At 43.5% G+C, this 71667-nt stretch overlaps 4 protein-coding genes and 1 non-coding gene across 12 annotated transcripts; 2 read left to right on the top strand and 3 right to left on the bottom strand.

Annotated features, from left to right (window-relative positions):
- The first annotated feature begins 37417 nt into the window (after positions 1–37417).
- LOC542592 (golgi associated protein se-wap41) lies at positions 37418–39936 on the top strand. The gene is given in 4 exon segments (NM_001112128.1): positions 37418–37869; positions 38734–38984; positions 39076–39244; positions 39348–39936. Coding segments are annotated over 4 exon segments (1095 nt in total). The 5' UTR covers positions 37418–37527; the 3' UTR covers positions 39681–39936.
- A 642-nt stretch (positions 39937–40578) lies between these two features.
- On the bottom strand, positions 40579–40650 carry TRNAD-GUC (transfer RNA aspartic acid (anticodon GUC)). Its single transcript has one exon. It is a non-coding gene; the product is annotated as a tRNA-Asp (tRNA).
- A 183-nt stretch (positions 40651–40833) lies between these two features.
- On the bottom strand, positions 40834–48180 carry LOC100304276 (putative regulator of chromosome condensation (RCC1) family protein). Of its 2 annotated transcripts, none has more exons than NM_001165719.1 (9): positions 47946–48095; positions 46838–47094; positions 43683–43876; positions 43542–43589; positions 43331–43403; positions 42913–43084; positions 41938–42369; positions 41615–41806; positions 40834–41363 (listed from the first exon to the last, which is right to left on the bottom strand). In NM_001165719.1, the coding sequence occupies exons 2-9, from the start codon at positions 47088–47090 to the stop codon at positions 41285–41287; spliced, it is 1443 nt and encodes a 480-aa protein (NP_001159191.1). In that variant the 5' UTR covers positions 47091–47094; positions 47946–48095; the 3' UTR covers positions 40834–41284. The 2 variants fall into 2 exon arrangements, with proteins under 2 accessions (NP_001159191.1, XP_008681305.1); XM_008683083.4 differs by having other exon boundaries at positions 40868–41363; positions 47833–48180.
- On the top strand, positions 48165–52283 carry LOC100278337 (uncharacterized). 6 transcript variants are annotated; one of them, XM_035965900.1, is made up of 9 exons: positions 48278–48492; positions 48557–48631; positions 50538–50689; positions 50781–50903; positions 51014–51057; positions 51145–51270; positions 51569–51653; positions 51743–51799; positions 51894–52283. In XM_035965900.1, the coding sequence occupies exons 3-9, from the start codon at positions 50558–50560 to the stop codon at positions 51978–51980; spliced, it is 654 nt and encodes a 217-aa protein (XP_035821793.1). In that variant the 5' UTR covers positions 48278–48492; positions 48557–48631; positions 50538–50557; the 3' UTR covers positions 51981–52283. The 6 variants fall into 6 exon arrangements, with proteins under 6 accessions (XP_008671994.1, NP_001394224.1, XP_035821793.1 ...); XM_035965894.1 differs by having other exon boundaries at positions 48292–48492; positions 50545–50689; XM_008673772.4 differs by lacking the exon at positions 48557–48631 and having other exon boundaries at positions 48165–48492.
- LOC100282360 (protein binding protein) lies at positions 48911–54758 on the bottom strand. Of its 2 annotated transcripts, XM_035967074.1 has the most exons (6): positions 54610–54758; positions 54232–54436; positions 53409–53778; positions 52530–52639; positions 52342–52395; positions 48911–49366 (listed from the first exon to the last, which is right to left on the bottom strand). In XM_035967074.1, exons 2-5 carry the CDS (start codon positions 54340–54342, stop codon positions 52369–52371), a joined length of 618 nt encoding a protein of 205 aa, XP_035822967.1. In that variant the 5' UTR covers positions 54343–54436; positions 54610–54758; the 3' UTR covers positions 48911–49366; positions 52342–52368. The 2 variants fall into 2 exon arrangements, with proteins under 2 accessions (XP_035822967.1, NP_001355877.1); NM_001368948.1 differs by lacking the exon at positions 48911–49366 and having other exon boundaries at positions 52214–52395; positions 54610–54736.
- Between the last annotated feature and the right edge of the window lie 16909 nt (positions 54759–71667).

Below are 71667 nucleotides of genomic sequence, written 5' to 3'. Positions count from 1 at the left end.
ACCGAATATTATGCTTTCCGTATGCATGTGTGCAAGATTCCAAGCCGATACTAAGGAAGTTCACCTTAGGGCCATGAAAAGAATCTTGAGATATTTAGTTCATACACCTAAGTTTGGTCTTTGGTACCCCAAGGAATCCACTTTGATTTAATAGGTTATTCAGATGCTGATTGGGCAGGGTGTAAAATTGATAGAAAGAACACATCAGGGACTTGTCAGTTCTTGGGAAGATCCCTGGTGTCTTGGGCTTCAAAGAAACAAAATTCAGTAGCTCTTTCTACCGCCAAAGCCGAGTACATTGCTGCAGGCCATTGTTGCGCGCAATTGCTTTGGATGAGGCAAACCCTTAGGGATTATGGTTACAAATTAACCAAAGTCCCTCTCCTATGTGATAATGAGAGTGCAATCCGCATGGCGGATAATCCCGTTGAGCACAGCAGCACTAAGCACATAGCCATTCGGTATCACTTTTTGAGGGATCACCAACAAAGGGGGGATATCGAGATTGCTTATGTTAGCACCAAAGAACAATTAGCCGATATCTTTACCAAACCACTAGATGAGAAAACCTTTACCAAACTTAGGAATGAGCTAAACATTCTTGATTCTCGGAACTTTGATTGATACTTTGCACACATAGCTCATTTATATACCTTTGATCATATCTCTTTCATGTGCTATGACTAATGTGTTGTTCAAGTGTATTTCATGCTAAGTCATAGATTGAAAGGTAAATGGAGTATTCGGCAAAGACGACGCTTCCACTCAACTCCATCGGTATTAATTCCTCTTTGCACCTGGTTTGTGTTGAACCTTTGGCGCCTATAGAACATGTAGTCTAGAGCAAACTAGTTAGCCCAATTATTTGTGTTGGGCATTTTAACCACCAAAATCATTTAGGAAAATGTTTGACCCTATTTCCCTTTCAATCTCCCCCTTTTTGGTGATTGATGCCAACACAAACAAAAGCAAATATATAAGTGCAGAATTGAACTAGTTTGCATAAGGCAAGTGCAAAGATTGCTTGGAAATAAACTAATTTATACTTTCACTAGATATGCAAGGATTGCTTTCTTTCTATTTAACATTTTGGACCACATTTGCACCACTTGTTTTGTTTTTGCAAATTCTTTTGGAAAATCTTTTCAAAGTCCTTTTGCAAATAGTCAAAGGTATATGAATAAGATTGTGAGAAGCATTTTCAAGATTTGAAATTTTCTCCCCCTGTTTCAAATGCTTTTCCTTTGACTTAAACAAAAACTCCGCATGGATGAAATTCTCCTCTTAGTGTTCAAGAGGGTTTTACCAATTGAAAGAAGATCAAATATTTTAGATACCAATTTGATATAATCCTAACCAATTGGAAAACATACCAATTTTGAAATGTGTCTATTAAAATTTTCATTATAAGATGCCAATTGAAAACTTCTTTAAAAAACTTTGAAATTGGTGGTGGTGCGGTCCTTTTGCTTTGGGCTATATTTCTCCCCCTTTGGCATTAATCGCCAAAAACGGTGTCTTTTGAGATCCCTCTGTTACTTTCTCCTCAATGGTATGAGTAATAAGAGTAAAGATTATACCAAAGTGGAGAGCGGTGTGGAGTGACGGCGAAGGGTAAATAATACCGATAGAGTGGAGTGGAAGCCTTGTCTTCCCCGAAGACTCCATTTCCCTTTCAATCTATGACTTAGCATAGGAATACACTTAAAAACATATTAGTCGTAGACATAAAAGAGATATGATCAAAAGTACATAAATGAGCTTTGTGTGCTAAGTGTCAATCAAAATTTCGAGAATCAAGAATGTTTAGCTCATTCCTAAGTTTGGTAAAGGTTTTCTCATCTAGTGGTTTGGTAAAGATATCGGCTAATTGTTCTTTGGTGCTAACATAAGCAATCTCGATATCAACCCTTTGTTGGTGATCCCTCAAAAAGTGATACCGAATGGCTATGTGATTAGTGCGTCTGTGTTCAACGGGATTATCCGCCATGCGGATTGCACTCTCATTATCACATAGGAGAGGGACTTTGCTCAATTTGTACCCATAGTCCCTAAGGGTTTGCCTCATCCAAAGCAATTGCGCGCAACAATGGCCTGCGGCAATATACTCGGTTTCGGCGGTAGAAAGAGCTACTGAGTTTTGTTTCTTTGAAGCCCAAGACACCAAGGATCTCCCCAGAAACTGACAAGTCCCTGATGTGCTCTTCCTATCAATTTTACACCCTGCCCAATCAGCATCTGAATAGCCTATTAAATCAAAGGTGGATCCCTTGGGGTACCAAAGATCAAACTTAGGTGTATGAACTAAATATCTCAAAATTCTTTTCACGGCCCTAAGGTGAACTTCCTAAGGATCGGCTTGGAATCTTGCACACATGCATACGGAAAGCATAATATCCAGTCGAGAGGCACAAAAATAGAGTAAAGATCCTATCATCGACCGGTATACCTTTTGATCTACGGATTTACCTCCCGTGTCGAGGTCGAGATGCCCATTGGTTCCCATGAGTCTCTTGATGGGCTTGGCATCCTTCATTCCAAACTTGGTAAGTATATCTTGAATGTACTTGGTTTGGCTGATGAAGGTGCCCTCTAGGAGTTGCTTCACTTGAAATCCTAGGAAATACTTCAACTCCCCCATCATAGACATCTCGAATTTTTGAATCATGATCCTACTAAACTCTTCACAAGTAGATTTGTTAGTAGACCCAAATATGATATCATCAACGTAGATTTGGCATACAAACAAATCATTTGCAATGGTTTTAGTAAAGAGTGTAGGATCGACTTTTCTGACTTTGAAACCATTAGTGATAAGGAAATCTCTTAGGCATTCATACCATGCTCTTGGGGCTTGCTTGAGCCCATAAAGTGCCTTTGAGAGTTTATACACATGATTAGGGTACTCACTATCTTCAAAGCCGGGAGGTTGCTCAACATAGACCTCTTCCTTGATTGGTCCATTGAGGAAGGCACTTTTCACGTCCATTTGATAGAGCTTAAATCCATGGTAAGTAGCATAGGCAAGTAATATACGAATTGATTCAAGCCTAGCTACAGGTGCATAGGTTTCACCGAAATCCAAACCTTCGACTTGTGAATAGCCCTTGGCCACAAGTCAGGCTTTGTTCCTTGTCACCACACCATACTCATCTTGCTTGTTGCGGAATACCCACTTGGTTCCTACAACATTTTGGTTAGGACGTGGAACAAGGTGCCATACCTCATTCCTCGTGAAGTTGTTGAGCTCCTCTTGCATTGCCAGCACCCAATACGAATCTCTTAATGCATCCTCTACCTTGTATGGCTCAATAGAGGAAACAAAAGAGTAATGTTCACAAAAGTGAGCGACTCGAGATCGAGTGGTTACCCCCTTATGAATATCGTCGAGGATGGAGTTCACAGGATGATCTCTTTGAATCGCCTGGTGGACTCTTGGGTGTGGCGGTCTTTGACCCTATTCTTCTTGATCATCTTCCTTTTCTTGATCATTATCATTTCCCCATTGATCATTATCCTCCTCTTGAGGTGGCTCTTGATCTTTATTTTCATCATCTTGACCTTGACCTTCATCTTGGGTTGGTGGAGATGCTTGATTGGAAGATGACGATTGATCTTGTGCTTGTGGAGGCTCTTCGGATTCCTTAGGACACACATCCCCAATGGACATGTTCCTTAGCGCGACGCATGGAGCCTCTTAATCATCTAGATCATCAAGATCAACTTGCTCTACTTGAGAGCCATTAGTCTCATCAAACACAATGTCACAAGAAACCTCAACTAATCCAGTGGATTTGTTGAAGACTCTATATGCCCTTGTGTTTGAGTCATAACCAAGTAAAAAGCCTTCTACAGCCTTAGGAGCAAATTTAGATTTTCTACCTCTTTTAACAAGGATAAACCATTTGCTACCAAAGACTCTAAAATATGAAACATTTTGCTTTGTACCGGTGAGGAGTTCATATGATGTCTTCTTGAGGATTCGGTGAAGATAGAGTCGGTTGATGGAGTAGCAAGCAGTGTTGATTGCTTCTGCCCAAAACTGGTCTAGAGTCTTGTACTCATCAAGCATGGTCCTTGCCATGTCCAGTAGAGTTCTATTCTTCCTCTCCACTACACCATTTTGTTGAGGTGTGTAGGGAGAAGAGAACTCATGCTTGATGCCCTCATCCTCAAGAAAGCCTTCTATTTGAGAGTTCTTGAACTCCATCCCATTGTCGCTTCTTATCCTTTTGATTCTCAATCCGAACTCATTTTGAGCCTGTCTTAAGAATCCCTTCAAAGTTTCTTGGGTCTGAGCTTTTTCCTGTAAAAAGAATACCCAAGTGAAGCGAGAATAATCATCCACAATTACAAGACAATACTTACTCCCGCCGATGCTTATGTAAGCTATCGGGTCGAATAGGTCCATGTGGAGTAGCTCAAGCGACCTGTCGGTCGTCATGATGTTCTTGTGTGGATGATGGGTACCAACTTGATTTCCTGCTTGACATGCGCTACAAACCCTGTCTTTCTCAAAATGAACATTTGTTAGTCCCAAAATGTGTTCTCCCTTTAGAAGCTTGTGAAGATTCTTCATACCAACATGGGCTAGTCGGCGATGCCAGAGCCAACCCATATTAGTCTTAGCAACTAAGCAAGTATCGAGTTCAGCTCTATTAAAATCAACTAAGTATAGCTGGCCCTCTAATACTCCCTTAAATGCTACTGAATCATCGCTTCTTCTAAAGACAGTAACACCTGTATCGGTAAAAAGACAGTTGTAACCCATTTTGCATAATTGAGAAACAGAAAGCAAATTGTAATCTAAAGAATCTACAAGAAAAACATTGCAAATGGAATGGTCAGGTGATATAGCAATTTTACCAAGTCCTTTGACCAAACCTTGATTTCCATCCCCGAATGTGATAGCTCTTTGGGGATCATCATTTTTCTCGTAGGAGGAGAACATCCTTTTCTCCCCTATCATGTGGTTTGTGCACTCGCTATCAATGATCCAACTTGAGCCCCCGGATGCATAAACCTACAAAACAAGTTTAGGCCTTGTTCTTAGGTACCCAAACGGTCTTGGGTCCTTTCACATTAGAAACAAGCACCTTAGGTACCCAAACACAAGTCTTTGAGCCCTTGTGTTTCGCCCCGACATATTTGGCAACTACTTTTCCTGATTTGTTAGTTAAAACATAAGAAGCATCAAAAGTCTTAAATGAAACATTAGGCTCATTTGATGCAACATGAGTTTTCTTTTTAGGCAATTTAACATGAGTTGATTGCCTAGAGCTAGATGCCTCATTCTTGTACATAAATGCATGGTGAGAAACAGAATGAGACTTCTTTGCATGAATTCTCCTAATTTTGTGCTCAGGATAACCAGCAGGATATAAAATGTAACCCTCGTTATCCTGTGCCATGGGAGCCTTGCCCTTAACAAAATTGGACAATCTCTTAGGGGCATTAATCTTGACATTGCTTCCTTGTTGGAAACCAATGCCATCCTTAATGCCTAGGCGTCTCCCATTATAGAGCATGCTTCTAGCAAATTTAAATTTTTCAGTTTCTATCTCATGCTCATTAATTTTACTAGTTAGTTGTGCTATGTGATCATTTTGTTGTTTAATTAAAGCTAGGTGATCATGAATAGCATCAACATTAATATCTTTACATCTAGTACAAATAGAAACATGATCAACACTAGATGTAGAGGGTTTGCAGAATTTAGTTCATCAATCTTAGCATGTAAGATGGCGTTCTCATTTCTAAGATTGGAAATAGAAACATTGCAAACATTTAAATCTTTAGTCTTAGAAATTAATTTGTCATTTTCAATTTTAAGGCTAGCAAATGATTTGTTCAATTTATCAATCTTAGCAATTAAACTAGCATTATCATTTTTAAGATTTACAAGAGAATCATCACAAACATTTAACTTCTCAACCTTAGCAAGTAATTTGGCATTCTCATTTCTAAGGTTAGAGACAGTGTCATGGCAAATGCTAAGCTCTTTAGACAAGTTTCATTTTTCTCTACTTCCTGAGCATAAGCATTTTTAACTTTAACATGCCTTTTGTTTTCCTTAATAATGAATTCCTCTTGGCTATCCAAGAGTTCATCCTTCTCATGAATGGCACCTATCAATTCATTCAATTTTTCTTTTTGTTGCAAGTTTAAGTTGGCAAAAAGAGCAAGCAAATCATCTTCATCATCACTAGAGCTACCCTCATCACTAGATGTCATATTTAGTGGAGGCTCTAGATTTTACCTTCTTCTTTTTGCCGTCCTTTGCCATGAGGCACTTGTGGCCGACGTTGGGGAAGAGGAGGCCTTTGGTGACGACAATATTGGCAGCGTCCTCGTCGGAGGAGGAATCGGTGGAACTCATGTCAGAGTCCCATTCCCGACACACGTGGGCATCACCACCCTTCTTATTGTAGTACTTCTTCTTTTCTTTCCTCCTTCCCTTCTTGTCGTCGCCCCTGTCACTATCACTAGATAATGGACATTTAGCAATAAAATGACCGGGTTTACCACATTTGTAGCACACTTTCTTGGAGCGGGGTTTGTAATCCTTCCCCCTCCTTTGCTTGAGGATTTGGCGGAATCTCTTGATGATTAGCGCCATTTCCTCGTTGTCGAGCTTGGAGGCGTCGATGGGGAGCCTACTTGATGTAGACTCTTCTTTCTTTTCTTTCGTCGCTTTGAATGCGATGGGTTGCACCTCGGGTGTGGAGGTGCCGCTTTGCTCGACGATTTGTTTGGAGCCTTTGATCATCAACTCAAAGCTCACAAATTTTCCTATCACTTCGTCGGAAGACATTAGCTTATATCTAGGATCACCACATATTAATTGAACTTGAGTAGGATTACGAAATACGAGTGATCTAAGAATAACCTTGACCATTTCATGGTCATCCCATTTTGTGCTCCCAAGGTTGCACACTTGGTTGACCAAGGTCTTGAGCCGGTTGTACATTGCATGTGGCTCCTCTCCTTGGTTGAGGATGAATCGACTGAGTTCCCCCTCGATCGTCTCCCGCTTGGTGATCTTTGTCACCTCATCCCCTTCATGCGTGGTCTTTAGCACATCCCAAATCTCTTTGGCACTTTTTAGCCTTGCACCTTGTTATACTCCTCTCGACATAGAGAGGCGAGGAGTATAGTGGTAGCTTGGGAGTCAAAGTGCCAGATTTGGGCGACCTCGTCCGAGTCATAGCCTTCATCCCCCACGGATGGTACTTGCGCTCCAAACTCAACAATGTCCCAAATGCTAGCGTGGAGTGAGGTTAGATGATGCCTCATTTTATCACTCCACATACAATAATCTTCACCGTCAAAAATCGGTGGTTTGCCTAATGGGACGGAAAGTAAAGGAGTGCGTTTGGAAATGCGGGGATAGCGTAAGGGGATCTTACTAAACTTCTTGCGCTCATGGCGCTTAGAAGTGACAGACGGAGTGTCGGAGCCAGAGGTGGATGGCGACGAAGAGTCGGTCTCGTAGTAGACCACTTTCTTCATCTTTTTCTTCTTATCGCCACTCCGATGCGACTTGACGCGGGGAGGTGATTCCTCCCTTCCTTTGGCGCCGGACTCCTTCGATGGAGCCTTCTCGTGGCTTGTGGCTGTTTCCATCTCCCTCTTGGCGGATCCTCCCGACATCACTTCGAGTTGTTAGACTCTAATGAAGTACCGGGCTCTGATACCAATTGAAAGTCGCCTAGAGGGGGGTGAATAGGCAGAAACTGAAATTTACAAACTTTAAGCACAACTACAAGCCGGGGTTAGCGTTCGAAATAAAATCGAGTCCGAAAGAGAGGGCGAAAACAAATCAACCAAAGAAAGTAGAGTGGATAACACAGTGATTTGTTTTACCGAGGTTTGGTTCTTTCAAAACTAGTCCCCGTTGAGGTGGTGCAGAACCGAAAAACCCGAAGGTGACGGGTTCGGTAAAATGAATTATAGCGTCCTCGCGGACCGTCCGGAGTGCACGACCGGACCATCCGTGACTGCCTTTATCTGACATCTGATGACGCATTAAATGCTATATAGCCTTTGATATAGCCGTTACTGGTGACCGTTGCGATTTCAGTCGTTAATGTGCAAGGGCAGACCGTCCGGACCAGGGGCGCGGACCGTCCGCGGTCGGCAGAAAAGAAGCAACGGCTAGGAAGTGGTTGGGGGCTATAAATACAACCCCAACCACCTCCATTCACTTCACCCAAGCACTTCGATCTTTCACATTCAATACAAGAGCTAGCAATCCATTCCAAGACACAATCAAAGCTTCCACATCTCTCCAAGTTCCACAATTGAGACAAGTGATCATTAGTGATTAGCGACTCGAGAGAGAGAGTGATCTGTGTGTTATTTGTCGCTCTTGTTGCTTGGCTTTTGCAATCATGCTTTCTTCTTTTCCTATTCTTATTCTCAAGTGACTTATAATCAAAGCAAGAGACACCAAGTGTGTGGTGGTCCATGCAGGGTCTAAGTGACCTGGTTGATTAAGGAGAAAGCTCAATCGGTCTAAGTGACCGTTTGAGAGAGGGAAAGGGTTGAAAGAGACCTTGGCTTTGTGACCACCTCAACGGGGACTAGGTTCTTTGGAACCGAACCTTGGTAAAACAAATCACCGTGTTCATTCGCTTTATCTCTTGGTTGATTTGTTTTCGCTCTCTTTCGGACTCAGATTTAATTTTAATGCTAACTCTAGCTTGTAGTGTGTGCTTAAGTTTGTAAATTTCAGATTCCGCCTATTCACCCCCCCTTTAGGCGACTTTCAAGGACCCTCCTAAATCAGTTGGTGGCAAAAAAATGTAGACCAAAAGAGCAAGGGACGATGGTTTCGTGGATCCTCCCTTCAGCACCGTCCTTGTCAAAGAGGGGACTAAAATCAGTGAAAAATGGGGAGAAAGCAATGAACCAAAACACACAATAAAATAACAAGCCAAACACGACTTTGTCTTGAACAATTAATAGTATGAATCCTTCTACCTGTACGTAAGAAGAACAACATAATCCTAAACCTGGATATGGCAAAAGCAAAAAGAAAATAAGCATCATGTACATGCCACCAATAGCTTCCTAAAATGAGATATCGGACTAAGTAATATATTGCCCAGCATGCTAGCTGCATATGGGAATGCGTTGAGAACTACTAGCAGCAATACAAGAAAGCTAGATACAGTCCTCAACAACAACGGTGGCAACAACATCTAGCATAACTATACGCATGTGATTCACCGAGGCGTATATATATCGAATCTAACTACAACACGGTAACCTCGCTTAGCACTGTGAACCCCTGCCTGGAAACCAGGGGCGAAGCTGCCTTAAGGCACAGGGGCCGTCGGACCCCGATGGAATTTGTCAAATCCAGCGTAAAATGTGTTGAGAAACCCTAATGAAGGGTTATCTGGGCAAATACTGAATATGCCCCTGAGGGCAATCACGTCTGAAAGTCGCCTAGAGGGGGGTGAATAGGCGGAAACTGAAATTTACAAACTTTAAGCACAACTACAAGCCGGGGTTAGCGTTAGAAATAAAACCGAGTCCGAAAGAGGGCGAAAACAAATCAACCAAAGAAAGTAGAGCGGATGACACGGTGATTTGTTTTACCGAGGTTCGGTTCTTGCAAACCTAGTCCCCGTTGAGGTGGTCACAAAGACCGAGTCTCTTTCAACCCTTTCCCTCTCTCAAACGGTCACTTAGACCGAGTGATCTTTCTCCTCAATCAAAAAGGTCACTTAGACCCCCACAAGGACCACCACACAATTGGTGTCCCTTGCTTTGATTACAAGTGCTTTGAAGAACAAGAATGGGGAAGAAAAAGAAAGTGATCCAAGAACAAGAGCTCAAAGAACACGAGCAAAACTCTCTCTCTAGTCACTATTTGTTTAGAGTGGATTTGGGACTTGGAGAGGCTTTGATTCTATTGAATTGTGTCTTGTATTGAATGCACTAGCTCTTGTATTGAATGTGAAGTCTGAAAAACTTGGATGCCTTGAATAGTGGTGGTTGGGGGGTATTTATAGCCCCAACCACCAAAACAGCCGTTGGGGAGGGCTGTTGTCGATGGGCGCACTAGACAGTCCGGTGCGCCAGCCACGCCACCCAATCGTTAGGGTTCTGACGGTTTCGACCGTTGGAGCTATGACATATTGGGGCACCGGACAGTCTGGTGCCGCACCGGACAGGCCGTTCACTGTCCGGTGCGCCTTCTGGCACCTGCTCTGACTGTGCGCGAACTGTCCGCGCACTGTTCAGTTGTCAGTCGACCGTTGGAGTCGACCGTTGCGCTGGCGGCCATTGCTCCGCTGGCACACCGACCAGTCCGTTGAATTATAGCGTAGCGCGGCCTCAGAAACCCGAAGGTGAAGAGTTTAAAGTCGATCCCCCTGGTGCACCAGAAACTGTCCGGTGGCACACCGTACAGTCCGGTGCGCCAGACCAGGGTTCTCTTCGGTTTCTTTTTGCTCCTTTCCTTTGAACCCTAACTTGTTCTTTTTATTGGTTTGTGTTGAACCTTTGGCACCTGTAGAACATGTAGTCTAGAGCAAACTAGTTAGTCTAATTATTTGTGTTGGGCATTTGAACCACCAAAATCATTTAGGAAAAGGTTTGACCCTATTTCCCTTTCAACATCTCTATATATAGTACATGTACCCTCTCATATGGAATAGAGAATAGAAAGAGGCTAGATGCCCAAACCTATATCTTGTGTCTCGTGTGTTTCTTCTGTCATGCTTATGGGAAGGGAGACGGGTCCTCTACAGCTTCTTGTGCCTCTACTGCTGACGGGAGGGGAGGGAGCGGATCTGGTGATCCGTGGTAACGTAGTTCTCAATACGTTATCAGCATGCTCTACCTCGACGTTGCTGCGGGATTGGATCTGCATTAACTCTCCGTCAATCTGGCAGGTCTCCGGCCTAGCCGAACTGTCCTACGCGACAGTCTTCGATTCATCTTCTACGCAATAGAATGGTATGTCTTTCTGTATAGATTGAATACACAGTTCGCGGTGATAAAAAATGGTGGCGTCTCTGTTGGCCACGAGTCGTGCAAACCGTCTTGCACTCTTGCTTGTCAGCCAGCGACCATGTCATTGTCTCCCCTGTTGTTGCTAACGCGGGGAGAGGAGGCTCGGCCCCCGCCCATACTGGCAGCCGTCGCCGCATGCCAGCTCAGTGGCGCATAGACGCGCATGCGTGTGACGAACACTCGGTGGCGCTCGCCATCAAAGATCCGAGAGATATGCACGATGGGGAGATAAGCTCCTGGCCGCCAGAAGCGGATCAGACGCTAAATCTGCCTAAGTTTCCATTCCAACCAATCAGTGAGGAACCACCCCGCATGTAGAGATGGCAATGGGTACCCGAAACCCGAATACCCGACGGGTTTTACCCGATATGAAGGCGGGTACGGGATGATTTCTATACCCGCGGGTATGTTAATGGGTAAAAACCTCTACCCGTTGGGTAGACGGGTACGGGTACGGGTTGGAACTACCCATACCCGTCTACCCATGGGTAAAATATACCCGCATCAATATAACTATAACCATCTAATAGAGCCCATCTTAGCTAAAATAAAACCCTTCTCTAGCTATCATTTGTCTAGATACCAAGTTATGTAATCATATGATTTGTTACATGTGAAGTTGAAGTTGTTTTTATACGTTTATTTAATATTTTGAGTGATTGGTATATTGGAATTTTAGACTTTCCTAGCGGGTACGGGTTACCCGACGGGTAAAAATGCCCGTGCGGGTACGGGTATGGGTAAGATTTTATACCCGCGAGTATATATGGGTAACCCGACGGGTAGAATTTTTTTTGATGGGTACGGGTATGGAATGGTACTATCCGACGGGTATGTACCCGTTGCCGTCCCTACCCGCATGGCTGCATGCAACCTGTACGACCCGGCCACCAATCCGTTTTCCAGGAGAAAAAGGGTAACGGGTCACGTAACCATTTAACCATAAAAAACTAGTCAATTTGGTGGCGGATTAAAAGCATGGAGGAGCCGCGGCACTTAAAGTTTTTTTGTAAGGGAATTTTGATGAGCTTTGCGATTTTCTCCATTAAAATATGTTGAATTAATAACTTTAATACAATTTAAATTTATATGTCGGTTCTATATCATTTATTCTATTTATTTTATGTTGCAAATAATAAGTAGAATAAAGCATGTTTTATGTTGCATTTTCTACTTTAATTAATTATTTCCCGTAGTAAATAATTAGCAGAAAAACACATGCTTGAATATGCAAAAATGCCTTCATAGCATCTGATCTGCTTATGCTCTTGCATTAATTTTTGTATTATTTTTCTGTTTTTATTTCCCGTAGCAAATAATTAGCAGAAGTTTATTAAAATGCATGTGAAGACTATTGCACATTTTTATATGCTTTAAATATTTATGTTGCGTTGAACTTTTGGTCTTGCGCTGAGCAATTAAATTGTATAGTGGGTACTCTGACACGTTGACCATGTTACGTCATTAATTGGCTGAGTTATGGCATTAACTAAGCGTTGGTTGCGCCCTGACAACATGACACATTATTTGTGTCGTACGAACTTGGCTACGCCATGTGATTGCTATGTCGCAGTCTCGCTAAATCGAACCGCTCATGTTGAGTCGGACCGCCATCGCCGAGACACGCATTTTTTGCAGGCCCTGTAGTCACTGTCTGTCTATTGCGACCACTGAGCCACAATTGTGTCTATTACGCATGTTGCATGGACTTATCTTGTACCCCGACTATCGAGCCAAAACTGCGTCTGTGCATTTTTTGCGAGGGCTTGTTGTGTTGTCATAGCCCTGATGGCCGCACACACATTGACACCAGATATGCTAGAGCTTGTACTCGCGTGGATTGTGGTGGGTTATTCAAGGTCTGGTAGTCACATTATACGCAACCTTCGTAAACAATTTTGTTTTCGCTCTATATTTTGTTTGATTGTGTTGTGTGGCATCATATATTTATATATATCGTCAAGTGGCCATAACAACTATATCAAATCTGGGAAATTAAATCAAAATACAATTAAACACAGATAAGTTAATTTTCTACTCTCTCCTCATGCATAAAGTTTTACCCGAAGTAACCCAAAGATATATAATACAATGCATGAAAGCCTTTTTGGCATATAAGACATCACAAATTGGGATTCTATTAGTAAGCAATATGACCTTACCAAATGAATAAAGGCTAGAAATTTTAGTCATATATTGCTCAACCAGTTGTTGGCACATTGCTATTTGTCGTTGAACGACATGAAGCGAACTTTAAGATAAATGGCTAGTACCTTAGCAACACGAAGTTACGAATACATCGAAAGGTTACTCTGAGAAAATTTCACTATGTTGGCGTGAAAAATCATTGTGTGTTCCCATTGAACCACTTTGCTCATCATATTTGGACATATATGCTTGTGTTGCATACATATCCCAGAATTGTAAATACTCATAGTCGCTGAATTGACTCGGGATAGTCCTTTGTCGAGTATGGTATACACTGTAAGCCAAATGGTAAAGGTCAGTCCTTAATGGACATATAACTAAAGGTTATGTAGTGGAACTACATTGTATTCTATCTCTTGGTATGCTTACCACAATCTATCTCAAATATAGCAGAAGTAAGAAGAGTAGAAAAATAGCCATGAAATCCCACATCACCATAGAGCTTGAAGCTAAATTAGGCATTATTCTGTTCTTGGTCCTTGGCGCTGGAAGAGCCATAAGTCCTGACTAGGTTGCTCATGAGGATAATTTGTGATAGAAATATGAAGATCTTATGGAGACCAGATGTATTCTCCCTAGTCTTGATGAATCATTCATATGAGAGTATCACTATCTGTTGTTGAAGCCTGGTCCTAGGCGGATATCGGTCTTGTTTCCCTCTTGCCAAGCAGTTATCACCATTTGCTTAATAAAAAACTTAGCAATCATGTGATTTTTCTCAGATAAAAGGAATCTTGGTCTTGTCTGTTCTATTCCAAAGCTTCTCTTTTTGCTGAACAATGAAGAAATTTAAATAATGCTTTATAGAACAAATTGGTATATAATATAAGGAGAAAAGTTTGCCCCGCTAGCAGCTTATATCACAAATAATTGAATATTGTTATAAGTTTCTCTCAAAAATTTTATACCTAAAAAATGTTGCATAACTTGAAACCCAATTTCAGACCAGTATGAGTAATTGGGTAAACCATGGGCAATGGTAAAACGAGTTGGACTATACATCTCTGCATACAAAAAATATTTGCTTGACAGCATTGGCATGATGCCATGCACTTTACTACCATTATCTACGCACACATTTTCCTATATGCTTGAAAGCACAATGCAACCAGTGAATGTCCTTGTGAGTGCTAGACCCTGATGGTCATTTTACTTGTTGATATGAAGTCAACTACGTACTTGCTCCAAATGTCGAATGGTATGCATGATCCCCTGAAGGACCCTTATGGATAAAATAGTGTTGCGCATATCAGTCTAAATCTTAATGATTGACTGTGCATTTGGTAACAATAACAATAAGTTTGGAGAATTGTAACCACAAAACAACTTGTTGTTGCGTGTCTTGCTGGAAGTTGAGACTAATCATTCACGATGAAGGACAAATATGTAGTATTCATGCCACTACATTAATCTAAGTCCAAAGCTCACTGCATAAAACCCCTATCTGTAATGTGCGTAAGATTTCCCAAATAAATCACCACAATAGCATACATTGCCCACAACTGGATGATTGTGGTTGGGGATTCTATCTGTATGCTTTTAGAACATCTCGATATTAGGGGAGGAATGCCCATATAGTGTAATGCCTCAATATTCGATTAAACGTACAAAAGCCAAACTGAACCTGTCGTTCAGTGTGTACTCCTGTATATGGAGTTTGCCAGAAATCGTTGAGGAGTAACCATATTCGTTTGAATGCTTCTACCTGATGTACATGTGGATATACCCAGGATTAATATCATATCCACATTTGACTTATTGGCATTTGATCTATTCTCGAGGACGCCTCTGAATATGATCCATTGGACTTAGTCAAAGCATATGTTCTGATCGCAGATTCACGTGGTCTGTAATAACTCTACTCCGATGAACTCGCCCTGCTGGTGAGTTGCCTCACAAAGAGGTTTATCTTGATGATGAAATTCCTAGCAATGTGCGCAATATCATTATGCTAGAAATATGGAACAATGAATCTTTTGTTTTTGGGAAATGACGAAAATCATTATTAAATGTGGGAGACAAATGTGTCGACACCTATCTTGCCTCTATAGATTACAAAGGGGTCCAATAACAAAGTCCTAGGCATGAGTGCTTGAATCTCTCTTATCGGGTCATTGATAAATGCAATCGAGGCTGAACCAAGAATCGCAAAGTGGAAGTCACGAGCTTGAAGTTTAGACATTATGGGCACTATTGAAATAATGTGTGGTGAATGTGATGGTTCAAGTGGTCTTGTGAGAGACCCATCCCACGTATGTGTTGAATAAACACTGTTTCGCTATGAATTAAACTATGCAGTTAATAGGATTTAGAAGATCCGTCATGAGATCCAAGGAGGACTCATATTCTTTACATTATAAATATGCTACATATAAATCTCATACCGAATAATACATTTCTGATGAATGATCACTCTCTAGTGTAGAGAGAATATCTCCTAGTTGAGATTATAGTTCCTAGACGGAACGTTCCAGAAGAAACAAAGTCTGTGTTGAACACCAAAGTTTGATAACCCCAATAAAGGGATAAAGACCCATACGAACCCGAAAAAGAATAAGATGAGGTACCAAAAGACTTGAAGTTCACCAAATAAGCACACGTGCATTCCACGAGTTTTACTCATGGTATTTTCCACTTGATGTGGAATTATGGTATCCTCTAAAGCCATGATGGCAGAAACCTATAGGGTTTAGGTGTTACTGGAAAAATATCCCCATTGTGCCAGAATGATAGACTATAACGATGTATCCGATCGATGAAAAATCCCTGATGGATTACGATCTTTGATGGACTTTTGTTACACCATCATAGATGTTGCAATGGATGAATGCCTGGAGCGATGTGTCATATTTAGAATAAGTATTATTGCAACTATATTATCCCCTAAATCCTATAGAAGGACATGCTACTTGCTTTGCACAACTATGTATAAATTGTGGTGTAAGCTAGAAAATGATAGCACCCCAATCTCATCCATTCTCGTTATTCTAGATGAACAATGAGACATATATCTTGAAGAATATGCTTGAGTTATGAGGGATAACGACTTTGACAGATGTCATCGTCAGAGGGAGCGAATGCATATATTGATCACAATCGTGAGACATTAAATGTCATATTCTATGCCCTGAAGGCGTCAGCTTGATCATCAATATGTGAACCTTTATGGAAGTTTCTATCAAATATATAGATCCAGTCAATCAAACACCATCAATCAAAGTGGCTTATTTATGTCGATACGTGCACTTACCTCTTATATCATAGAAGTGAGTAGAGGTAAAGTTCCTGAAATAGTCCTTGCAAGGATATGCAATATGTTTGCTAAATCTTTTTGTGCATATAATTCCAGAAGAAGATGTTTTGCCTTATTGATACAATTTTGCAAGGATCGGGGGAGCACATTTCTAAAATTAGCCTTTATAGAAGATTCAATGGAATCTAGATCTAGAAGATCAAAATATGTTCTGATGACAGTTGTTGTACTCTTTTTCCTTGGTGAGTTTTCCCGAAGTTTCTCACATGAGTTTTTAACGAGGCAACAAAGTGCAAATGCAATATGTGTCACCATGCGCTCTTTCTCCATATTTTTTCCACTGGATTTTTGGGAGTTTTAAAGAAGCATGTGTTAGTCACGGTATTCGCCCAAGGGGGAGTGTTGAGAAACCCTAATGAAGGGTTTGTTAGAAATATGCCCTAGAGATAATCATAGAGATGAGCATATTTCTTTGTATTCATGATATATATATTGCTTAATTGAATATCCATGGAAGGCACCTTGTATTGATTAGCAATTATGTGAATTGTTTGTGAGATTCTTTACTTATATGGTTATTCTAAATGATGTCCCTAGTCAGAGTCGATGACTAGCACATGTATTAGTTGATGACTACATTTCACAAGTCATGAACATGGAGATGTTAAACTAATAATGTGGGCGCATGTATGACATGAGGCTGGACCGACCCAACGTGAGATATTGTAATATAGTTCTCTTTTTGCAACATAAATACTGTCGCATGTTCTCAAGATGTGAATTGACTTACTTAGGGACTATCAAACACTATTCCGTAACTGGGTAGTTATAAAGGTAGTTTTGGGTTTGTCAGGAAGCATGCTGTGAGGCATGGTCAGTCAAGATGGAATTTGTCCCTCTCTTTGTGAGAGAGATATCTCTGGGCCCCTCGAGTGATTGGATCAAGAAATGCATGGTCGTGCTAGGGTTAAGAGTTAACCATTGAAAGGATTCCAATTCACAGTATCGAGAAAAGATAGGTCAGCTTAGAGCCAGACCAAATATCGTGAGACAAAGGGAACAACATGTACGTAATGTTGCAATGGTTCGTCTGATATGATCTTTACGTGCGCATAGGAGTTGACATGTCTTGCTAGAGGCCGCTGTCAATTATTGGGCCAAGTAAGAGTACTCGGGCTATGTCTATTTGTACGTGAACCTATAGGGTCACACACTTAAGGGGAAGGAAGCCTAACTCGGATTAGATCCGAAATTAGACTGGGCTTTAGGGTTAATGATGGGCCTCGGTGTCAGAAGCCCACCATAACGCCTATATAATGAGGGGCGGGGGCGCGGTTAGGCTGAACCTAATTCGCCATCAGAAAACGAGTAGCCGCTCGCCTCTCGCCCTCGCCAAGCCGCCGTCGCGAACCTAGCAGTTCGGTACGCGGCGCTTCCTCCCTGTACGTGTGGATACCTCGGAGGTGCTGCATCTAGAGCACTAGGACGAACCGTGCGAGGACGTGAAGGACGCCGACGACTGCACGGCACTGCTCGACGCGTTCGTCTACATCGAGACGTCTTCCGCTGCTCTGCGCGTCTAGTGGTAATTCCATGACCTATAACCGCAGTAGTTCTTGGTATTATGGGGTTGAAAATTTTGTTTTGCGCTAGCGTAGCCTCCCCGTAATCCTACAGGGTTATCTGGGAAAATACCGAATATGCCCCTGAGGGCAATCACGTCTCTATATATAGTACATGTACCCCCCCTCATATGGAATAGAGAAGAGAAAGAGGCCAGAGGCCCAAACCTACATCATGTGTCTCGTGTGTTTCTTCTGTCGTGCTTATGAGAAGGGAGACGGATCCTCTACAGCTTCTTGCACCTCTACTGCTGACGGGAGGGAAGGGAGCGGATCTGGTGATCCATGGTAACGTAGTTCTCAATAAAATGTTGTTTAACATTGTTCATCCATGTATTTTACCCCAATATTTGATGGAGCCAACCCCGATGGTTTCATTTTCTGGCTTCGCCCCTGCTGGAAACCCATTTCCAGAAATATATATAAGCCATAATAGGCATTGCTGGGTGTATAAGGAGAATGAGCATAGCATTAGGATGGTCACAGAGCAGTTGTACAAGCAACAAAAAGGATTAGGCTAACCGCAGTGATGGACGGTAAAACAAACTCCACGGTGTTCCAGTTTCGTATGCAGTAGCTAAATGTTGTAGTGACGTACTTTAACTGGTACTGCAAAACTACAGAGAGCATCAGAAACACTATTTCTAGAGTTACTCCCTCTTACTCATTGTATAACACTGTCTTTCATTAGTATAAGATCAACAGAAGGTAGGTGATTGGGAAAGAAAGATAATTTGAAAGAAATAATATAATATATGGTAGTTGATATAAGGTTGAGCTATAGAGTAAATATGACCATGAGGGGTTATGGTATAGCGTAAAGAATTTTGCTGACAAGGACATAATATTCTTTTTAGGATAGAAATTTAGAGTAGCACGAGTGCTGATAGCCTTAGCCAACGCACATGAAGCAGACACTAGAAGGTGAGGGCATGAGCAAAAAGGAATTAGCCACCACCATCTTGACTCGTCTCTCCTCCTTGCTGATTATTAGGAACTTGAGGTGGCGTGTCAGCAGCTAGTTGTATATGTGTATATTCATGCCCATCGGCTGTCTAGCCTAAGCTCGAAAAGGTCCGGCACGATTGAATTTCGGATCGGTTCGGTCCGACCTGTAATTATTATGGGTCGTGCCAGGACGATCCATAGGTTTAGCCTGCGGCCCGACACATTATTGGTTAAACGTTGAAAGGGAATTAGGCTTACACCTAGTTCCTAAATAATTTTGGTGGTTGAATTGCCCAACACAAATCTTTGGACTAACTTGTTTGCCCAAGTGTATAGTGTATACAGGTGTAAAAGGTTCACTCTCAGCCAATAAAAAGACCAAGTTTTGGATTCAATAAAAGAGCAAAGGGGCAACCGAAGGCACCCCTGGTCTGGCGCACCGGACTGTCCGGTGTGCCACCGGACAGTGAACAGTACCTGTCCGGTGCACCAGGGGACTCAGACTCAAACTCGCCACCTTCGGGAATTTCCAAGGCGACTCGGCTATAATTCACCGGACTGTCCGGTGTACACCGGACAGTGTCCGGTGCGCCAAGGAAGGTCAGCCTCAGGAACTCGCCAGCCTCGGGTTCGCGCGGCAGCCGCTCCGCTAAAATTCACCGGACTGTCCGGTGTGCACCGGACTGTCCGGTGTGCACCGGACTGTCCGGTGTGCCAGCGGAGCAACGGCTCCCTGCGGCGCCAACGGCTCCCTGCGGTGCATTTAATGCGCGCGCAGCGCGCGCAGACGTCAGGCACGCCCATACCGGTGCACCGGACATCAAACAGTACATGTCCGGTGTGCACCGGACACCCAGGCGGGCCCACAAGTCAGAAGCTCCAACGGCTAGAATCCAACGGCAGTGATGACGTGGCAGGGGCACCGGACTGTCCGGTGTGCACCGGACTGTCCGGTGCGCCATCGAACAGACAGGTTCCCAACGGCCACATTTGGTGGTTGGGGCTATAAATACCCCAACCACCCCTCCATTCATTGCATCCAAGTTTTCCACTTCCCAACCACTTACAAGAGCTAGGCATTCAATTCTAGACACATACAAAGAGATCAAATCCTCTCCAATTCATCACAAAGCCCTAGTGACTAGAGAGAGTGATTTGCCGTGTTCATTTGAGCTCTTGCGCTTGGATTGCTTCTTTTCTTTCTCACTTGTTCTTGAGATCAAAACTCCATTGTAATCAAGGCAAGAGGCACCAATTGTGTGGTGGCCCTTGCGGGGAAGTTTTGTTCCCGGCTTTGATTTGAGAAGAGAAGCTCACTCGATCCGTGGATCGTTTGAGAGAGGGAAGGGTTGAAAGAGACCCGGCCTTAGTGGCCTCCTCAACGGGGAGTAGGTTTGCAAGAACCGAACCTCGGTAAAACAAATCTCCGTGTCTCACTTGCTCATTCGCTTGGGATTTGTTTTGCGCCCTCTTTTGCGGACTCATTTCTTATTACTAACGCTAACCCCGGCTTGTAGTTGTGTTTATATTTGTGAATTTCAGTTTCGCCCTATTCACCCCCCCTCTAGGCGACTATCAATTGGTATCAGAGCCCGGTACTTCATTAGAGCCTAACCGCTCGAAGTAATGTCGGGAGATCACGCCAAGAAGGAGATGGAGACCGGCGAAAAGCCCACTACAAGCCACGGGAGCACTTCATCGGAAGAGTCCCGCACCAAAAGGAGGGAGAAGAAGAAGAGTTCCTCCAACAAAGGGAAGGAGAAGAAATCTTCTTCTCACCACAAAGAGAAGAAGGAAAAATCTTCTTCCCACAAGCCGCATCGGAAAGGCGACAAGCACAAGAGGATGAGGAAGGTGGTCTACTATGAGACCGACACTTCATCAACATCAACCTCCGACTCCGATGCGCCCTCCGTCACTTCTAAGCGCCAAGAGCGCAAGAAGTATAGTAAGATCCCCCTACGCTACCCTCGCATTTCCAAACATACACCTTTACTTTCCGTCCCATTAGGCAAACCACCAACTTTTGATGGTGAAGATTACGCTAGGTGGAGCGATTTAATGCGATTTCATCTAACCTCGCTCCACAAAAGCATATGGGATGTTGTTGAGTTTGGCGCGCAGGTACCATCCGTAGGGGATGAGGACTATGATGAGGATGAGGTGGCCCAAATCGAGCACTTCAACTCTCAAGCAACAACAATACTCCTCGCCTCTCTAAGTAGAGAGGAGTATAACAAAGTACAAGGGTTGAAGAGCGCCAAGGAGATTTGGGATGTACTCAAAACCGCGCACGAGGGAGACGAGCTCACCAAGATCACCAAGCGGGAAACAATCGAGGGGGAGCTCGGTCGGTTTCGGCTTCACAAAGGAGAGGAGCCACAACACATGTACAACCGGCTCAAGACTTTGGTGAACCAAGTGCGCAACCTCGGGAGCAAGAAGTGGGACGATCACGAAGTGGTAAATGTTATTTTAAGATCTCTCATTTTTCTTAATCCCACTCAAGTTCAATTGATTCGTGGTAATCCTAGATATACTAAAATGACCCCCGAGGAAGTTATCGGGCATTTTGTATGTTTTGAGTGCATGATAGAAGGCTCAAGGAAAATCAACGAGCTTGGCGACTCATCCGAAGCCCAACCCGTTGCATTCAAGGCAACGGAGGAGAAGAAGGAGGAGTCTACACCAAGTCGACAATCAATAGACGCCTCCAAGCTTGACAATGAGGAGATGGCGCTCGTCATTAAGAGCTTCCGCCAAATCCTCAAACAAAGGAGGGGGAAAGACTACAAGTCCCGCTCCAAGAAGGTTTGCTACAAATGTGGTAAGCCCGGTCATTTTATTGCTAAATGTCCTATATCTAGTGACAGTGACCGAGGCGACGACAAGAAGGGGAGAAGAAAGGAGAAGAAGAGGTATTACAAGAAGAAGGGCGGCGATGCCCATGTTTGTCGCGAATGGGACTCCGACGAGAGCTCAAGCGACTCCTCCGACGACGAGGACACCGCCAACATCGCCGTCACCAAGGGACTTCTCTTCCCCAACGTCGGCCACAAGTGCCTCATGGCAAAGGACGGCAAAAAGAAAAAGGTTAAATCTAACTCCTCCACTAAATATGAATCCTCTAGTGATGACAATGCTAGTGATGAGGAAGACAATTTGCGTTCCCTTTTTGCCAACCTTAACATAGCTCAAAAGGAAAAATTAAATGAATTGGTTAGTGCTATTCATGAAAAGGATGACCTTTTGGATTCCCAAGAGGATTGTCTAATTAAAGAAAATAAAAAACATGTTAAGGTTAAAAAGGCTTATGCTCTAGAAGTAGAAAAGTGTGAAAAATTATCTAGTGAGCTAAGCACTTGCCGTGAGATGATTGACAACCTTAGGAATGAAAATGCTATTTTAAATGCTAAGGTTGATTCACATGTTTGTAATGTTTCAATTCCCAATCTTAGAAATGATAATGTTGATTTGCTTGCTAAGATTGATGAATTGAATGTATCTCTTGCTAGCCTTAGAGTAGAAAATGAAAAGTTGATTACTAAGGCTAAAGAACTAGATGTTTGCAATACTACTATTTCCGATCTTAGAGATAAGAATGATATTCTTCATGCTAAGATTGTTGAACTTAATTCTTGCAAACCCTCTACATCTATTGTTGAGCATGTATCTATTTGTACTAGATGTAGAGATGTTGATATTAATGCTATTCATGATCATATGGCTTTAATTAAACAACAAAATGATCATATAGCAAAACTAGATGCTAAAATTGCCGAGCACAACTTAGAAAATGAGAAATTTAAATTTGCTCGTAGCATGCTTTATAATGGGAGACGCCCGGGCATTAAGGATGGCATTGGCTTCCAAAGGGGAGACAATGTCAAAATTAGTGCCCCTCCTAAGAGATTGTCCAATTTTGTTAAGGGCAAGGCTCCCATGCCTCAGGATAACGAGGGTTACATTTTATACCCTGTCGGTTATCCCGAGGACAAAATTAAGAAAATTCATTCTAGGAAGTCTCACTCTGGCCCTAATCATGCTTTTATGTATAAGGGTGAGACATCTAGCTCTAGGCAACCAACCCGTACCAAGTTGCCTAGAAAGAAAACTCCTAATGCATCAAATGATCATGCTATTTCATTTAAAACTTTTGATGCATCTTATGTTTTGACTAACAAATCCGGCAAGGTCGTTGCCAAGTTTGTTGGGGGCAAACACAAGGGTTCCAAGACTTGTGTTTGGGTACCCAAAGTTCTTGTTTCTAATGCCAAAGGACCCAAAACAGTTTGGGTACCTAAAGTCAAGAACTAAATTTGTTTTGTAGGTTTATGCATCCGGGGGCTCAAGTTGGATACTCGACAGCGGGTGCACAAACCACATGACCGGGGAGAAAAGGATGTTCTCCTCATATGAGAAAAACCAAGATCCCCAACGAGCTATCACATTCGGGGATGGAAATCAAGGTTTGGTCAAAGGATTGGGTAAAATTGCTATATCACCTGACCATACTATTTCCAATGTTTTTCTTGTTGATTCATTAGATTACAACTTGCTTTCTGTTTCCCAATTGTGTCAAATGGGCTACAACTGTCTTTTTACTGATGTAGGTGTCACTGTCTTTAGAAGAAGTGATGATTCAATAGCATTTAAGGGTGTGTTAGAGGGTCAGCTATACTTGGTAGATTTTGATAGAGCTGAACTCGACACATGCTTAATTGCTAAGACTAACATGGGTTGGCTCTGGCACCGCCGACTAGCCCATGTTGGGATGAAGAATCTTCATAAGCTTCTAAAGGGAGAGCACATTTTAGGATTAACGAATGTTCATTTTGAGAAAGACAGGATTTGTAGCGCATGCCAGGCAGGGAAGCAAGTTGGAGTTCAACATCCACACAAGAACATCATGACGACCGACAGGCCGCTTGAGCTACTCCACATGGATCTATTCGGCCCGATTGCCTACATAAGCATCGGCGGGAGTAAGTATTGTCTTGTAATAGTGGATGATTATTCTCGCTTCACTTGGGTATTCTTTTTACAGGAAAAATCTCAAACCCAAGAGACCTTAAAGGGATTCTTGAGACGGGCTCAAAATGAGTTCGGCTTAAGGATCAAGAAAATAAGAAGCGACAACGGGACGGAGTTCAAGAACTCACAAATCGAAGGCTTCCTTGAGGAGGAGGGCATCAAGCATGAGTTCTCTTCTCCCTACACGCCACAACAAAATGGTGTGGTGGAGAGGAAGAATCGAACTCTATTGGACATGGCAAGAACCATGCTTGATGAGTACAAGACACCGGACCGGTTTTGGGCCGAAGCGGTCAACACCGCCTGCTACGCCATCAACCGGTTATATCTTCACCGAATCCTCAAGAAGACATCATATGAACTCCTTACCGGTAAAAAGCCCAACATTTCATATTTTAGAGTCTTTGGTAGCAAATGCTTTATTCTTGTTAAAAGAGGTAGAAAATCTAAATTTGCTCCTAAGACTGTAGAAGGCTTTTTACTTGGTTATGACTCAAACACAAGGGCATATAGGGTCTTTAACAAGTCCACTGGACTAGTTGAAGTCTCATGTGACGTTGTGTTTGATGAAACTAACGGCTCTCAAGTAGAGCAAGTTGATCTTGATGAAATAGGTATTGAAGAGACTCCGTGCATCGCACTAAGGAACATGTCCATTGGGGATGTGTGTCCTAAGGAATCCGAAGAGCCTCCAAATGAACAAGATCAACCATCCTCCTCCATGCAAACATCTCCACCAACTCAAAATGAGGATGAAGCTCAAGTTGATGAGGTACAAGATCAAGCAAATGAGCCACCTCAAGATGATGGCATTGATCAAGGGGGAGATGCAAATAAGGAAGACAAGGAGGATGAGGAGCAAAGGCCGCCACACCCAAGAGTCCACCAAGCAACCCAACGAGATCACCCCGTCGACACCATCCTCGGCGACATTCATAAGGGGGTAACTACTCGATCTCGGGTTGCACATTTTTGTGAGCATTACTCTTTTGTTTCCTCTATTGAGCCACACAGGGTGGAGGAAGCACTTCAAGATTCGGATTGGGTGGTGGCGATGCAAGAGGAGCTCAACAACTTCACTAGGAATAAGGTATGGCATTTAGTTCCACGTCCTAACCAAAATGTTGTAGGAACCAAATGGGTCTTCCGCAACAAGCAAGATGAGCATGGTGTGGTGACAAGGAACAAAGCTCGACTTGTGGCCAAGGGATACTCCCAAGTCGAAGGTTTGGATTTCGGTGAAACCTATGCACCCGTAGCTAGGCTTGAGTCAATTCGCATATTATTGGCCTATGCTACTTACCATGGCTTTAAGCTTTATCAAATGGACGTGAAAAGTGCCTTCCTCAATGGACCAATCAAGGAAGAGGTCTATGTTGAGCAACCTCCCGGCTTTGAAGACAGTGAGTATCCTAACCATGTTTATAGGCTCTCTAAGGCGCTTTATGGGCTCAAGCAAGCCCCAAGAGCATGGTATGAATGCCTTAGAGATTTCCTTATTGCTAATGGCTTCAAAGTCGGTAAAGCCGATCCTACACTCTTTACTAAGACTCTTGAAAATGACTTGTTTGTATGCCAAATTTATGTTGATGATATCATATTTGGGTCTACTAACGAGTCTACTTGTGAAGAGTTTAGTAGGATTATGACACAGAAGTTTGAGATGTCTATGATGGGGGAGTTGAAGTATTTTCTAGGATTCCAAGTGAAGCAACTCCAAGAGGGCACCTTCATCAGCCAAACAAAGTACACTCAAGACATTCTAACCAAGTTTGGGATGAAGGATGCCAAACCCATCAAAACACCCATGGGAATAGGGATGGCAACGGGTACATACCCGTCGGATAGTACCATTCCATACCCGTACCCATCAAAAAAAATTCTACCCGTCGGGTTACCCATATATACTCGCGGGTATAAAATCTTACCCATACCCGTACCCGCACGGGCATTTTTACCCGTCGGGTAACCCGTACCCGCTAGGAAAGTCTAAAATTCCAATATACCAATCACTCAAAATATTAAATAAACGTATAAAAACAACTTCAACTTCACATGTAACAAATCATATGATTACATAACTTGGTATCTAGACAAATGATAGCTAGAGAAGGGTTTTATTTTAGCTAAGATGGGCTCTATTAGATGGTTATAGTTATATTGATGCGGGTATATTTTACCCATGGGTAGACGGGTATGGGTAGTTCCAACCCGTACCCGTACCCGTCTACCCAACGGGTAGAGGTTTTTACCCATTAACATACCCGCGGGTATAGAAATCATCCCGTACCCGCCTTCATATCGGGTAAAACCCGTCGGGTATTCGGGTTTCGGGTACCCATTGCCATCTCTACATGGGAACAAATGGGCATCTCGACCTCGACACGGGAGGTAAGTCCGTGGATCAAAAGGTATACCGGTCGATGATTGGTTCATTGCTTTATTTATGTGCATCTCGACCGGACATTATGCTTTCTGTTTGCATGTGTGCAAGATTCCAATCCGACCCTAAGGAATCCCACCTTACGGCCGTAAAACGAATCTTGAGATATTTGGCTTATACTCCTAAGTTTGGGCTTTGGTACCCTCGGGGATCCACATTTGATTTGATTGGTTATTCGGATGCCGATTGGGCAGGGTGTAAAATTAATAGGAAGAGCACATCGGGGACTTGCCAGTTCTTGGGAAGATCCTTGGTGTCTTGGGCTTCAAAGAAGCAAAATTCGGTCGCTCTTTCCACCGCCGAAGCCGAGTACATTGCCGCAGGTCATTGTTGCGCGCAATTGCTTTGGATGAGGCAAACCCTGCGGGACTATGGTTACAAATTAACCAAAGTCCCTTTGCTATGTGATAATGAGAGTGCAATCAAAATGGCCGACAATCCCGTCGAGCATAGCCGCACTAAGCACATAGCCATTCGGTATCATTTTCTTAGGGATCACCAACAAAAGGGGGATATCGAGATTTCTTACATTAATACTAAAGATCAATTAGCCGATATCTTTACCAAGCCACTTGATGAACAATCGTTTACCAGACTTAGGCATGAGCTCAATATTCTTGATTCTAGAAATTTCTTTTGCTAGCTTGCACACATAGCTCATTTGAATACCTTTGATCATATCTCTTTTATATGCTATGACTAATGTGTTTTCAAGTCTATTTCAAACCAAGTCATAGGTATATTGAAAGGGAATTGGAGTCTTCGGCGAAGACAAAGGCTTCCACTCCGTAACTCATACTTCGCCATCACTCCAACCATCTCTCTATTCTTTGGGGGAGAAATGAGCATCAAAGAAAAGGACTTCGTCTTTGGTATAATCTTAACTCATTTACTTATGACCAAAGGGGAAGAAATTACTTTGAGGGCTCTAATGATTCCGTTTTTGGCGATTCATGCCAAAAAGGGGGAGAAAGGAGCCCAAAGCAAAAGGACCGCACCACCACCAAATTCAAAAACTTAGTGCTTTCCAAAAGTATTTATCATTTGGTATCCTATTGTGTTCAAAAGGGGGAGAAAGTAGTATTTCAAAAATGGTATATCAAAACCCTCTTGAACACTAAGAGGTGGATCTCTTTTAGGGGGAGTTTTGTTAAGACAAAGGAAAAGCATTTGAAACAGGGGGAGAAAATTTCAAATCTTAAAAATGCTTTGCAACTCTTATTCATTTACCTTTGACTATTTGCAAAAGATCTTTGAAATGGATTTACAAAAGGATTTGCAAAAACAAAACAAGTGGTGCAAACGTGGTCCAAAATGTTAAATAAGAAAGAAACATTCCTTGCATATCTTATAAGTAGTTTTATTGGCACAATTCCAAGCAACCTTTACACTTACATTATGCAAACTAGTTCAATTATGCACTTCTATATTTGCTTTGGTTTGTGTTGGCATCAATCACCAAAAAGGGGGAGATTGAAAGGGAATTAGGCTTACACCTAGTTCCTAAATAATTTTGGTGGTTGAATTGCCCAACACAAATCTTTGGACTAACTTGTTTGCCCAAGTGTATAGTGTATACAGGTGTAAAAGGTTCACTCTCAGCCAATAAAAAGACCAAGTTTTGGATTCAATAAAAGAGCAAAGGGGCAACCGAAGGTACCCCTGGTCTGGCGCACCGGACTGTCCGGTGTGCCACCGGACAGTGAACAGTACATGTCCGGTGCACCAGGGGACTCAGACTCAAACTCGCCACCTTCGGGAATTTCCAAGGCGACTCGGCTATAATTCACCGGACTGTCCGGTGTACACCGGACAGTGTCCGGTGCGCCAAGGAAGGTCAGCCTCAGGAACTCGCCAGCCTCGGGTTCGCGCGGCAGCCGCTCCGCTAAAATTCACCGGACTGTCCGGTGTGCACCGGACTGTCCGGTGTGCACCGGACTGTCCGGTGTGCCAGCGGAGCAACGGCTCCCTGCGGCGCCAACGGCTCCCTGCGGTGCATTTAATGCGCGCGCAGCGCGCGCAGACGTCAGGCACGCCCATACCGGTGCACCGGACATCAAACAGTACATGTCCGGTGTGCACCGGACACCCAGGCGGGCCCACAAGTCAGAAGCTCCAACGGCTAGAATCCAACGGCAGTGATGACGTGGCAGGGGCACCGGACTGTCCGGTGTGCACCGGACTGTCCGGTGCGCCATCGAACAGACAGGTTCCCAACGGCCACATTTGGTGGTTGGGGCTATAAATACCCCAACCACCCCTCCATTCATTGCATCCAAGTTTTCCACTTCCCAACCACTTACAAGAGCTAGGCATTCAATTCTAGACACATACAAAGAGATCAAATCCTCTCCAATTCATCACAAAGCCCTAGTGACTAGAGAGAGTGATTTGCCGTGTTCATTTGAGCTCTTGCGCTTGGATTGCTTCTTTTCTTTCTCACTTGTTCTTGAGATCAAAACTCCATTGTAATCAAGGCAAGAGGCACCAATTGTGTGGTGGCCCTTGCGGGGAAGTTTTGTTCCCGGCTTTGATTTGAGAAGAGAAGCTCACTCGATCCGTGGATCGTTTGAGAGAGGGAAGGGTTGAAAGAGACCCGGCCTTAGTGGCCTCCTCAACGGGGAGTAGGTTTGCAAGAACCGAACCTCGGTAAAACAAATCTCCGTGTCTCACTTGCTCATTCGCTTGGGATTTGTTTTGCGCCCTCTTTTGCGGACTCGTTTCTTATTACTAACGCTAACCCCGTCTTGTAGTTGTGTTTATATTTGTGAATTTCAGTTTCGCCCTATTCACCCCCCCTCTAGGCGACTATCAAACGTGTCGGGCTCAATTTAGGCAACCCAAAATTATAAAAAAAACCCGAAATTTAAATCCTGATCCAGTATTCACAGAGAGCCCAAAATACATATCAAAGTCCGAAATTCACAACAAAGCCCGAAATTCAAAACACATATATGATTTAGTAGACATTAACATTTCAATCTTTATAATTAAAAAAAATTCAAAGAACACGAAACCAATGGGTGCTTGACACTTCAATCTCCATGATTAAGCATACGGCTAGACAAATTGGAGCGGATGATTTCCATGATTAGAAGCGGATGACCAAATGATTGAGTCTTTTTATGCTTGTAAACGGGCTATTTCGTGCCTCTATAAACAAACCGTGGCTGTGGTCGTGTCCGCCCGTGGGTCGCGACCTCGGCCCAAGCACGGTCCGACACATAATTTTAGGTCGTGTCATGCTTAGGTCGGGTCGTGTTTTTTTTCATGCTTCGGACCAGCCCACTAGAGTCGATACATAATTTTGCTTCAGGTGAATCCAACGAAGCCCATTAAAATTAAAGTGTTCTAAACAGGTTCTAATTAATCTGCATGCACGCAGTAGCCGAGCCGAGATACAAGTAATAATAAGGCCAGTCGGCGGGGGGCTAAAAACTTACAGGGGATAGGAAGCGGTGTGGATGCACGCTGGACTGTCGGTGGACAAATTAAGAACTAGCTAGCTAGTGAGAGCGGCAGCAGGTCCCAGGCAAATATATGAAGCATGTGCGTACGTTCCAGGGACGACGACAGGGAGGAGAGCACGCACCGGTACATGAGAGAGCCGGCTGGCGCGCGCGGTGCCACCGCCATCGCCACCGCCGTTGTGATTCCGATCCACGTGCATGTGCATGCATGTATACGTAACCTTACAGCGTGGAAAAGGTGCAAAGGCAAACAAGGAAGGAAGCTGCTGCCAGCCCTGCGACTTGATCTACATCTACTGCTGCTCGATCTACTTCTTCGACGGCAACACCGATCGAGAGACACCCGGCCACCACCGGTACAACTACAGCGAGGCAATGCAAGCTATAGGCACACGTGCACGGACAGCAGTCAGCACGGTGAGTGGCGCGTCCTAACTAAGACCCTATTTGTTTCGGCTTATAGATTATATAATCTGAATTATAATCTAAATTATATAATCTGGATTATAATCTAGATATATTATAATTTACGTGTAGTGGTTTGGTAGTTTAGATTATACAAATGTAGATTATTCACAAAGACAACAATACCTTTATTTATTTATTTGAGGTGAGAAAAAAGGATGACATATATTGTAATTTATATTTACATAACTATGGATAGTGGGTTTTTTGCCAAAATAATCTCAAATAAGCTACTCTTGAGGAGATTATGAGATTATCATAATATGGGGTTTAGATTATATAATCTGAACGCATAATTTAGGTGTTTGTTTACCTACTGAATTATTTGCGCTGGATTATATAATCTGAAGAGATTATAATCTGAAACAAAGAGGACCTAACTGTCATTGTGGATGATACTGCCGTGCCGATCGAGGTACGTACGGTGGTGGTGATGCGATCTGATCCACCCTTCCGATCCTCACCAAGACTCTCTCTCTCTAAACGAAATGACGATTAAAAGCTACTAGCAGTACTACTATTAAACTCTTGACGTCTGGTCGTGGTTACGATCCATCCATCATCTCCACCTCACCACACCCACGCCAGCGAGCAGAGAAGGTGACAGGGACGTTCCTGTTTTTTTAGTGACCCAATGCAAAATCCGATATGAAGGGCCCATCCACACACAAATATATATAATTATACATACAATATTGAATATTTGACGTAAAAAGTTATTATGCACTTTTTTATGTTTATAAGATAACAAATGTAAAATATAGACAAAAACACTTCTCATCTGATATCATTAAAAATATCTTCTAACATTTTGTGATACGAAGTCATCACTTATATCGTTGAGATCAATTCCATACAACAACTTTTTTCGATATATAGAATCGCCAAGTCATTTAACTTCTCTTAACTTATTGTTGACCATAAATAGTCCACAAAAACATTTCAATTTTAAAAAGCTTCTCTCTGACGATGCAACCATCATGTGTATAATAAATAATAATCTCTCTATATCAAAATAAAATTTGTTTTGCTTCTTTAGTGGATTCATCATCATCTAGTTGAATATAAACATAAAAATCAAGAGCTAAAACAAATACTATTTTGAAACGAATGGAATATTCGATAAGCCATTGAGACATTAGTTTAACAATCTAAACGAGACTGATTGATAGCGCATCGCTCATTGCGTATTTATGTCTAGAATAGATAGGTTTAATAGGAAAAATTGATAGCGTCTAGTGGCTAGGGGCCCCTCTGATTTTGGGGGTCCGGGGCGTCCGCACCTTCGGCACCCCCACAGGAACGGCTGATTATTCTTTTTGCGTTTATACGCGCATTACGTGCATCTGAAAACGAGTGTGCATGTGCAATGGTTGCAATGATTCCAACACGTACGCGCCCGGCCGGTGGTAGTGTGCGAGCCTGGCTCCACCAATCAAGCCTTAGAATGAGAAAGGAGAGCTTTACCCCTTTTTTTATAACTATATATCATATAAATAACTCATGCTACCTTTACGTTCTCGAGAGAAAAGAGAGGTCGGCACCGGCAGCAGCACAACTTGGTTTGGCTGGACTAGATCGCACGGATGGGTTGGCGCGCATGATCGCATGCATGCATGCATGTCGCCGGACGGGGCGGGAACGCTTTGACTTGGGATCGAGTTTGGTATCCGTACACGCGAGGCCTGTGAGCGGGACCTGGAGGGGTGCTCCAATATTGTTATTCGAGTTGAAAACCTTGGATTTGATCCGTCTAGCTTGAAGACCAAGGTATAATATCCCACTGATTCGTTTGTTATGTTTATTGTGCAGTATGATTTTGCTTAATTAGCTATGATTTGTGCACATATTGCTACTAGTTATGATTTCTAAGATATATAGTTGATACGATGACTACAGTTTGTTAGATAGCCTGTGAATCATGGGTTCAAAAAATATTTAGGGTTTTCAAACTATGAGAGTATCATGCTATTTATAAGTTTAAACTAAATTATAAAGTAACTAGTCAAACTAAACTCACGGGAGCAACCGTGGGCAGATTGTTCCACCCTGACCTGAACCCGATCGACTACTGTCCCTGGTAAATTTATGCAGACATAATTTATAGTTTTTAATTCCTAGAATAAAAAAAACATATCAGATAAAAATCATAATTCTGACCATATCTTATCGGTGTTAGCACAAAGGAAATCGACCATTTACAATCATTCATTTCTATAGTTAGATAAAGACGAAAATTTAATATATTATGAACTATTATTACAAGTAGCAGTACCAATAGTAAAAAGATTTGAAGTTAAAAGGGAGCAAATCCCCAAAACATAGCTACTAGAGGCCTCCCAGCTTATCTCTCTATTGGGGACCGGTTAATCGGGTAGCAGGGACGGCTAATCAGCAAAATCGCCTGATTAGTCGGCTCATGCGGGCGGCTTGGCTACGTAATATTCTGATGCAATAACTACGGGCTAGCCGTGATTTCGTGGCAATTAATTAATCCGAACACGGCTCGATTTATCATGTTAACTAGACGGCTTACCAGCTAGGCGGACGAGCAGACGGTCTAGCGAGTTATCGACCGGGTAGCTGGCTCACCGGCACGGTTTCGTCGGCTACTCCGTCAGATGGCAGTGGCGTGGCTAGGTCGATGTCGGCGGAGGAGGAGAGGGGAATGGGTGCAAAGACCGACAGATAGGGTTTTGTATGAGATTATTGGACCTTAAAAGCCACCGGCCCAAATATACAGTGGGGTTTTCTTTATTTTTTTAAACTTGTTTGATTTTTAGTTTAAAATCTGTACCGTGTTTTTTAATTTGGCTTTAGTGGAAAGTCTTAAAAGAATTCATATTATTTATAGAAAAATTAGCAAAAAATTCAAAAAAATTATAAAATATTTAAAATTCAAATGGTAAACCGGTGATACGACCTTATCCGATTACCGACTAACCTGTGAATTAGCTGGATTAATGGATCTGGTATGTGAGCCTTGGTCTGAATAAAGAACGAGTATAGTAGTTTCATACTCTCAAATAGAAGGTTAAGGATAGAGCGAGAATAAGTAGTAGCAGTACAGTAGTATGTACGCTATACGCAGGCATATCATATACTTCTTTCATTTCGTTTTATTTGTCGCCGCTATTTATAGATTAGCTGTTGGAAACGACTCGTAAAGCGAAATAGAGAGAGTATATGGTCAACGACTGGCACGAATCACGGAAGAAGACGAGGAAGGTCTGAATGATAGAGATAGGGACGTCCCGGGTGCGAAACTGGCCAGTCACGCCCGCGTGGGAAAAGGGTGAGGAAGATGAGAAGCTGCAGCCTGCCGCCAGGTGCAAGCGACGAGTCAAGTCAAGTGGCAGTAGTGGAGATGGAGACTCTATGGAGCGTTGGGCACGCGGGTTCGTTTGACCCGTTATTCCCCCGGTCAGCGACGCCCAAGTCGAACGAACCCCGGCCGGCGTCTGCGTCTCCGGGTGCGGTACGGGGTCGTCGCGTGCCTACCGAACCAGGCCTAACCGTCCAGGTCGATCGGGCGCGTGAGGTGCCACGGCCACCGCCCACCGACCGGCACAGCACAGGCGGACAACAGCTAGCATGCGCCGCCGACGACGTGCCTGCCTCCCACTGTCCCACACCGCGACGATTCTCCTAGCACTAGCAGGCAGGCTTGCGGCCGTTTTGACCCGGCCAGCTCACTCGCGCAGGCACCCACGCCGCGTACGCGGTACGCCTCCGTGGCTGCTTCCGTTCGGGCGACCCAGCACAGGCACAGCCGGGTCTCCGGTCTCAGCCCCGGAACCCGTTTCATTTCATCATCTCGACTAAGAGCATGTCGGATTACATGTCTAGTTATTATTTAGTAGACCTAATAACTAGTATAAGGCCAGTGTTTCGGATCTGGTCTTATTTCCTTTAAAAAAATCAGAGTCATACCAGACATCTTTCTAAATCAGATTCCCTCAAAAAACCAACAGCCAACCTACCTGGACTGGCTCAATCAGTGGCTCTGGCTTTTCTAAATTCTGCAAAATAGTTCTTCCACCGCCAACTCACTTTTCGTTTAGGTCCTGTACCCATTTCCTGTTCGATCGATACAGGGGGCTCATCAACAAACAAACAAAAAAAATAAGACTGCCTTAGGCCATCATAAGGATGGAATAGAAAGTATGCTGAGCTTCAGCCTTCGTTCACATCCAGCAGTAGAATACACAGTCACAAGCTCACAGCTTGATTATACATAAGGCTGTGTCACTGTGGCCGTTTTTTGCACAACAATGACTCGACGAGGCATCGAATTGCAGATTGGAAATTTAGTCTTCTGCTAGAATTGCGGTCCATTACTGATCATTTACACAGCTACAATGGAAAAGGAAGCAGCAATAACTAGAACCATATCCCGGACGTTGCTGCATGAATTGCGGATGATTTAAAATGAAGTTAAAAACATATAATAATTAACTATACAAAGAAATAAACTACAATAAATTAATGTAATTGATGGGTGAATGATTCATCTCACTAATGTATATATTACTGGCATATACGATAGTGATGAGGGGAGGATTCAACAGTGGTGACAACGACACGAGGGAAGGGGTTGACGCCACAGCGGCAATGATGGCACAAGTGAGGGGTAGAGAGAGGCTAGGGTTATGGGGAAGAGAGATAGTCTGAGAATGATCTAAATAGTATTGTTTATTGATTGCATTTGAGTGAGTAAGAGAGATGGAATTATCCAGCGATATGAACCGTTGTTTTTTTATTATGTGTTAAGTCTGCGTGCAATTTATCTGGTGATTTAGTGTAGGTTATGGGTGTGGGGTTATTTGGTTGGTGAGTTTTGCGACGTTTCAACTAGTGAATTATATGGTGCTATATTGCAAATGATAGTGAGTTGTTGTTGTGGACAATTTGTAAGTCAAGATAAGAATATAATATGGTTTAAGATTGTGTAAGATATATAGAGATATACAAATATACAAAGTAGATATAGATATATAGATTTAGATATAGTCTCCTATTTTCCTCCTTTTATTTCTTACACAACGAACAAGTGAAAAAAAATCTGAACTCATGTCTATGCTAATAATCTCATAAGACATGTTACGACCCCCTAGCTAATATTCATTAATACTCTCTCTGTCTAAAATAAAATTTGTTTTATCTTTTTAATTGATCTATACAATAAATAATGTATGTATTTCATATATATGTCTAGATTAATCATCATTCATTTGAATATAAACATAAAAATTAAGAGCTAAAACGACTAATATTTTGAGACGGATAAAGTAGTTTTTGAAGGCAGAACAAAACCCCCGTGCTTCTTTACCTCAAGAAGAATTTTCCATATATTACTATATTTTTGGTAAGGGAAAATAAAATTTTCGTAATTGCATTGTCGTTGTTAATAACCAATTAACCATACAAAGTTGTCAGTTTGCCACGGTTTTTAACCTCGGTAATGTATCTGGTGCAAACCAACTCCTTCGTGCAATCGTGCAAACTTTTAATCTGAACCACATGATGTTGATCCAATGAGACGTGCGGGGGGAGTGAGAGGGGGAATTTGAAAAAGTGTGATTAGCAGCGGGTGGTTAAGTGTAAAATTATTCGTGCCCCTGTGTCGTTTGGATCAACATCATGTGACCCAAATTAGAAGTTTACACGGTTGGGTGGTTAAGTGTAAAATTATTCGTGCCCCTGTATCGTTTGGATCAACATCATGTGACCCAGATTAAAAGTTTACACGGTTACACGGAGAGATTGATTTACACGAGATACGTTCCCTTTAACCTCTCGTGTTGTCAGCATTCTGTCCTTTGGTACCTTTTTGGTACCTTCTGTTGTTGCCCAAACCACAATAGTCATTGCCGTCCTCTGGTACCTAACGAAGGGTACCTTTTGTTGTTTGTTGCCTTTAAAACACTAAACTTTCTTTTTTTTTGCGGTCATTGTTGAGACGTTCCTTTATTATTGTTGTTATCGCCGGACAAAATAGTAGGATATACTCTCCTAATAAGTTTACCTTGACGATGTATTGCCCTAAATCAAGATATTCTAGAGAATACCATATATTGTATGGTCCTGACTCTCGCTATAGCCTATGAAGAAGTTAGAGCCGCTGAAGCCTAAGGGCAGCTTTTACTACAAAACGCTAGATACAGCAGCTCAGAGTTTAGATTGCTTTTGTATAACTAGTGGCAGATAAATAACTGTATAATTTATATATAGATTGTTTTTAAGATTTTGGAGCAACAAAAAAGCTACTTCAAAAATTTGTAAAATAAATCGTGATGTTTGCAACTCTAGAGTTAGACTGTTTGACTGGCTCTAACCAGTTTCTCCTTTAAGTTTGGCTTTGAAACAATACCTTTAAGCCATACCATACCAAACAGGCTAAACTAACAATTTCAACGGTTTCTTATTAGTTTTAGGAAATGACGACTTATCTCTATAGTATAGCTACAATGCATTAATGTGGTAGAATATGAACTCTATCAAACAAGAGCTTTTCAACGCTAATTGCAAGTCTAATCAATCTATTTATCTTGATTTTTTAACTAACCATTTTTATTGTAATTGTTCTTGAAGTGATAGAAATGTGTTAGTGGAGTGGTAGAAGCGTATGGCTAGTAAATTCTGTATAAAAAGAATTCACATTTCCCACATGTAATAATGTACATACTGCACCTCAACAGGTAGCTTCCAACGCACCGACATGTCTACACCCAGATCCAAGCCTGTTTTGGATCCATTAGAAAATTCAACAAGCATATATTACGTAGAAAAAAAGAAAACTCACAAAGCTAGCAGACGAAAACTATCAATATCGAAGACCAGAGAGGGCGAGAGAGTGGAAAAAATTAGCAGAGGGGGAGGATCCATCCGCGGCCTCCTATATAACGACCACCTCCTCCCACCGCTTCGACCCACGCCTCCCAACCTCCTCTGCTCTCCCCCACCTCCCGGTCCGGCAGCAGAGAGCGGGGGTGCAGAGAGATCGAGATCCGGAGGCCGCGAGTGGGAGCGCCACCACCAGCGACTGCGGCAATGGCGGGCACGGTGACGGTCCCGGGGTCGTCGACCCCCTCCACGCCGCTGCTCAAGGACGAGCTCGACATCGTGATCCCGACGATCCGCAACCTCGACTTCCTGGAGATGTGGCGGCCCTTCTTCCAGCCCTACCACCTCATCATCGTGCAGGACGGCGACCCGACCAAGACCATCAAGGTGCCCGAGGGCTTCGACTACGAGCTCTACAACCGCAACGACATCAACCGCATCCTCGGGCCCAAGGCCTCCTGCATCTCCTTCAAGGACTCCGCCTGCCGCTGCTTCGGCTACATGGTCTCCAAGAAGAAGTACATCTACACCATCGACGACGACTGCTTCGTATGCCTCCTTCCACTCTCCTCTCTCTCTCTCTCTCTCGTTCCGTGTGTTCGTTCATTTCCTCGTGGATCCCAAGGAAAGCCGGGGTCTTGGCGCCGGATCCGGGCCAAATTCGATCGAATTGGCCCAGATCCGCCCGGATCAGATCTGGATCTAGCCGCGCGCGGTCAAACGCGTTGATCCGTAGGATCTCGGGGGGTAGTCTAGCATTACGGATCGTGATCCGTAGCGGCTGGCTGTGCTCAGTAGCTCTAGTGCCGTCGTTCCGACAGGAAACAGGGGCAGCTGCCAGCTAGCCATACTGGTAGTTGGCGCCTTGTCGTTACAAGGGTCCATTTTCATCTTGGTCAGGTGTCCTTGTTTATGTGATCCCATCGCGGATCGCAGACTTGGCACATTCAGTTTGTAATTTACTTGTTAACTAAAACGTGCCAGAATGCTCAATTGTTATTGGATCTGGACTAGATGGTTGCTTCAGATCAGATCCGAGCAGTAACAACTTTTAAGTTTACCTTTCATCAGGGCCAACTGTTCATGATTCATATTATTGTTTAATCTTTACCTCCTTCCTATAAGATCCACATCACTAACATCCATAATTCTGAGAATGGAACTATCGCTATCGTGATCTGTAAGTGACATGGGAAGTAGCATCCAAGAGTCTAATGAAATTCTGAATTTTTATCACCTGAGCTAGCAGCACTGTGATCTGTCAGAAACATTAGGGGTAATACCCAGCAATGGTGACCGAGTTATGAATTTTACGGGTCTGAGTGAGCAGATGCTGTAATCTGATCTAGCAACATCATTGCACGCCTAATAATGTTTTGTCGCATTAACAAAATTTCTTTGCACATCGTTTAGGTTGCCAAGGACCCATCTGGCAAGGATATCAATGCTCTTGAGCAGCACATCAAGAACCTCCTCAGCCCATCCACCCCGTTCTTCTTCAACACCCTGTACGACCCCTACCGTGAGGGTGCTGACTTTGTGCGTGGATACCCCTTCAGCCTCAGGGAGGGTGCTCACACCGCCGTCTCCCACGGCCTGTGGCTGAACATCCCTGACTATGATGCTCCCACACAGCTGGTCAAGCCCAAGGAGAGGAATGAGAGGTATTGCATTTTGTTCTCGTCTTTTATCTGACATTCTAGCAACTGCCCTGCTGCTGCATGAAGGGTTGGGTCTAACTCCCTTTTTTTTCAGGTATGTTGATGCTGTCATGACAATCCCCAAGGGAACCTTGTTCCCCATGTGTGGCATGAACCTTGCCTTCGACAGGGATCTCATTGGCCCTGCTATGTACTTTGGTCTCATGGGTGATGGCCAGCCCATCGGTCGCTACGACGACATGTGGGCAGGATGGTGTGTGAAGGTGTGTGGTTTCTCTGATCTTGCTTCTACAGCTGTTTACTTTGTTCCCGAAACATAATGTACATTGGCCTGATGATGATCTTACGACTGAAACAATAACTTAGGTCATCTGCGACCACCTGAGCCTGGGAGTCAAGACTGGCCTGCCATACATCTGGCACAGCAAGGCTAGCAACCCCTTCGTTAACTTGAAGAAGGAATACAAGGGCATCTTCTGGCAGGAGGACATCATCCCCTTCTTCCAGAACGTGACCATCCCCAAGGACTGCGACACCGTCCAAAAGTGCTACATCTACCTCTCTGGACAAGTGAAGGAGAAGCTGGGCACGATTGACCCCTACTTTGTCAAGCTCGGTGACGCCATGGTCACCTGGATCGAGGCCTGGGATGAGCTGAACCCGTCGACCCCTGCCGCCGCAAATGGCAAGGCCAAGTAGATGTGCCATCACTTCGGCACTGGAGTGAAAAAGAAAGTATGATTGGGTCCTGCCTAGGCCCCATAGATATAGCTCTTTTTTGAGAAGGAAGAGAGATTAATTCAGCAGCAGCTTTTATAAATTCTTTGTTGTCATGAAGCAGGTGGTTCTTTTGTAGTTGATGAAAGGGATTTGTCGTCGCTATCGTTTACATAATTCAGACAATAATTTTATATTGTGTAATTCTGAGAATCAAAGCACTGTTTGTGTTATAGCATATCTAAGAATGAGCATTGCTGTTGTTTTTGTCTACTGTTGCCAAGGCGATAGTTGACATCTCAGATTGTCAGCCTCTGAATGCCTGATGGTGTGGTCTTGCCCATGCTTACAGCATCGTTAGCTCTGAGCGAAAACTAAGGTGTGATTTGGTTCATGTCACGGTAATTGTAATTATTCACACTCGAATACTGGTAATAATAAATTTGAATAAACCGATATCCATTTATAGTATGGTATCGATTACAGTTTAAACTTAAACAAATATAATTTAACATTATAGGTTACCCATTACGTTACCAATATGTAAACAAACAGCACCTTAAGTACGCAAAACCTGCTGTTCACTGTAGGTCAAGCATCCGCACTAGGATAAACAATGAATCTGAGTGCTTGGGCTCCGTGAGTGATTGAAGCCGTTTGGGGCGCTTTATTTGACCAGCTCGCGAGATGTTTCGTGTGTGGCTTCAACAGTGAGAGGAAACTGACTGATTTGGAGGGAACTGACTGTTCAGTTGGAATAATGAAGTGAACAAGAGGTTCTTTAGCATCTTCTTTTGTGAGAATATCAGACATCCAGACTCAGTGACCTCCTGAGTAGGCTGGAAAAAAATGAAAAGAAAATATAAAATAAAATGAAGAGCGCCGTTGCCGGGGATCGAACCCGGGTCACCCGCGTGACAGGCGGGAATACTCACCACTATACTACAACGACCTTGTTGATGTCATTGTTCCAATAAAGTAAACTACATGAAGGCTAATACCCAGAAACAAAGCCGTGGAAAGCCTATGACGCCACGAGAACGGAAGACAACAACGTTCGTATCTCAGCAAGTGCTTGTTTAGATGCACATCTATTGATCTTATTCTGTTAATCCTATTAAATGTGTGTTGATGTACTTAAATTTCATGCTATACCAATATTGTTTAGATGCACATGAACTGAAATAAATACATGGACGTAGGACGTTCGAATACGCCCAGGAATTGGCATCGAATTCAGATTGCCAAACTTACTGGCTGCAGATACCAGGTACATGCCTTTCAAGTTCCAGGGATACAAAGGTTTCCATTTGGCTACATTACAGCAACCTGACAGTTCGGAACAAGATCATGACACATATAGAGCCTCTGCGCCTCCCCGATGCAGCTGAGAGGCTCACCACCAATGGAGGTCTACAGACCAATCAGAATCAATTGACGAGTCACATATTTTCCATGATCACCACAACAATTAATGTCCGAATCAGTAACTTTACTGGGAGGTCAAGCTATCAATTGTAGATGACTCCCTGTTTAATCCCAGACTGGCTTCAGCCTCAGACTGCTTGAACTGTTTTGCTAGTGGCCTAACTGCCTATAGTGTTGACCTCTTCTGCCACTTGCTTTTCCAGGAATTCACATTCTCCTTCCTTATCCAAATGCTCCCTGTGGTAATGCCAGAACGAACCACCAGGATTAGTAAGACAAAATGAATGGAAAATCCCAAAAAAAAAACCAAACTAAATTTGGTTCTGCAACTGTGTTCTATTGGAGTAACTGATCACGACAAGCAATTTCCACTATAGCAGATAGTCAGAGACACCTTTTTGCAGAACTCCCAAAGACTGAATTTGAGCTTAAACTTCTATGGACTTCATAAACCATTTCTACCTGCCTTAATTTTTGTGTGCGCATACCTTACTTTCTCGCACAAGCGTGCCAAGGCATCCGCACCAGTCCGCGATGCAACATCTTCTATTAGCTGAGCATTTGAAAGGTTCACGGTCTCTGCGAGCTTGAATTCGCACAGCTCTTTCAGCGAACATGCATCAGTCAGAACAGCAGAATGGCCACCTCCAGCGGCGAGTCGTCTCACTTCACCAACACACCTACATCAGAGAAATGATAGTCAAGGACCTAGCGCTGCAAACAAACCTCACAATGTTAGCAAGAGCAGCACCAGAAGAGTCCTACATTCAGCCCATCAAAAGAAACAAGATTGTGCTACTACAAAACCTACCAATCGACCGGAGAGGGAAACCAAGCATAAGTAGATTTCTCGTTCGTCGCTTGACCGTAACTATTATAGCCCCACCCATATATGCGGCCATCTTTCATAGACACAAGTGTGTGGGAGTGCCCACAGGTAGCAAGACGAACACCTGAGGGTATCACCAGGACTGGGATGTTTCGGAGCAGCATGTCGGATCCATTAAGGGAGCAAGAGAAGAAGCCACCCTGAGGCCCGACTCCCAGCTGACCCACATGTCCTCCGCCCCAGGCATATAGAGCTCCCCCTTCAGTTACAGCACAAGAGTGGACACCTCCACAAGAAACGTCCCCAACTACTATACCATCAAGGGCCACAACTCGCCTAGGGATCAGCTCATTATCTCCAGATTGGAGGGAGCAATGCCCAAGCTGCCCCATGCTTCCCAGTCCCCAAGTATACCTGCAAAAACCAAAGATATTATAATTACAAATAATCAAGTCCCTACTTGGAATAGGTTTTCAATCATCAAAAAAGCGAAAAGTATGAAATCGGAATGATTTTGACTACAAATGTTGAAAGTGAAATTATAACAATCTTTTTTTTTTCCTGTCGTATATAAGCTAGCAAATCGATAGATTCAGCAAATGATTGACAAGTTATTCAACTATAATAATGATATAACAACATCCATTTAATTCTTCACATTTCTTTGCATTCACTAAGACACTAGGATGCTCAAGAGAAGGCCCACTTCGATCTATGTGCACAAAGATCTTAAATAGCAGAAAGCTATTTAGAGTAACCCTGACGCCATATTGAGATTAGTTGATCAATATGAGATCTATAATATAAATGTATTTACTTCCTTTCTTTGCAGTTAGCCCTATAGTTAGTCGTGGTTAGTCTTCAATATTCCAAATGCTTCTATGTTGTCATGTGAGAAACCATACAACAGTCACTGGCAGCAGAGAACAGCTCCCTTGGGATGACTAATGGACTTACACCTCCCCATTTTCAGATATAGCTGCTGTATGGTACTCTCCACATGACACTCTAACAATCTTCACTTGCTCGGGGGCGTCATCAAGGAACCTTGCATAAGCATTTAACACACGAGCTCCCTGAAGTCCTTGAGAAGTGCGACCTCTGCCAAGCTGACCATACTCATTGTAGCCTGGTTAGTAAGAAAATAGCACGTCCCATCAATAGTCAGAAATATAAATTTTGAAATCAAGTGGCCGTGCATCCTGTTGTTGGTTTTTTTAAAAAAGAAGGATTTTCAGTCACAACTCTCAACAAGCTATCTTCATACCCAAACAATAAGTTCTACCACTTCTGATTGACAAGGTTTGCACCAAGTCAGTAAAGAACAACAGGCCAGTACATTGCTTTAAAAATCATGAATAAGGTTGCACAGTACCCCATGCTTGCAGTAGACCATCCTCGGATAGAGCCATGACATGAACAGCTCCACAAGAAACTTGCTTAATCACCTGAATGAAGATATATGAAGCATATTAAACATATCACACAAAAGCATCACATCTTATGTCTAAAAACAGTATAAAAAACTTATAAATATGTCGCAACTTACATATCTACTTGAACCAGTCATTAAAAACGGAACTTACCGTGTTTGGTGTGAAAGCTCCCCAAAATAGACGAGGGTAATCTGAACCCTGTAAAAAGCATGCTATAGTGAATATTTAATTGAATAGATTGTATTAATTTCTCAAGGATTGTTGACCCAGTGAAAAATTATTGCAGCAAACCTGATTTTGTCCCCAAACCCAAAGCCTGCTTTTCGATACCGTGCCATCGTTTTCTCGAGGCTCAGCGACGGCAGCTGTACAATGTGCGCCACAGGATACTGATTTTACAAACTCAGTCTCCAATGACTTGACCTTCTTGGGCTCTTTCGCGCTGTCCTCTGTCCCATCTCCCAACTGGCCAAACTCATTAGCACCTGATTGCATTCAAGTTGAGCTGTAATTAACTCTTTTTAGTCAAAATATACATCAAGCAATACCTTTTATCACTGTCAAAGAAAGTTGGATAGGCCGGCCCTTATCTAAGAAATAAGAACTATATAGCCCCCGATTTTCTACAATACAAGATGTTCATTGTAATCATAACTAGTATCCCAGATATAATAACTATTACTCTATCCAAATTGACTATTACTGTTCATATTTTACCAAACAGGATCGTCCAGTCCAATAGAACTTATCAATAAAATACCAATAGGGCTAAGCACACCGAAAAGGGTTTCCACAAAAGGATGCACTATGCCTTTCGACTAGTTATTCAATATGTTGCTTGTTTCTCTTCTGTCTTGCAAAAATCCACTAGTTTCTTCCCAAGATCTGAACCTCACATCCGAGAAAAAAAGAACCGAACCTCACAATTCCATTATTGTCCAAATTGCGGAGTTAGCTAACTCAATGCAGAAAGTATGGAAAACATTTTGTAATGTATTTAACCAGAAAAATAGGTCAATCTCCTGTTAAAGTATCTACTCGTAATGGAATTTTTGGTGCCAGAGTGCGGATCTTACACATTGAGGCACACGTTTTTCAAAATAAGAAGGTCAAGACATCATTTCGGTCCTTTAGTATGAAATCAACAACAACCGATCAGTTACTAGCAGTTGGAGTCTAGTATGGGGGGGTTTCACTAGTCAATTTAGTGGTGATTTTACCTTTTCCATTGAAGTAGGAAGGGGTGATCAATATTTTTAAATAAGGCCTTACTGGCCACTGCCACTCGAACTTCCAAAAAAAAGCTACAATTGACTTTCTTCAAAGCCAGTGTTTGTTTTTTTCTTAGATTACTTTTTAACGCATTTCTTAGATTATTTCATTATGAAGAACCCCTAGAAGATCGACGTTTGATTTGCATTAAGTGAAAATATACAGTCAAATACCCCGTGGTAGGCAGTGGTGAATCTGTGAAGTTTTGGTCTGATCGTTGGCTTCTTGGTAAAACTGTGGTTGAACACTGTCCAACCCTGATCCAAATGATTTCTAAAAGGGCTTTAAAGCGAAGAATAGTAACAGAGGGGCTCACAGATCGTAAATGGGTGTCAGATATAAGGGGAGGCTTATCTGTATCAGTTCTAGTGGAGTATCTGCAGCTCTAGAACTTGGTTGATGGGGTAGTTCTTCAACCTAACATCGCAGACCAACATTTTTGGCGCCTCTCTGCTCAAGGTACTTATTGTAGAAAATCGGCCTATGATGCTTTCTTTGTTGGCTCTATCTCTTTTGCCCCTTGGCGACGTGTCTGGAAGACCTGGGCCCCTTTAAGATGCAAATTCTTTGTATGGTTGGCAATCAAAAACAGGGTTTGGACAACTGATAGACTGGCAAAAAGAGGCCTGCCCCATCCAGTTGCTTGCCCTCTGTGTGATCAGGCTGAGGAATCCATCCAGCATATTCTTGTCTCCTGCGTGTTTGCTCGACAAATATGGACGTCCATTCTACACAATTTAGGCCTCCTAGCCATTGTCCCTCAGCCTGGATGCACTCGGTTCTCAAACTGGTGGTGCCAAAGTATCAAAAAAGTTGAGAAGAGTCTAAGAAAAGGTCTTAATTCCCTGATCATTTTGGTCACTTGGGAGATTTGGAAGCACCTTAATGCTTGTGTGTTTGAGGGGGTTGTACCCTGCACCCAGCAAGTTAGGAGTGTTGTGATTGAGGAGGGCAGTGTTTGGTGCTTGGCTAGTGCATCGGCTCTGCAAGACCTCCTCCTGCGCCAGCTCCCTAGGGGACCCTAGCAGTTTGGCTGCTGGTTGTCGTTTTGGTTGTGATGTTGCTCTGTGTGCGTGGCGCGTTGTGTTAATGTCATGGGGGTCTTGGCCTATGGGCCTTTGTATTAGGGGTTGACAAGTCTTGTCTCTCCTATGTTTTTTCTTCTTAATAATAATGACACGCAGCTCTCCTGCGTTTGTTCAAAAAAAAGAGTGTTCATATCATATGTACAACCGATCACCAAACGGAGAACATTGATCCATGTCCAGCAGCAAAAAGAGTCAGTAGCAGGTTTTGGATCTTTTGAGCCAGTAGAATTAGGACTCCAATAGAAGGGTGCATCAAGCTCACTGGGTGAAGCCAATTTAGATGTGCCTTCCGAAGAGTAGTGTTCACAGTTACTTGGATCTTGTTACTAACATAATTGAAAACAGAAGCACAAGAAAACAATTTCTAATGTACTAAGTACACATGAACAGAGGACTGGCTCTTTCAATACCAGAGACCATCCGGAGTTTTGTCCTCTTTGCGATCAAGAAGAAGAAAGCATCAATCACCTGCTGATCCATTGTGTTTTTGCTAGGAGTGTGTGGTTCACTGTGTTAAGCATGGTCAATTTGCAGCAGTTCGCTACGGCAGGACATTTGTTTGCAAGTTTGGTGGAATGGGACAGAGAGAAGAGTTCAAAAGCTACACAGAAAAGGTTTCAACTCGCTTGTCATTCTCGTTGCCTGGTGGATTTGGAAACATAGAAACGTCTGCGCCTTTGATGGTGCCTCTCCAAGTCTCTCGTATACTCCAAACCATAAAGGAGGATGCTGCTGTTTGGCACCAGGCTGGTGCTGTGAATTTAAGTTTATTTTGGCCACCTTAGGTTTAGTTTTATGGTAGTATGTATCCTGCCCCTACTGGGGTATTTTTTGTACTCGGTCTATTTTGGACCTTTTTTCCTTCTTAATATAATGACGTGCAGTTCTCCTGTGCGTTCGAGAGAAAAAAATACCAGAGATGGTTATCTCCAGGTACAACTAGCAAAATAAACACATATAGTAACTCAGCTATGGCATCTCTTAGTACAACATTGCAATTAAGGTGTTAGTTCTCTCATCTAAACTATATTTAATTTTTTTGGCACTCTAACATGCACGTATTCGAACGAAGTGTGCAGAACTTACCCCAGGTGAACAGTGATCCATCGGAAGCAACTGCAGCGGTATGCTCACGGCCACATGCAATATCGGTCCACCTGAGGCTCTTCCCATTCCCCAATTTGAATAGTTTGGGAGGGAGGCTCTTGGGGATCCTCAAGTGGCATTCCTTGCCCTTTCGGGCAGTCTGGCCACTGTGGTTATAACCCCATATGTAAATTGCACTCTTTGTTGGCACACCAACAACACGCAAGTTACTGAGCACATCATCTACATCCATGGCCCTGGTTGATTATGATGAATAAAAGATAAGCACAACAACAAACAAGCAGAGCAGTGCAACCATTAAACCAATAGACAGAGAGATAGAACAGTGCAAGTGAATCTGTTGAGACCATCAGGCCAAAAAATAACAAAAGAGAGCAGTTCGGCCCAAAAAAAACATCCCAGCTTTGATGAATGACTGTTTCCATTCACAGCATTAAGGGTGTCCATTTCCTCTTTCATGTTCTCATTAACAACTAATATGTTCATCAAAAGATAAAATTGTCATTAATGAGACTATCTGTCATGGACTCATGGTAATCCTACAGAGATCGTATAGAGAACAAAAGTACCATTTGGAACTGAACAATTACGCCATCAAATAAGCAGTTTGAACCAGCAAATTTGGTAGGATGAACAAATGCCGCCCTAATTCAGAACACATCTATGTCTTCTCAAAGATTTAAGTCACTTTAATAGAATTTTGCAAACAGAGCACATTGAAGCTACAAAACTAAATCACCCTTGCTAACAAGATCGCAACGTGTGTAAGACGGCAACTGCGGCACTACATATGGGGTAAACAGGCAGCTGCAGGAAGAACAAGCTTAAGGTATCGGGAACCATCCCCTAATAGTCCACAAAATGTCCATCGGGACACGTCACCGGCTAAGGAATCCAGATAAAATGAACAATAGCTTAAACTGAAACTTATCCATTATTTGAAATTGGAGAAAGAGCTAAATCTATCCTCCTACCTAAGGAGATCCTCAATTTCCCCAACTTCTGTTTCATCAAATCAGACTGGCGACCATCCAGCAATCGATTAGCGCAACGCAGAAAGCCGAGCAGAGGTTCATCCAGCGCTCACCTGGAGAGAAGGGACGAGGCCGAAGAGCGGGGCAGACTTCGGGCGGATTCTACTAATGGCGGGGAGCTTTGCTTGCTTCTCCTAGTTTGACCGGTGGAAATGGCCTCGTTCCCTTGTTCGTCGGGCTCGTGGCGCACACGCCTGTCCGTGGGCACCGACCACCGGAATTTTCTGGATTCCCGAGGTCCTTGAAAGGATGGAGGACACAGCCAGCCACACGAGCCACACAGGGACGGCAGAGAGACAAAGCGGCTCACGTGATCACGTCACGTGCCTAGCGTGAACCGGGTCCAGGGGAGGTTAGCAGGTTGCTGAGAGCACGGGTCTGGAGCGTGAACCGAGACCACCAACGCCTACCGACCAAATTCGGCGACTGCTTCTCCATCCTTCCACGAATTACACGAGGAAAGAACGCTGATAAACAAATGGCGTAAATCTCTATCGACGAAGCTGTGGAGGAAAACGAAGGATCTCCCCGTGCTTGTGCATGCCAGATCGCCTGCTCTACGTCCGCATCCCGTCCCTCGCGAAACTCGGCACTCCCAGGGTTCGTTTCTTTGTTTCACCTACTCTCGTTGTTTATGCTAATTTGTTAGGCGCCTTTGCTTCAGGAAATGGTGATTGTATCGTACTATTCTGGGGGGAAAGCGCAATTATTTGAGGGCAAGTTGATTCATCATGGAGGGGTAGGGCTACCGCATTTTTTATTTGTTTCGGTAGAACGACAATTTGATCATAATTAGGAAATATATTATTGTTTTGTCTAGTAAAAAAAATCTTTTCTCGATAACACTGGTTGAAATAAGTTTTGGATATGGCCATCTTGGCCAAATCATGGGATTAAACTGTTGAGTTTAGGTGGATGAACCATGAACCAGCATATTAGTATTATGGATGAGGTGGTTATAGAATGAACCGATTAAGATACGCTTCCATTCTGGAAAGGGAGCATATGCCCTTGTCTCTTGGTTTTTTTTTTACGAAGGGGCGAAGCCCCCTATTTCATTAAGAAATAGGAAAGTTTGAAACATCCACAACCACGCGGCACATCATCCCAAAAGATCGAACACGGCCAGAACCCTATCTAGACTCTAAACACTATCAAACTAGATTAGTGAAGAGCCTAAGATAGCAGAGAAAGTTTGGCCTACGATTAACTACATAAGACTTTCTTATTTACAACCCAATCAGACAGGCAGAAGCCACAAAAGGAACTGAACAAGCCAACCATCAAGAGACAAACAAACTTCATCACCATCTTCCAAGTTCCAGCTTCCATATCAACCAGAAATGCGCCTATCTAAAGGGCACCACCCAAAGGCCCGGCCGAATGCCTCACTTGCCGTCTTTCGGATTAGCTTGCTTCCTAGAACCACCATTTTTTGCTCCTTCTTTTTCTGACGAGTAGCCCATGAATCCAGCTAGAAGCAGCAAAGAAAAATAATGTTAGAAGGATCAAGCAAATGTTTCTTTCCAAAGCACCAATCATTTCTAGTGCGCCAAATAGCCCAGAATAAAGCACCACAACCAAACAAAACCAAATTAGCAGTTTTGTCTTTTGGTTTACTTAACCAATTGTCATAAAGGTAGCTGATACTATTCGGAATCAGTCTCAAATTCAAGGCAACTTGAATCACTCTCCACATATACTTTGCAATGGGGCAATGAAAGAACAGATGATCGATAGATTCATCAACCCCATAGAAACAGCAATCCAAAGAACCAATCCAGTTCCTTTTCTTCAAGTTGTCCTTAGTAAGAATTTTATTTCTTACAACTAACCAAAAGAAAACCTTTATTTTATGAGGCAATTTAGATTTCCACAAGAACTTATATGAAATCAAAATTTGATCTTCCATTTTCTTTTTGTACATAGGGTTAACTGAGAAGCCTTTTTTCCCCAGATTCCACACAATTTTATCCTCCTGATCAGACAAAGACACCTGATTACAACTTATCATTTCATCGAATAACATCCTCAAATTACCCACAATCCTTCTTCTAAAAGTAAGAGTCTCAAAATTAGATGTGAATACATCATTAACGGTAACATCTTTGTCATAGACCAAGTAAAAAAGAACAGGAAACTGAACAGACAGAGGCAAATTACCAATCCAAATACTTTTCCAGAAACTAGTCTTCAGACCATTACCAACCGCAGATTTACAGTATTTATAAAAATTGTCACGCAAACTCAGAATTTTTTTCCAGAAATGAGAATCACTTTGTTTTTGTTTAACTAAAATAAGGGTTTTTCCCTTAATGTATTTACTGGCAATAATTTTTTGCCATAAGCCTCTCGAATTTTCAATATTCCAAAACCCTTGTCTCTTGGTGTCAAGGAAATTCTTCTTCTGGAGTAATCCAGATAGTTTGTTTACAATAGTTGTACACTTAGCTAACAAATTAGCTGACTTATTAGCCTCCTGTTTCAATGAGCTAGAGCTAATTTCATCTAAAAAATAGCTGGCTAACAATTAGCTCTATGCTCCAAACAGGAACTAACTCTCAGCTACACTGGCTGATGTGCAAAGATGACTAACAAGCATATAAATCCCCATCACTGAGCAATTTGAATTTTTTCTGCCCAAGACTGTAGGTGTGCAAAATTCATGGCTTCAGACACCGGCAAGAAGCTCATTCAGATCGATGTGAGCTCGGATACAGTGTGCCCTTGGTGCTTCGTCGGTAAAAAGAACCTTGAGAAAGCAATGGAGCAAAGCATGGGCAAGTTTGATTTCGAGGTTTCACTCCCCTCTTCAAATCCCCATCATGATCCGGTTTCAGAACTCTTGTTTATGCGGTGCTAACTCTGTCCATCTGCTTGCTTGGAAGGTCCGTTGGCATCCATTCTTTCTGAACCCCGACGCGCCTAAGGAGGGCGTCAAGAAATCTGACTTCTTCAAGATGAAGTTCGGTCCTGTCCAATATGAGGGTGCGATGTCTCGCATGACTGAGGTTTCTTCCTGTGAACTTGCCCTATGGTAGAATTTGTTCGCTTTGCACAAACGTATGAGAGCTGTTGTCATGTACTCCTCCTATCTGACGTGCATGTGCTCGTGTTTCAGATATTTCGAGGACTCGGGCTTGAATATGACATGTCAGGATTGACGTAAGTGCATGTTTTTGAAGCTGTTGTTTATATTCCACGTCATGCAGCATCATCTCTTAGTGTGCTGATGTAAATATTTTAATCTAGAGGGAACACGATGGATAGTCATAGGCTCATAACACATGCTGGACACCAAGGCTATGACAAGCAAAATGCTCTTGTTGAAGAATTGTTCCTCAATTACCATTGCCAAGGAAAGTACATTGGTGACAAGTGAGTATGCATCAAACTTTTTTTTTCTCGAACATGCTGGAGAAGTGCACATCATTTTATTAAGATGAGATTTGTATCGAACTCGTACACCAAATCTCTTCGTGATGGACCACCGTTAAGGTGGTAGCTGTCAATAGTTTCAGAGCATTCTATGTTTGACATTCTTTAACCTAGGTTTCCTCAAGCCCAGTACAATTTAAAAGAACTATTTCGCAAGTTGCATCCTTCTATGTTGGAATGTTATTTTCTCTGTTGTAATGTCTGAGCCATCTAATTAAATTATTCATGTATTGCACAGGCAGGTTTTGCTGGATGCTGCAAGAAAGGTGGGCATAGAAGGGGCCGAGGAACTGCTTGAAGATCCTACCAAAGGAGTCCATGAGGTATGTTTGCCAGTTACAAATTCTGTTCCTGGAGCCATGTTTCTGTCATGACAGGGCTCACAGATCCTTTTTCTTTTTGCTACCAAAAGGTTCAGGAAGAGCTCAAGAAGTACTCATCGGACATCTCCGGGGTCCCACATTTTGTGGTATGAGGATTTATTGATGATTATATTTATCGTCTTTTATCCGTCCCACTTTTAAGAAATTTATCCATTCGCTATTCAATTCAACATCTTTCAGATCAATAATAAATATCAACTCAGTGGGGGCCAGCCACCAAATGAATTCATGAGGGCGTTTGAGATGGCTGCAAAAGATGGAGCTTAATGGCGCTTATTTGCGAGAAAAAACTGTGGAACCAGTTGTGTTTCGTAGTTTTGATGTGGTGATATTAGTGACGAAGATGGTGTGGATGTTCACTTTTGAATAGAGTTCTAGGTGATTGGATATGGAACATGGGTTATGTCCTGTAAATAGAGGCCAGTCTGTATATTTGATTTGATTTCAACCGAAAGCTGTGGTTTTCAGAACCTGAGATTTCAGCATGAAAACCTATTGTAAGCACCCCTGCGGACATTAACATCAAGAAAAAATCTATAAAAATAAATTTTCGCAATGCTGTAAGTTTCAGCAAACGATCAGCGCTATGTACACAACACGCAGGATTTAGCTTGGGTCTTCCACTTGCCGTCTGGGAAGACTTCCATCGGCGGGGTCATTCATCCTCATTGAACAACATAGTCTGCAGTGGAGCAGTATGACGTTAGAGATCTGCCTTCTTAAAAATGTTTTCAGACTGTTCAAAAGAACCATGTTGATAATACCAAGTGATATTTAATTACTCAAGTGAGATGGTTTCTGGAGAAAGTTTGGTACCTTTGCACAGACCGGGCAAGCCTGGCTCCTTTCCATCCACTCGTAAATGCAGCTAAGGTGGAAATTATGTTTGCATTGCAGTGCAATCTTCGGATTCTCATAATCATATTCTGTGGACAGATGAGTATATGATTCAGTACACAAGAAATACTGAAGTCACAAATGTATGGTGTTGTGCATAAACTATAAGGACATGCATGGTAGTTAGAACATCTGTCCGGCATAGCTACTTCCCCTTTTGCAAGCTCAAACCACATAACATGTTTTTTATTTCTACATTAAAATGGATTAAATGAATTCATTTAATCCATTTTAACGTGTGATTCCTTCTGAAGCAAATACTAATAATAATCTATCAGACTTCATAATTGAGCACTTAGGCATGTCCATATTTATTCAGGCTGAATCAAATGGATGAACATGTATTTCCTTCTGCAGCTACGTAGAACTACAAGGTTTTTAACTGTCTATCTTTTTATTCATGCATGCTAGACACTTAAACCTGTAACTTTTAGAGCCAGTACATACATGTCGAAAGAAAAAACAATTTATGAATAACCGAACAAGGCCTAACATGTTTTTATTTTTACATTAAAATGGATCAAATGAATGAACATGTATTTCCTGCTGAAACAAATAATAATACAGTAATAATCTAACAAACCATCATAATTGAGCACTTAGGCATGTCCATATTTGAATCAAATGAATCAACATGTATTTCCTTCTGCAGCTACGTACAAGTACAAGATTTTTAACTGTTTATCTTTTCATTCATGCATGCTAGACACTTAAACCTGTAACTTAAAAAACCAGTATATACATGTCGAAAGAAAAGACAATTTATGAATAGGAGCAGTGTCAGTTGTTTCCACCAACCTTCCAGGCATACTGGACAGTCATCCTCACTGTCAGAGGAATCACAGAATTGTACTCCATCATCCATTCTTGAACCTTCTGAGTGCTGTTTTGGTGAGGACGCAGAAACCTTATGAGCTGTGCAAGTTGACCCAGTATGGGTATTCTTAGTTTCTGCAGGCTGTCCTAGTTTCTGGACATGCGTTGGTGCTTTGTCGTGTCCTGATACAAGTGGGTGTTGCACCATGCGAGGGCTGGATTGAGGATCATCGTAAGGCAAAGGCCTTGGAGGGAGACCCAAAGTATCCAATGAATCCACTTGATTTGCAGGAGGACTCCTTCCACCATCAGGTGCCACCCGTGTATCACATCTGTGACAAGCAGCAGAGCCCTGGGAAGGAAGAAATTGGAAGAGTGCAGTTACTGTGTGAGCTCAAACTTCTAAAATAAGCCAATCACAATACGCAGTAATTGCCAGAGTCAGGCATCGATAAGAATCGAATGATCTTCATGCAAATTGAATTATGGTACTTCAGAGCGATTTATTAAAAATCAACATATAACCCTCAAACGCCATGGAGTCTATCGTAACTTTGTACCAATGTGATTTCAGAAACGACCTAATACATGCAACGCAAGAGCATGCAACGCAAGAGCCAAGAATCGTAACACACATTTTGCAGGATCCAAGAAGCATCCATCATCCGAAGAACACAGACAGTAATCTAAACGCACCACAAATCCATTCAGTCATTACCTCCGCAGCACGCTAACACCCTAAAACAACAGTATTTGCAATGACAAAAGGATAGGTGATAGATACGTAGCAGTAGTAGAAGCATACCGAGTTCAAATTGTGGTAATAATGGAAAGGCCATAGTAGGCACAAGCAGCTCACGGGCGGCGCTGCCGAGACGTCCTCCGAGCACCCCATGCAGCAAAGCAGGGACCCCATCCCTCGCCTCCCCCCTTCCAAGTTCGAGCCGAGCAGAGGATTCTTCTAGTTCTAGCACGCAGGAGCGGACCCAGTGAAGAACACCCGATCGGTACTTTTTTTGGTGAAAACAAAAAGAAATCGAAGTTAGTAGGCATAATTCACGTACATATACACTTGCGATTAGATCAGGCCCGATTACAAAAAGCCAAATAGATTAGATTAGACTAGGCTTCGAATGCTGCTCGGTTTCGCAGAGGAGAAAGGGAAGCGATGGGGCGGGCATACCTGCCGGGTGCTCGTTGCCTGAGAAGTAGAAGGAGCCGACGAAGACCTGCGCATCTGGCGGCGGCGGTAGCCTAGTCGTATATAGGGAGAGAGCAGAGATGGAATAGCCCGAACGAGTCGGAGTCCTGTTCGACCAGAGCGGCCTTCGGCATATAAGGAAGCTGCGGATCAGAACGGAAAACGAAAAGCCAATGCACCAGATTTTTCGGTTTTCAGTTTTGATACGCTGCTTCTTGATATCTTTCCTACTAGTAATTCGTAAGCAACAAAAAAATTCAGTAAAAAAATCCTCTACAACTTCTTTTTATTTAAACCTTTAAATATAGTTATTTCTATTCTAAATTTCTTGCCAAAGAAATTTCAATAGTAAATTTAGTTTTCTAAATCGTGTCTAATATATATTAGTAAATTGTTGGGGAACGAAGAGAGATATATATTTTTATTTAAATGGGTCTTTAAATAAAGCAGGAGTGCTATATCTGTTACTACTCTATTATAAACGTATCTGGTGTTACCATAGCTTCACCATTTGCTGACACAGTGAGTCCGCCTCACGCACGTTCTCTCATCCCTCTCTCAGCTACTGTCCTGTGGACACACTGATACTCTAGGTCGTCCCACGCTCTTTGACTGGTTCTCCCGCCCCTCTCATCTACTACCCTTTGGATCCCGGTGCCCATACAGCCAGCTGTTGAGCCTGCTCAGCGCCAAAAAAAGTGTAAAGCGAGCACTCGAATCTACACCCCTAGCTCCGAAAATTTGGAGCTAATAACCAGACCACACGTACCTTAGTATTTAAAAATAAATAATAATTATATTTAAATAAATATTTTATTATCTATTTATATGATATATAAAAACCGTAGCAAAGTACGTATAACTTGTTGCACGGACAACTTGCTAGGAAAGAGGAAGAAGAATCTTAGTGATGGCACAAATTACGAGATTAGCTCTTGCTTTTGCTAGCACCAAAGGCTACCGTCCCTAGCACTTTTGAAGGTGCCTATGCCATTCTTAATGATAGTGGCACCACCATACACTACAGTCCAGATCTTCCTTGATCACTCGCACTTAAAATTGTAGTACTACCTCCTAGGACGAAAGGGAGAAGAGATGTCCTCCATGATGGTGGACACATTTGTTGCACTTAAAAGTTAATAATTATGAAACGAAAAGGAAAAAATTCTAAATTACTACTTTAGTTTTAACCTATGTCAAGATAGCCCTCTAAAATGACATTTTGTTTTGTTCAACTTACACACCTCAAATTTACCACAAAAGAAAAATAGTTGTTGTTTTTTGTTTCTCGTGTTTAAGTTTATTTTGAATTTTGGATTTTTAAAGCCGATTGATACTATAATCTATATAAAAATACATCATATTTTAAAAACCATTTTTAGTGGATTGGGACATCTAATAATGTATAAACAATAGAAGTATAAAATCTTATCAAAAAATCATAATATAATTTCAGAATAAGTTATGATGTTCGCTCTAACCTCATAAATCATGAAATTATATAAACTTAATTTGTAAACTAAATATTTTGACTGGAAGAATTAGATCATTTAGATTAGTTTAAGGACGATAAATTAAACCAAATGTTAGTTTAGATGGTAATCCAGGCAGAAGTCAGAATTGAGGTGGATATAGTTTGAGTTTTTTTCCTCAAGTTTTCTCTCTCTCTCGTTGATGACACTTAAGAGCAAGCCACACAAAAAAAAAGTGATAAAATATTATAAAACGTAAAAGGGAGAAGAATATTGGTGATAACAGGCTTATTTTCCTCCTCGTCTAGTTTAAAAAACATGATGTCCACTCTACAGCAAAAGTCTTCGGTGTGGACAATTTTTCAACGAAGTAGGATCCCTCCATTTTAAATCCAAGTCATTTTTTTTCATAGTCATACTTATATAATTTTGATTAAAAATATATTGTTACTAGTTGAATGTCGTACGTTGCAACGGAAACATATAATATAATGATAACTTATTACTAATGTGTGTTATACTATTACGAGAAAAGGTTACATAATCCATTCGAACGGAATTAATGAATCCGAATCTGGATCAAACAATTTCTACATTTCTAAAGGATAGTCTCTTTCAGCTATCGTACACACAGACTTCAAAACGTTTGCGACCTCTAGCAATTAAGAGCATCTCTAACAAATCTATTTAGATCCCAATATCTCATATTAGTATCTCCCTAACCATATTTGAGATCTTCACAAATACCATTCTCCAACAACTTCCATGCATGGCGCACAGTAGCTCTGACAGTATTGGATTTAACGACAACCTGATATGGCGTGCAACAACTACCTGTTCGCACGGAGATATCTAGAAACATTTGCTCAAGTATTTGTGTCCTCATCATGATCTAGAGAATAGTTTTTTTAGAATAACTTTTGCCATACTCAACTCAGAGAACATGGTCTTCAATACCGAGCTTGCTCCTTTGACCCTTCAGTGTACCTTCCTATCAGATGAATGAACACACACATTAATATTGGATATGTTGCTGACTTAATCAGTTCAGTTCAAAGAAGTCCGAGCAGCATTATCTCCAAATCAATACCCTTATGACTCGAGATCAAAAGGTTGAATAACTACAAGTAGATGTATGAATACAAATGTTTCTAGATTAAAAGGGTACTGACAAGACAACAACTCACAGAGCAGCATCAGGAAATAATTAATTTTCATTTACATGTGTTGCAACAACATAGAAAACCAGCGTCAATGTATCACTGTCTATACTACAATTTTTCCCTTACCCAACACCTCTAACACCCAGTAGTATAATGTGTTAGTTTCATATGTTGTCTTTTAAGATGTGCTCACGGGCTTTGCTATATCCCATGCTCATTCCTACTATATAAGCCATACAACAGAGTTTATTCTCAGCCAAAACAGAATCGTGTATCAGGGACAACATCAAGAACTTGTGTTTAGCACACATGTGCATTCCTATCAAAATATTCAGACTTGTTTATATATGTGACAAATTTACTACAAACCTGCGTTGTGACTGATAACCGGATAGTAAAACAGGAAACGAAATATTCACAATAGAGGTATTTAAAAACCAAAACAGCTCCACATCATATGTGGTCACACATCTTTATGGGGGGAGAGTAGTAGGGATTCAGTGTTCCAAAGTTCAAGGACCCAAACTGTATGATAAGATGAACATATACAGTTATGAAAATATGAACATGAAACTGAATATTATATGAACATGAACACAAGAGAATAGTATTTAACTGCACATCAGCAAACAAAAAAATAGTCTTTAACTCAAATGTCTTGAACAATTAAATTTCAAGGAACATACATCTAGACCATTCGAACATAACAAATTTATTGTCATACATCAATTTCTAGATCAGTAGTATAAGTGACACACTAACCGCAAGAGAAATAATAGGTAAAAATCTTATTATACTTAGAAAACAGTACGATTTATCTTCCAGCAATCATCTTGTCTTAAAGAAATATAATTGTTCAAGAGCAGTACACCGCAAGATATTTATCTAAAAATCTATTATGCTAAGTTTTGCATAACAAAACCGAAAGAACCTTTTGTAGAGCAAATGTTTTTTACATCATTCACGCATGTGATAGTATGAGTGCATGACTCGACGAAGCATAGAACTCACTATCGGCGTCGCGATTGAAGAGAAAGGCGATCTTCACAAGTAGGGAACAGTGGACGAGCTGCTTTACAATCTAAAAAAGAACAAGAACAAGTATTAAAACCAAAAATAGCTATACTCTTAGAAGCTATTACAAAAAGAGGTAAATTTGTACCAAAACATCAACCCACCTTATTATTCACAACAGAGGGGTTTAATAAGGTGAACATATGCAGTTATAAAAATATAAACATGAAACTGAATATTATGAACATGAACACAAGAGAACAATATTTCACTGTATATCTAATTGCAGTTATCTCAAGCCATCAACCCAGCTTATTATTCACAAGAGAGGGGTTTCTCAACCAAAGCAACATCGCTTCTCATTTTTCATGCAACAGAGGCACCATGTGTATTCACAACAGAGGCATTTCTCAACCAAAATAGCAATGCATATAATCTTTTTAAAACAGAAAAGAGTTATTTTTCTAAAAGCTATTATGCTATGTCTGGTATACGAAACCCTCACACCATGTCAGTCAGGCAATAAATATTTTTTTCTTTACAACAGAGTTTATTCTCAACCAAAACATAATCGTGTATCAGGGACAACATCACTCTATTGTGTTTAGCAGACAAGTGCATTCCTATTAGAAACTTTAGACTTGTTTATATAAATGAGTTGTGGGGAACATACATGTAGGCAGTTCCTAGAGAGGTATCATATTTCTAGATCAGTAGTATAGGACACACACCTAATTGTGAGAGAGGGCGTTGATGGCGGCAGATGACATGAGAAGATAAATGAGAAGATGGCAAAGAAATAAATGCACGATATTAGCTCCCAAGGAAACCTATTTTATTTACATGGCCATATTTCTATATCTGGCAGTCATAGAATTATTATTTATTGACAAAAGATAACGGTTCGGTGTATAAAGAGTAAATCTCCTTTAGATTGAAGGTCTCCTAGTTCTGGTTAGATGGTTAAAAAATGGATACCTTGTTTCCCTTTCCTTCTATGTCCCTCTACTCTGCAAGAACTGTCCCACAGATGAGCTTCATATTTCCCACTCCATCTATGCCTGCACAAATTGATGACTTTGGCAAATTGACCCAGTATGTTTAGCAGACAACGTGTATTTAGTTAAGATACCAAAGTGATAAATCAATTGAATTGTTTGTCTCCCCTTATCAATTGCTACAAATTACAGGGACATGCCACTCACCTAGCCACACCATGGAAACTTGACGATCGAGAGCCAGCAGGTCGCACCGCAGAAGTGGCGGCAGAAGCGCCTACAGCACCCTTCGCTTCACTGTACCTTGCAACTGTCCCAGGATTAATACAGTCATCAATGTCATCTGCAGGCTCGTCCTTCTTGACAATGGTGAGCACTTGAACTCTCTCATCCTCGTCGCCGCAATATTCATTTCCAATCAAAGTAACTAAAGCAGCCCTCTTGCCAGGGTTCTCATCATCTGCGCAGCCTTCAACTTCACTTCCATAGTAGACTTGCTCACACTTGGGTAACTTCTCCTCCCGTCGATTGCCACTGGATTGCCCTGCCTTTCTTGTGCCTGCATCCTTAGTTCCTGGCACTGCTGCACCGTGCGTCTCACAGTTTCCCTGGGTGCTCATCGCCTCTACAACAACGCCTGGCACTCTATTCAGATTGATAAACTATGGAAATAGCTAACAAAATACAACAAACTATGCATGAATTAAGGATGCAGTGTAGGGGATGATATAGTCGCTAGCCTCGAGGACATGGAGACACAAAATGCCGCTGATGAGCTGAGCCCTGCGCCCATGGGCAGGTCCGAGGACACCACTGCCTTGCGAGGCCTGCATCTACACAAGAACACAACCAATTACATGTGTAAAAAAAGTTAATGTGGGCGAGAGTCAGGCATCACACATGCAATGCAAGATTGATTGATCTAGGTGGAAGAAGCAACCAACCCTAAAATGGAGGCGTAGAGGAAAAGGAAGGCGGAGAGACCGGCGGAGAGCCAGATCTTGGCCTCAGGGATCTCCTGGTCCTGCAAGAGCCTGGCAATGGCGGCCAGCTGGTCAGGGGAGCACGACGCCGGAGAAGGTGAGGCCCCAGCGCCCTGCGGAGGCGCGAGCACGACCACGAGAAGGTGAGGCCCGAGTCCTTGAGGTCTAGCTCCACCGCGCCAAAGCCAGCGCCGCCACCCTCTCCTGCGTGGCAACGCGGGAGAGGAGCTGTGAGAAGAGTACCAGTGACCGCGACGACACGAAGAACCAGTAGAAGTCAAGCACGACCACAAGTGGCAGTCTCGTTCCAACAAACATGTGTAACAATGTAGTCACCTCGGTGATGAGCAAGACTGTGGATACCACTGCCGCCATGTCATCCTGACCCAAACACGACCAAACCCCGGAAGACATGTGTTAGCCTTCCATCGACGGCGTGAACCACTAACAAACCCCGGAAGACGAAGGCAGTGACTCGCCGGAGACGCGGGACTGGATACCTGTGCCATAAGGTAGAAAGCAGTAAAGGCTAACACAAAGTTGCTGTGAGAATGAAAGCAACCGCCCATGTGATTCCTAATCCAAGAGGAACCTAAAGAGGCAGCATCAGTAGTTCAGAAATTAGCCTCTCATATCAACCAGCATGCAGCACAGATGAAGGTAATGTGCTATTGGTTGCTTCTGGACTTTTAATTATAAGAAGACACTGTCGTTACTAAGCTAGCTAATTTCCAGGAACCATTAGCAGAGCAAAACATGTGCCCAGGAAGAAGGCCTATGCCAAGTTGATAAACGAGTTTACAAATGAAGGTAATGTGCTACTGGGGCAGATCCAATCCACATAATGCAGTGCAAAGTTATTATGAAACTTAAAGACACCGTGCAAAATATTGTAATTAGGATCAAACTTCAGAGGAGTCATCAACTTACGGAATCAACAAAAGCAATAACTGATACAACACACATCACAAGGCCCATTTTCCAGGAAAAAACTGGAGTTCCCCACTACAATGGATAAGGAAATCTGAACCAGGGTGAAGATCTTAAGGCATGCGAAGTGTCTACACGGAAAGATCTCACATGCTTCCGAAAAAATAATTGCTGGGAACATGCCATGTTAGAATACTGCTTTCTCTGAAACAAACAAAAAATCAAGACAAATCTTATGCAAGGATCTATGATAAAAACCAGGAAAACCTGAGAAGAAACACCTGGGATAGCACCTGAGATAGAGAAGAAGCACCTGAGATAGCAACCCCCGCAACCTGGGAAGGAAAAAGCTGACAAGCAATGGTCTGCATCGGCGCCCATTCCTCAGACTACTCTCGGGCGTGCCCAACCTCGCCAGCCCGCCGTGCAACGTGGCTGTGGTGGCAAGCAGGGCCCTTGAGAAAATAATAAAAGACCGTTTGTTAAGCAACCAAATCAAATGATTGGGGTTGCGATTATAGCCTCTGAACTGCAGCTGATTGGTTCGGATCGGAGGCATCCCAATTACACCAATAATGAAGGCTTTCCTTGAGCTTATCATGGATGGAACAGGGAAAAATTTGGGCAGAATGCAGAGTCGAGTTGTTGAGAACAAATTTGTAGCCAGAACAACCTCCCAATGATGAGGATTTGGTGCAGGATCCTGCATCGGCGCCCATTCCTCAGACTACTCTCGGGCGTGCCCAACCTCGCCAGCCCGCGCGTGCAACGTGGCTATGGTGGCAAGCAGGAAGTCACGCTCCTCCCCAACTCCGCGCTCCCGGCCTAGGTCCTCAAGGCTGATGCTGCGGAGTAGGAACTCGTCACTCTAGCACTTCGGTTTTCTGAAATCTGAAGCAGAAACGAGATCTCATCTAGAGCTTCAGTGTTCAAGCGACCAGGGAAGGGAGGCTCGCACGACACTATGGCGAACCGACGGTGGAAGCTGGAGGTGGAGCCGTTGTCGACCGTCGTGGATTGGAGCCGAGCCGCCGATGAGAGGAGGGCGGCATGGGCCTGCGACGAACCTGTGGAGTGTGGTAGGGCACAAGCAGGGGGTGAAGAGGTTGCCAGATCCTGGATCCGTGTTGGACGCACGTCGCGAAGGGTGCTAGCAGTCCGGTTGTTGAGCTCGTCGCCACGGGCACCGGTGACTAGCCATCGAGCTCAACCACCACCAGGCAGCAGCATAAGACTGGACAGAGCTTCATCCGTCGCCATGGAGGGGCGAGGGTTTCGGGGGAGGGGCGTAGGAGGGGCCTGGGTGCGCACCGGCATGGCGGGATGTGTGGCCGGGACGGAGTTGCCGGGGGGTGGGGAGGAAGGTGATGGGGCTGCGGGGGACCGGGGAGCGCTGATGGTGGAGACCAAGCACTGATGGCGGAGAGCGGAGGAAGCCGCAGGATTCTAGGATGGAGCACGGAGGGGGCGCGCCGGCGACGGCAGAACCATGCACAGTAGATAAATGTGGACGCCTACGATACTGACATAAATAGTAGTAGAGATACACTCCCTCCGTTTCTTTTTAGTTGTCGCTGGATAGTTTAATTTTACAATATCCAGCGACAACTAAAACGAAACGGAGGGAGTATAACTTTGTCGTCGTGGTATTGTATAGGGTACTAGGCAAATTCAAAAGATAAAAAAATGTTACAGATGGTTTGATATGCGTTGAATTTAGGTGTGGTTGCACGATGGCAATTTAGAGAGGTTCAGTCCTTGAAGTGCTCTTGTCCGTGATAGATTGGTGAACATAAAAGATAAAAAAAAGAATTACGAGCTCAAATGTGGGTAATTAGGTTTGTGATTTGTGCGAACGGGAGAACCTGAAGTGTGGAAGGGTGTTCTAGTAAAACAAGATATACAGGCCAATCTGATGCCTTTGTTTTTATCTTATCTACCAACGGCGATTAGATTGACAGACAGGACGCGCGAACCATCTGAACCACATTGCTTGATAGGTCACTGACGTAGCAGCTTCATTAGGTAGCCACCGCCAAGTAAACCAGCTTGAAAGCCTAGAACAGTAGTCGGCCGTTTCAGTTTGGTTTTGTCCCTACCGATCAGCCAGCCACACACTTGTGTCACTGAGTCGCGGGCATGTTTGGTTTGTGGCTAAATGTGCCACACTTTGCCTAAGGTTAGTCGTCCAAATTGAATAACTAATCTTAGGCAGAAAAGTTAGGTAAAGTGTGACAATTGAGGTAACGAACCAAACATGTCTTTGTTTCGGGAGGAATTGGGTGGCAACGGCGGTGCACTTCGTCCATGCCCCAGTAATCTAATGAAGCCTCTGGACTCTGGTGCCTGCCTGCCTGCCTGCGTCACACCGCGCCGTGCCATCAACTGAACCTGCTCTGCAACATATAATAGTGTAGTAACTGAATCATCAGTGTCTCGGTGAAATTCTGGTTCAAATAATAATAAAAGGGCCGTGCAGTGCAATGCAATGCAAGCATCAGAAAAGATAGCAACGTCGTCTCGTCTGTCATCTATCAAGTTAACTAAGCAACAATCTAGAAATATAAACAAAGTTAGGGGGAGGCAGGCTTCGACGCACTTGCTGGCCGCACATCGCCGGATGCACTGAACCAGAGCGACCTGACCTTGAACTTCTCGTATGCTGCTGGCGCTGGGACTGGGAGGCCCCTGTCCCTGTCGTGCGACTAGAGAACGGCTGCTCCCGAGTTGGATCAGCAAAATGTCAGTGCTCTGCTTTGCCTACGGTATAGTATGGTGCAGGAATTCGGGGTCTTTCATACAACTGTAGGGCCTCACTGGTGATTCATCCTGGCTAGTAACAATCCCACACATGGGACTTAATATTTATCGTCCCTTTGTTTATTTTTTTTACTAACTCCGTTATCAAATATTTATCGTCTCTTTGTTTATTTTTTAAACTAAAACGAGACAAATAAAAAAAGAACGGTCTAAAGTTCTCTCTAGCTTCACCACTGCTCCTTACGGTGTCCTACATAGTTCTAAATTCCATCCTGTTACTTTTCTCATGAAAACCATCATCCTCGTGAGCTGGAGCACATGCTCTTGACGAAATGGTCTCATATTTCAACAAGGAATTTGCTCTAGTCATCCATCATGCAAAAAATGAAGTGTATATTCCACTATAGAGAGCTATGACCAAGAATCTCATGTAATCGTGTTTATTTTCTTTACGTCTGTTGGCACATTTTTGGTCCAAATACTAACGAACCTTAGGATCTTCACATGACATGCAGGATATTATGGTTGGCTCTGCACCGGACGATCCGTAGTAGGTTACCAGACGGTCCGCGGCTGGGCACCAAACCGTCAGTGATGGTGCAAATAACTCCACTCTTCTCTACACGTGTGCAGACCATACGTGTGTAGGCGACGGACCATCCACGATGCGTAGAGGGCTTCACACATAACCTAGATATTCCCTTCCAGGAGAAACCCCATCGGAAGGAGAGATTATAGAGTTGCATCGTGATCGACAGGCCACACAAAGTGCCTCTAGACGATTAGAGCCTAAGAGACGTACCGGTTGAGATTGGGGAACTACAACTATAGCTATGCTACATCTAGACCTAAGCTATGAAGATAAGTAATGTAAATAGATTGGTTCGATTGGATTATGTTTGTTCTCAATCGGCCGTACCCCTTCATATTTATAGGTGAGGAGGTCTGGACCTGATCCTAAGCGAAGTCCAATAAGATATCACGAGAAATGGGAACTATCTTGCAACAAATTAGGACTCCCATTCGAATTGATCTAATCCTAGACGATACGGGCTAACAAGCCAAACCGCCCAAGCTTGCCCACGGGCCGTCTCGTAGTACCAACGCTCTCAAATTGGGTGTTCAACGTATGCCCTTATGCCTTTTGGTGGAGGTCACGAACCAAAAGCATTTATACTACTAGAGTCTTTTGAGAAACAGTACATTTCACAAGTCTCATTGTTCCCGAAATAAGAACTCTAGCTCGATGCAAGTCACATGCTCCTTCAACCAAACAATATAGCCATGTAATAGAACTCTAATGCATAAAGGCCGTTTAGGATTGCTTATTCTTCTGCCATGATTATCTGATCAGTATGTCAAATGGTACAAAACTATGGTGCCCCGGCCTGAATAAGCAAACGAACTATGCACGTAATATGGATTCGTCGCCGCACTACCCCGCACGTGAGTAGGACAAAACATCGGCAATGAGTAGACAAGTGGAAAGTACCACGACATCCTAGAAGACCGATGAGTAGACAACATTTGTCGTGCTACTTCTCGGTCCGGTTTAGTCGACCTTTGCCCCTACACATATTGCTTATTTCCTACATATGACTTTGATGGTTTTGCTAGACGATTGTGCGGGACAGTCTTCTTATTTATATATTTAGAGAGAAGCCGATCAAACGTAGGACCAGATTTAGCAAACTTATCCAAAGCTTTAGCATGATCCTACTTATCGGTCTCGTTAACCTTCATAACGCGGGGTTGTTGATCTGTTCTTGGTATTATCGAACTATCCGATTCTATGCATCAAACCTTATGAAGCACTAGATTTTCTCATGATAACTACCAAATTGTTTGGTGTACATCGGCTAGGAGAGCTCTGTCGGTGTCTTATATCATCTTTCTCTCGGCGGCTCTGATCTTATTAGTGGTCCTTACAGTCTTTATCTTGCTTATAGCCTTCTGAGTAACCACTTCTCGCGATAGATTTGACGTGCGAGAATCACATGTGACTATTCTCTCTCCCTTGCCCTTATCGACCTCATCCGACTGAACTAAGACCCTCTTGTTGTTCATCTCGAGTGTATTGACAGGGAACGACTATCTATTAATTTTCACATCTTGAAACTCCAATCGGCCTTCATTATACCTGATTGTATCTGTCAACGAAAAACATTGCAATCATTGGTGGCATGAGAAAACGAGTTATGCCATTTACAATAAGCATGCCTCTTTAATTTATCTGTCGAGGGAATTATGTGAGATAATTTAATGTTGTTGCTCTTAAGTAATTCATCAAATATCTTGTCACACTTAGCAACATTAAATGTGAACTTAACTTCTCCTTGCCGATTCTTCTGAACCAGCTATAGGGTAGAGCAAGTGAAAAGTTTGGCCTTTGCGAGCCAAACAAGCCTAATGACATATACATCTTTTGGCTCATCTTCTGAGCTACTACTATCATGATGATCATTTTGACGAGATGACTCTTAAATGTCTTTGCTTCGGCTTTCATAAGCTAAAACCGGCTGATGCAATTAGTCTAGTGAAAAGAATTGTGTGTCATCTATTTTTTCTTTCAAGTATGGATGCAACCCATTGAAAGTTAACTCTGCTAGTTGCTTATCTATGATATGGACCTAGAAACATCGATTTCTAGTATCTCATAACCTTAAGAGATAAACATTAATTGATTCATTGCCCCCTTGCCAGAGCGATGCTAGATCAACTAAATCTAACTCGTAACCCCTGGAGAAAAAGTGTTCATGAAACTTATGCTCTAGATCATCCCTGTAACTAATTGAGTTAGGGGGAAAACAACATACCAAAGGAATGCAGGTAGTAAGAGATAGTGAAATCAAGCAAACATGAAAAGCTTCTCTATTGGCTAATTCTCCTAACTATGTTAGGTATTGACCTATGTGCTCGTGAGTGCTCTTACCACTTTCGCTTGAAAATTTAGAAAAGTCTGACACTTAGTCCCCGGATGGTAGGGTATGGTGTAAAATTGGTGGTCATAAGTGTCGGGGACCATAATTAGGGGTACCCCCAAGACTCCTAATCTCAGTTGGTAACCCCCATCAGCACAAAGCTGCAAAGGCCTGATGGGCGCAATTCAGGTCAAGGCTCCGTCCACTCAAGGGACACGATCTCGCCTCGCCTGAGCCCAGCCTCGGGCAAAGACAGCCGACACAGGAGGATTCGCGTCTCGCCCAAGGGTCCCCTCAAGCAACGAGCACACCTTCGACTCGCCCGAGGCCCAGCTCGGGCAGGCTTCGCGGAGAAGCAACCTTGGCCAGATCGCCTCGCCAGCCGACCGGATCGCAGGAGCATTCAATGCAAGGATCGCCTAACACCTTATCCTGACGCGCGCTCCTCAGTCGACAAGGCCGAAGTGACTGCAGTCACTTCACCCCTCCACTGACTGACCTGACAGGAAAACAGTGTCGCCTGCCCTGCTCCGACTGCTGTGCCACCTGGCAGGGTGAGACTGACAACAACCAAGTCCAGCCTCGGGCGCCATAGGAAGCTCCGCCTCGCCCGACCCCAGGGCTCGGACTCAACCTCGACACCGGAAGACGGTCTCCGCCTCGCCCGACCCCAGGGCTTGGACTCAGCCTCGACCTCGGACGACGGTCTCCGCCTCGCCCGACCCCAGGGCTCAGACTCAACCTCGACCTCGGACGAAGGACTCTGCTTCGCCCGACCCCAGGGCTTGGACTCAACCTCGACCTCGAAGGAATCACCGCCTCGCCCGACCTTGGGCTCGGACCAACCACGCTACAGGGGGGCCCATCATTACCCTACCCCTAGCTAGCTCAGGCTACGGGGAACAAGACCGGCGTCCCATCTGGATCGCCCCGGTAAACAAGTAATGATGGCACCCCGCGTGCTCCATGACGACGGCAGTTCTCAGCTCCTTACGGAAGCAAGGAGACGTCAGCAAGGATCCGACAGCACCCGACAGTTGTGCTTCCACAGGGCTCAAGCACTCCTCCGACGGCCACGACATCACATGAACAGGGCAGCAACACCTCTCCAACAGCCACGTCGGCATGTACATAGGACTCTGGCTCCTCTCTGCTAGACACGTTAGCACATTGCTACGCTCCCCGTTGTACACCTGGACCCTCTCCTTACATCTATAAAAGGAAGGTCCAGGGCCCTCGTACGAGGAGGTGGCTGCGCGGGAGGACGGGCTGACGCACAGGCTCTCTCTCTCTCCCTCGCGAGCGCTTGTAACCCCCTACTGCAAGCGCATCCGCCCTGAGCGCAGGACAACACGAGGCCGCGATTCCCCTTATTGTTTCCCCCTTGTGTTCTGTCTCGCGCCGACCCATCTGGGCTGGGACACGCAGCGACAATTTACTCATCGGTCCAGGGACCCCCCGGGGTCGAAACGCCGACAGTTGGCGCGCCAGGTAGGGGCCTGATGCGTGTTGACGAACAGCTACCCGTCAAGCTCCAGCAACCTTTCCAGCTCGGGACGCTGCTCCATTTCGGGAGTCTTGAGTTCATGTCCCTCGACGGCAGCTACGACATGATACTCCTTCCTCTGCCGCGCGACAACGACAATGGCGGCCGTCAGCCCGCCCGTCGGTGGCAGAATCGACGACGTCTTCCCCACGTGGCGGAAGAGCAACATCCGGGTCTGTCCCGTCACCTTCCCCGCCAACAGAGGAAGAGGCGGGGCAGCCATGGCCAAGCAGGAGGCGGCACCTCGTCGGCTGTCAAGCGAGTCGACGGCGCTGGCGCCCCAGCGGGGGACACGTCGGGCGTTGACCTCACGTCCGAGACGAAGACGAGCGTCGTTTCCCCGCAACACGCCAACCTGAAAGGGAAATGTGCCCTTGGGCCATTTCTAAGTATTTTGGTGATTGAGTGCCAACACAAGTGCTTAAATGTGAATTCATGCTTATGGATGGACAAAGTGCAAATCAATAGAAAAGGTATGTTTCTAAGTCTTAGTACATTGGTTTTGTGTACTAATATACTTGTCTAAGTATCAGAAACAGAAAGAAGAAGAAAAGAGAAGAGTTGGCTGTGTACAGCCAAAAGGCTGTTTCGGTCTGGGGCACCGGACTGTCCGGTGGTGCACCGGACAGTGTCCGGTGCGCCAGGCTGCCTCGAGCGAAGTGGCCGCTCTCGGGAATTCGCCGACGGCGTACGGCTAAAATTCACCGGACTGTCCGGTGTGCACCGGACTGTCCGGTGAGCCATCGGTCGGCCGAGCCAACGGTCGGCCGCGCGATCTGCGTGGGACACGTGGCCAAGCCAACGGCTAGAAGGGGGCACCGGACTGTCCGGTGTGCACCGGACATGTCCGGTGCGCCAACGGCTCCAAATCTGCCAACGGTCGGCTTCGCCATTTAAGGAAAGAAATCTGGCACCGGACAGTGTCCGGTGTGCACCGGACTGTCCGGTGCGCCAGACGACAGAAGGCAAGGATGGCCTTCTAAATTTGCTCTCAACGGCTCCTAGCTGCCTTGGGGCTATAGAAGGGACCCCTAGGCGCATGGAGGAAAACACCAAGCAACCTTAGAGCATCCTTGATCATCCACACTCAGTCTTTGCGCATTCGTTTGTCATTCTCAGTGATTCGAGCTCCGTTCTAGTGAGAACTTTGAGATAGTCTTTTGAGCTCGATTCTTGGCCGTGTGTGTGCGCATTTTGCTGTGGATTTGTGTGTGTTGCTCCCCTCCCTTACTCCGTGCTTCTTTGTGAACTTTAAGTGTAAGGGCGAGAGACTCCAATTTGTGGAGATTCCTCGCAAGTGGGATAAAGATAAGCAAAGCAAAACACCGTGGTATTCAAGTGGGTCTGTGGACCGCTTGAGAGGGGTTGATTGCAACCCTCGTCCGTTGGGACGCCACAACGTGGAGTAGGCAAGCGTTGGTCTTGGCCGAACCATGGGATAACCACCGTGTCATCTCTGTGATTGATCTTTGTTGGTTATTGTATTTTGTTGAGGATTCCTATCTAGCCACTTGGCAATTATTGTGCTAACGATTAACCAAGTTTTGTGGCATAAGTTTTCAAGTTTCACAGGATCACCTATTCACCCCCCCTCTAGGTGCTCTCAATTGGTATCGGAGCCGTTCTCTTCAAGAAAGGGACTAACCGCCCGAAGAGATGGATCCTAAAGGCAAGGGGATGGTGATCAACGACAAGGAAAAGGAGTCCTTCGTCAACGAGCCCAATGATGACAAGCTCACCGACTCAGGCTCGGGCCACAAAAGAAAAGACGGGAGAAAGAAGAAGGCAAGGCGCATCAAGGAAATTGTCTACTACGACAGCGACGAATCTTCCTCCTCCCAAAAGGACGACGACGACTACGATAAACGAAAGACGGTTAACTCAAACTTTTCTTTCGATTATTCGCGCATCCCGCATAGTTCAAATGCTCAATTGCTTCCCATTCCACTTGGCAAGCCCCCTCACTTTGATGGAGAGGATTACGGATTTTGGAGCCACAAAATGCGTACTCACCTATTTTCTCTCCATCCAAGCATTTGGGAGATTGTGGAAAGTGGAATGAAATTTGATAGCTCGGATAGCCCTATGTTTATTAATGAACAGATTCATAGAAATGCACAAGCCACTACTGTATTGCTAGCCTCTTTGTGCAGGGACGAGTATCACAAGGTGAGCGGCTTGGACAATGCCAAGCAGATCTGGGACACCCTCAAGATCTCTCATGAGGGAAACGACGTCACCTTGCTCACCAAAATAGAGTTGGTGGAAGGCGAACTTGGACGGTTCGCGATGATAAGGGGGGAGGAGCCGACGCAAACATACAACCGGCTCAAGACCCTTATCAACAAAATAAGGAGCTATGGGAGCACGCGATGGACGGACCACGAAGTCGTCCGCCTAATGCTAAGGTCATTTACCGTTCTTGATCCTCATTTGGTGAACAATATACGTGAAAATCCCAGGTACACCAAGATGTCGCCCGAAGAAGTTCTTGGGAAATTCGTTAGTGGGCGAATGATGATTAAGGAGGCAAGGTACGTGGACGACGCCTTGAATGGTCCGATCAACGAGCCGCAACCCCTTGCTCTCAAAGCAACACGAAGCAAGGAGGCGCTACCTAGCAAGGTGGCACAGTTTGAGGCGGCCGGACTTAATGATGAAGAGATGGCTCTTATCATCAAAAGATTCAAGACGGTGCTTAAAGGTCGCAAGGGACAGCCAAGCAAGACCAAAGCCAAGGGGAAGCGCTCATGCTTCAAATGCGGTAAGCTTGGTCATTTTATTGCTAACTGTCCCGACAATGATAGTGATCAGGATCAAGGGAACAAGAGGGAGAAAAAGAAGAACTATAAGAAGGCAAAGGGCGAGGCTCATCTGGGCAAGGAGTGGGATTCGGACTGCTCTTCATCCGACTCCGACAATGAAGGACTCGCCGCCACCGCCTTCAACAAGTCATCCCTCTTCCCCAACGAGCGTCACACTTGCCTCATGGCAAGGGAGAAGAAAGTAAGCACTCATAATACTAGTACTTATGCTTCTTCAAGTGAGGATGAGTCTAGTGACGATGATGAGATATATTACTCATGCTTATTCAAGGGATTAGATAGAACCAAGGTAGACAAAATTAATGAATTGATTGATGCCTTGAATGATAGGAATATACTTTTAGAAAAGCAAGAGGATTTGTTGTATGAAGAACATGATAAATTTGTAGAAGCTCAGAAATCTCTTGCTCTAGAAATTAAGAGGAATG

Source organism: Zea mays, chromosome 1 (assembly GCF_902167145.1).
Source record: "Zea mays cultivar B73 chromosome 1, Zm-B73-REFERENCE-NAM-5.0, whole genome shotgun sequence".
Lineage (NCBI taxonomy): Eukaryota > Viridiplantae > Streptophyta > Magnoliopsida > Poales > Poaceae > Zea > Zea mays.
Note: the sequence above shows the minus strand (reverse complement) of the source record. Positions and strands in the feature narration are given on the sequence as shown.

Excerpts from the sequence above, each read along its gene's own strand:
- LOC100304276 (XM_008683083.4), bottom strand. The coding sequence starts at position 47,090 with ATGGATGTAGATGATGTGCTCAGTAACTTGCGTGTTGTTGGTGTGCCA. Across the intron at positions 43,590-43,682 it reads GGGTTTGGGGACAAAATCAG|GGTTCAGATTACCCTCGTCT; the intron begins GTTTGCTGCAAT and ends TGCTTTTTACAG. Across the intron at positions 43,404-43,541 it reads GAGCTTTCACACCAAACACG|GTGATTAAGCAAGTTTCTTG; the intron begins GTAAGTTCCGTT and ends ATCTTCATTCAG.
- LOC100278337 (XM_035965894.1), top strand. Across the intron at positions 51,058-51,144 it reads TATGACATGTCAGGATTGAC|AGGGAACACGATGGATAGTC; the intron begins GTAAGTGCATGT and ends ATTTTAATCTAG. Across the intron at positions 51,271-51,568 it reads GGAAAGTACATTGGTGACAA|GCAGGTTTTGCTGGATGCTG; the intron begins GTGAGTATGCAT and ends TGTATTGCACAG.
- LOC100282360 (XM_035967074.1), bottom strand. The coding sequence starts at position 54,342 with ATGGGGTCCCTGCTTTGCTGCATGGGGTGCTCGGAGGACGTCTCGGCA. Across the intron at positions 53,779-54,231 it reads ATTACCACAATTTGAACTCG|GGCTCTGCTGCTTGTCACAG; the intron begins GTATGCTTCTAC and ends CTTCCTTCCCAG. Across the intron at positions 52,640-53,408 it reads CTGTCCAGTATGCCTGGAAG|AATATGATTATGAGAATCCG; the intron begins GTTGGTGGAAAC and ends ATCTGTCCACAG.